At 42.5% G+C, this 72,089-nt stretch overlaps 1 protein-coding gene and 1 pseudogene across 2 annotated transcripts; both read right to left on the bottom strand.

The window, feature by feature from the left end:
* Nucleotides 1-8,050: 8,050 nt before the first annotated feature.
* On the bottom strand, nt 8,051-9,566 carry LOC139417188 (alpha-2 adrenergic receptor-like). Of its 2 annotated transcripts, XM_071166433.1 has the most exons (2): nt 8,742-9,566; nt 8,051-8,669 (listed from the first exon to the last, which is right to left on the bottom strand). In XM_071166433.1, exons 1-2 carry the CDS (start codon nt 9,475-9,477, stop codon nt 8,179-8,181), a joined length of 1,227 nt encoding a protein of 408 aa, XP_071022534.1. In that variant the 5' UTR covers nt 9,478-9,566; the 3' UTR covers nt 8,051-8,178. The 2 variants fall into 2 exon arrangements, with proteins under 2 accessions (XP_071022534.1, XP_071022533.1); XM_071166432.1 differs by having other exon boundaries at nt 8,051-9,566.
* Nucleotides 9,567-26,640: 17,074 nt separating this feature from the next.
* On the bottom strand, nt 26,641-28,814 carry LOC139417517 (nephrocystin-3-like; annotated as a pseudogene).
* Between the last annotated feature and the right edge of the window lie 43,275 nt (nt 28,815-72,089).

Below are 72,089 nucleotides of genomic sequence, written 5' to 3'. Positions count from 1 at the left end.
CCTCGCCTGGTTCACCAACTATCTCTCAGATAGAGTTAGTGTGTCAAATCGGAGGGCCTGTTGTCCGGACCTCTGGCAGTCTCTTTGGGGGATCCACAGGGTTCAATTCTCGGGCCGACTCTTTTCTCTGTATATATCAATGATGTCGCTTTTGCTGCTGGTGATTCTCTGATCCACCTCTACGCAGATGACACCATTCTGTATCTGGCCCTTCTTTGGACCCTGTGCTAAAAACCTCCAAACGAGCTTCAACACCATACAACACTCCTTCCGTGGCCTCCAACTGCTTTTAAATGCTAGTAAAACTAAGTGCATGCTCTTCAACCGATTGCTGCCCGCACCCTCCCACCCGACTAGCATCACTACTTTGGATGGTTGTTACCTAGAATATGTGGACAACTATAAATATTTAGGTGTCTGGTTAGACTGTAAACTCTCTTTCCAGACTCACATTAAGAATCTCCAATCCAATATTAAATCTAGAATCGGCTTCCTTTTTCACAACAAAGCCTCCTTCACTCATGCTGCCAAACATACCCTCGTAAAACTGACTATCCTACCGATCCTTGACTTCGGCGATGTCATTTACAAAATAGCCCCCAAACACTCAGCAAACTGGATGTAGTCTATCACAGTGCCATCTGTTTTATCACCAAAGCCCCATATACTACCCACCACTGCAACCTGTATGCTCTCGGTGGATGGCCCTCACTACATATCCGTCGCCAAACCCACTGGCTTCAGGTCATCTATAAGTCTTTGATAGGTAAAGCCCTCCCTTATCTCAGCTCACTGATCACCATAGCAACACCCACCCATAGCACTCGCTCCAGCAGGTATATTGCACTGGTCATCCTCAAAGCCAACACTTCCTTTGTCTGCCTTTCCTTTCAGTTCTCTGCAGCCAATGACTGGAACGAATTGCAAAATTCTCTGAAGCTGGAGTCTTATATCTCCCTCTCTAACTTTAAGCATCAGCTGTCAGAGCAGCTTACCGATCACTGTACCTGTACACAGCCAATCTGTAAATAGCACACCCGACTACCTCCTCCCCATATTATTACTTACCCTCTTGCTCTTTTGGACCACAGTATCTCTACTTACATCATCATCTGCACATCTATCCCTCCAGTATTAATGCTAAATTGTAATTATTTTTGCCTCTAGGACCTATTTATTACCTACCTACCTCCCTACTGTTCCACATTTGCACACACTATACATAGATTTTTCTATTTTTCTTTTATTTTGTGTTATTGACTGTACGTTTGTTTATGTGTACCTCTGTGTTGTTTTTGTCGCACTGCTTTGCTTTATCTTGGCCAGGTCGCAGTTGTAAATGAGAAGTTGTTCTCAACTGGCCTACCTGGTTAAATAAAGGTGAAATCAAAAATAATAAATAAAAGTTGGATGGGTCCCGCTGATGTACAGCAATTTTAAGTCATACCATAGATTCTCAATTGGATTGAGGTCTGGGCTTTGACTAGGCCATTACAATACATTTAAATGTGTCCCCTTAAACCACTCGAGTGTTACTTTAGCAGTATCCTGTGGGCCATTGTCCTGCTGGAAGGTGAACCTCCGTCCCAGTCTCAAATCTCTGGAAGACTGAAACAGGTTTCCCTCAGGAATTTCCCTGTATTTAGTGCCATCCATCATTCCTTTAATTCTGAACAGTTTCCCACATCCCCACAGCATGATTCTGCCACCACCATGCTTCACTGTGGGGGTGGTGTTCTTGGGGTAATGAGAGGTGTTGGGTTTGCGTCAGACATAGCGTTTTCTTTGATGGCCAAAAAGCTCAATTTTAGTCTCATCTGACCAGAGTACCTTCTTATTTTTTTCTTTAAGCAATGGCTTTTTTCTGTCCACTCTTCCATAAAGCCCAGCTCTGTGGAGTGTACGACTTAAAGTGGTCCTATGGACAGATACTTCAATCTTCACTGTGGAGCTTTGCAGCTCCTTCAGGATTATCTTTGGTCTCTTTGTTGCATCTGATTTATGCCTTCCTTGCCTGGTCCGTGGGTTTTGGCGGGCGGCCCTCTCTTGGCAGGTTTGTTGTGGTGCCATATTCTTAAAACATTTGAATAATGGATTTAATGGTGCTTCGTGGGATGTTCAAAGTTTCTGATATTTTTTTATAACCCAACCCTGATCTGTACTTCTCCACAACGTTGTCCCTGACCTGTTTGGAGAGCTCCTTGGTCTTTATGGTGCCGCTTGCTTGGTGGTGCCACTTGCTTAGCGGTGTTGCAGACTCTGGGGCCTTTCAGGTGTATATACAGTGCCTTGCGAAAGTATTCGGCCCCCTTGAACTTTGCGACCTTTTGCCACATTTCAGGCTTCAAACATAAAGATATAAAACTGTATTTTTTTGTGAAGAATCAACAACAAGTGGGACACAATCATGAAGTGGAACGACATTTATTGGATATTTCAAACTTTTTGAACAAATCACAAACTGAAAAATTGGGCGTGCAAAATTATTCAGCCCCTTTACTTTCAGTGCAGCAAACTCTCTCCAGAAGTTCAGTGAGGATCTCTGAATGATCCAATGTTGACCTAAATGACTAATGATGATAAATACAATCCACCTGTGTGTAATCAAGTCTCCGTATAAATGCACCTGCACTGTGATAGTCTCAGAGGTCCGTCAAAAGCGCAGAGAGCATCATGAAGAACAAGGAACACACCAGGCAGGTCCGAGATACTGTTGTGAAGCCGGATTTGGCTACAAAAAGATTTCCCAAGCTTTAAACATCCCAAGGAGCACTGTGCAAGCGACAATATTGAAATTGAAGGAGTATCAGACCACTGCAAATCTACCAAGACCTGGCCGTCCCTCTAAACTTTCAGCTCATACAAGGAGAAGACTAATCAGAGATGCAGCCAAGAGGCCCATGATCACTCTGGATGAACTGCAGAGATCTACAGCTGAGGTGGGAGACTCTGTCCATAGGACAACAATCAGTCGTATATTGCACAAATCTGGCCTTTATGGAAGAGTGGCAAGAAGAAAGCCATTTCTTAAAGATATCCATAAAAAGTGTTGTTTAAAGTTTTCCACAAGCCACCTGGGAGACACACCAAACATGTGGAAGAAGGTGCTCTGGTCAGATGAAACAAAAATTGAACTTTTTGGCAACAATGCAAAACGTTATGTTTGGCGTAAAAGCAACACAGCTGAACACACCATCCCCACTGTCAAACATGGTGGTGGCAGCATCATGGTTTGGGCCTGCTTTTCTTCAGCAGGGACAGGGAAGATGGTTAAAATTGATGGGAAGATGGATGGAGCCAAATACAGGACCATTCTGGAAGAAAACCTGATGGAGTCTGCAAAAGACCTGAGACTGGGACGGAGATTTGTCTTCCAACAAGACAATGATCCAAAACATAAAGCAAAATCTACAATGGAATGGTTCAAAAATAAACATATCCATGTGTTAGAATGGCCAAGTCAAAGTCCAGACCTGAATCCAATCGAGAATCTGTGGAAAGAACTGAAAACTGCTGTTCACAAATGCTCTCCATCCAACCTCACTGAGCTCGAGCTGTTTTGCAAGGAGGAATGGGAAAAAATGTCAGTCTCTCGATGTGCAAAACTGATAGAGACATAGCCCAAGCAACTTACAGCTGTAATCGCAGCAAAAGGTGGTGCTACAAAGTATTAACTTAAGGGGGCTGAATAATTTTGCACGCCCAATCTTTCAGTTTTTGATTTGTTAAAAAAGTTTGAAATATCCAATAAATGTCGTTCCACTTCATGATTGTGTCCCACTTGTGTTTGATTCTTCACAAAAAAATACAGTTTTATATCTTTATGTTTGAAGCCTGAAATGTGGCAAAAGGTCGCAAAGTTCAAGGGGGCCGAATACTTTCGCAAGGCACTGTATACTGAGATCATGTGACAGATATTGTGACACATAGATTGCACACAGGTGGACTTTATTTAACTAATTATGTGACTTCTGAAGGTAATTGGTTGCACCAGGTCTTATTTAGGGGCTTCATAGCAAAGGGGGTGAATACATATGCACGCACAACTTTTCATTTTTTTATTTTGTAGAATTTTTTTAAACAAGTTATTTTTTTCATTTCACTTCACCGATTTGAACTATTTTGTGGATGTCCATTGCATGAAATCCAAATAAAAATCAATTTAAATTACAGGTTGTATGTCACGACTTCTGCCGAAGTTGAACCCTCTCCTTGTTCGGGCGGCGTTCAGCGGTCGAAGTCACCAACCTTCTAGCCATCGCTGATCCACTTTTCATTTCCCATAGGTTTTGTCTTGTCTTCCATCACACCTGGATCCAATTCCATTACATGTTGTGTATTTAACCCTCTGTTACCACTCATGTCCTTGTCGGTAATTGTTTCTTGTAGTGCTTATGCACGGTATGCTGGTATTTACCCGGGTTTTGTTGGACCCATTTATTGTATTGTTCTGTTGACGGTGGTTTATGGATATTAAACCGTTGTAAATCAGTTTTCGCTCTACATTTATTTTTACAATCTCTAAGTTCCGTCTGCGCAAACACCTTTTAACTTGGACCTATAATGTTCTATTTGCAATCCAATTACACAATGCTGGGTTGTGCATAAAAAATAATTGTATTTAAGGTCATATACTTATTGAGTCATGAAAGGGGAAGACATCACAAAACAGTTCTTAGATCTGGGACTTTTCATCTCAAAACTATGCATTTTGCAGGTAGAACCTTATAGTCTCAAATCCTTGATCATTCATTGTGTGTTGCTGTTTTTGTCTTGTACTACAAAAACCTCAATGGGAGGGGTATTTCACAAAAATTACAAACTTACCACATTTTATTGATAACTAGCTAGGAGTTTACGGACTTTGGGTGTCAGAGACCAGACAAATATATCAGTTTACTCATCCAGAGCTAAACCTTTTAGTTATCCATAGGATATAGTGTATTTGTCATTTTAGGGAAATATCACTTTTTTAAGCTGCACAATGCAGAAATCGCTTGCCATTTCCTGGTTGCTAAAACTCTAATTGTTAGCCTAATTTCAGTTTATGTGACAAAATAAAATGGTACAGTGTAGAGAATCATTGTACCATCTAAACCGCTGTGAGCAAAACTCAGCAAAACTTAAGAATGGGTAGCATAGAAATAGAGCACATGCATCAGATCTACCCGTTCTTAGACTTGCTTTGAATTAGAATGATAGATTTATAACTCACATTTCTATGTGCATTTGGTCAGGTCGCCCAAAAAGTTACATATTGCTACTTTAACAAATGAACATTAATTTATATATTTGATGATGTGATTGGAAAGACATATTCTCTTTATCTAATCATTAAAGGTCTGTACTTTTCTATTTAAATTGAAATAATGGTAACATTCTGTGACTGATAGAACCTTTGTCCTAAGTCTCGTAATGTCAAATTCACTCAGGGTGAATCACAAATAATTTAAGTCACTCTGTCTCGGTCCCGTGTTTTAAGTGCTTTCTCCTTTTTATTTGACACAATGTTAGTACTACCCAAATATGCCAATAAATAGCCAAAGGAACCCTGCAGGGTGGCGTTGAAATAAAAATCTGTCTGACCTTTATAAAGCAAGCGATTGAATAACTGTTTACTCTGAGCTCTGACACCAGTGGAACATTAAATGGCACTTTTGTATTTGACAGAGTGAGATGCAATGACAAAGCAGGTTTTCTAATGCATTAGAGATCAAACAGGAACTGAACTGGGTGCATGCTGTTGGTTGTACTCCCTTGTAACAGTCCTCTGCATCACAGATGGGCATGTTGCCTAGTAGCTTCCCTCGTGGTTATGTGGGGAAACCCATCCTTTACACAGAAAGTCCACGTGTCCACTGCACTCACACTGCTAGACTGATCAAAATGGAAAATCTACAAAGGAAATTATGTTAAAGGGCTAACAGAATTCCTTTAAAATGCCTACAGTATATCAACATCATCTATGTAACTGTTTTGTTTTACTGATAGTAAACAAAGCAACCCTTGAAACGTCTGTCTACACATGTTGACATGTGCGATTACACTATATCCGCAGCATATGGTAACTGGAACAAACACAAAAGATGTAGACCATTTCAAAGAGCATTTACATTGGCACCCCAAACACAGAAGCAGTTTAACATGGAGTAAAGATCCACAACAAGAGTTAGTTGGATTCAGTTTCACCTCGCTGATGAAAGAGGCGGTGGGGAATATTGGCTTATCTCCTCTCAGCCACAAGTGACACCAAACCTTTTTGTGCTAAAAGGTCACATACTGTACACCCTGGTACTGACATGGCCAGTCTTTGCCAGGAGGACAAATCCTTTGGTTGAACCCATCACTGCAGCTTTGATCAATTTCACAGTTAAATTCAGAAGGTGTTGCCAATAAACTTACCAGGGATCTTTGGGGCTACTTAGTAAAACAAACAGGCTGTGTCACAATACTCTTGAATACTTTCTTGTTTCATTCCCTTTGTGAAAGGATACTAATCTGAATGTTGTGGATTGATAAAGGGAAACATAGGTAGCATCCCAATTCTCCACACTTCTCCCAAATTCTACTGCATGACTGGAAGTGTGCAAGAGCACACTTTGGGAGAAGGGTGGATAATCGGTACGCAGACATGGTGAGAACACCTCCAAGCCAGTCAGTGGGATGGGTGGGATTTCGGACGTGATAGATGGTCTTGATCAGGATTGCCACAATGGAATTGCTTCCCATTGAAGAAAATATTTAGGCAGCTAAGTAGCTACAGATGATATTTTTCCAGGAAGCTTCTGCAGGGCTATTTTAACAATTTACCCTTTAGCATTCCCTAACTATATTTGACATGAATTTTAAATAATTTGACAATGCCCAAATGATTGTCTATAAATAAAAATGACTGTGTAAATGCATGGTTGTCCTTGAGCTGTTCCTTTGACATGCTTAAAACGTAAATATCCTGTTTGAAATACCATCTGAGGGACAAATGGGTTGCCTGACATCTTAGAGAGTGCACTTTGGACAGTGATTGGTGGTGGCAGTGCAGACTATCTCCAAATCCCTTAATCACTCAAGCAAAAGCACATGTCCATCCTTGTCAGAGTGCTCCACTGTGTATATGTCAGAACTCCAACATTACAATAGAGCTTACATAATATTTCTTCAGCGTTTATTTTGCATGACAGCCCACTACTTTAAGCATACGAAACTGCACCACTTGCAAAACAAAATACTAAATATGCTAAATAATTACACAGAAACAGTCCACAAGGGAGGTAGTGTATTAAAATAAACACTATGTTTTATTCTTAAATATTTATTAGTCAGCATCCAAGGTGAAAAATAAAGAGGCTTTCTTACTATTAAGTATTAATAACAGGTCCAACCGTAGCCCATATTTTTAAAATGTATAGAGCAGGGCTCTCCAACCCTGTACCTGGAGAGCTACCATCATGTAGATTTTCGCTTCAACCCTAATCTACTGTAGCACACCTGATTCTAATAATTAGCTTGTTGGTAAAAAAAAAATGAATCAGGTTAGTTACAACTGGGCTTGGAGCAAAAAAAACAAAGCAAGGGGTAGTTATCCAGAAACAGGGTTGGACAGCCCAGGTATAGTCACCCCTCAACACCTCAACCACTTGTAATCCGTAGGGAAAGCATTACCCATGAAAACATGCAGTATTTTGGATTAAACTGCAGATGCGCCAGGCTAGCTCCCCTGTGTTTTTTGCATTAGCATGATCAACCTGGAAATGCTACCTGCTGTCACTTTGTTTGTAAAGGACTCAGGAGTACTGGATATCTAACATGACATTGAGTTAAAGCCTTGCGACACACTTCAGTACATCTAATTCTGGGAACCACTAAGCACACACTAAACGTGGATGGAAAATATGAAGGCCGGTAAGAGAAACAAGTAGGTTAAAAGCACTAGAGAGTTGCCTGTGAGGGGATATGAAGACGTAGTTCAGTATTATGCTCTGACTCAATTGAGTTACAGCATGACAATGTGTCTGTCCACTGTAAGTACAGTATGCACATTGCATTGTTCCATGGGCCAAATTTAAAAAAATGTCTGCTTTCACATTGATATTCCCATGGTAAATTTCATACATTTATGCTATTGACATTGTCACCTCAAGGGATATTTAGTCCTGGCTTGTCCCTCTTGTTATTACATATCTAGAAGGATTTTTTCCAAGACTTGCAAAGGATTTTCTGAAAGGCGCGCCGGAAATCCTGGTTGAAGATAGTGTAGATGGCGGGGTTGAGGGAGCTGTTACAGTAACCGATCCAGAAGAAGAACTTAAAGAGGGGATCAGGGATCTTACAGGGGTCCCCGCACACTCCGTGCAGGCAGTAGCTGAAGAAGAATGGGAACCAGCACACCACAAACACTCCCATGACCACCGCCAGCACAAAGGTGAATCTCTTCTCCCTGGCCTGGGATACCTTTTTCCTGGACGCAGAGCTCCTCCTCCTCTTCTTCCTCCTGGAAGCGAACAGGTCCATGGATTTGTTGCTGGCTCTGGAGATTCGGCTGGAGTGTTTGGAGATGGCGCTGTTCTTCCGGCTGGCTCTCTTGGCCCTCTTATGGTTCAGGTCTTGAGGTTTGGGGTGACCTTTGCCCTCTGAGGAGGAGCTCTCCTCCAGGTCCACCTCGTCTTGGACCCCTGTTGTCCTCATGCTGGTGGGTGTGGAAGGGCACTGCCAGTGCCCGTTCTCTTTGTCCCCGTTGATTTTGCACGAGGTGGCTTTGCTTAACCCATTCTCAGTCATTGTAGGTTCACCAGGACCATGTTTTTTCTCCGACATGCCCCTGGTCCTTGTCTTGGCCACTTGGTATATTCTAATGTATACTAATATCATGATTAGGCAAGGAGCAAAGAATGACGCAATGCTAGAGGAAAGGATGTACCAAGTGTCATTGTTCAGCTCACATCCTGGGTACTGAGAGTTATCATTGTTCTTGTCTATTGATATTAACGGAGGAGAAGATATCATCGCAGATATAAGCCATACAATGACGATAATACATTTCACTCGCTTAGGAGTCCGTTTGAGATTGTATTCAACAGCTTGCGTAACGGACCAGTAACGGTCCAAACTGATTGCACACAGATGGACAATGGACGAAGTGCAAAATAAGACATCTAAAGCAAGGTAAATTCCACACCAAACTTTCCCGAAATACCAATAGCCCATAAGTTCGTTTGCCAGAGAAAAAGGCATCACCAAAGTGGCGACCAGAATGTCTGCTGTGGCTAAGGAAACCAAAAACAGGTTCTGGGGTGCTTTCAGTGCCCGGCTTGTTAACACCGCAATTACAACCAGGACGTTACCGACCACTGTAAACAAAATAAGACAACTTACAAGTGCTGCAAGACTCGCTATAGTAGCCAAAGTATATGGACTTTCTGATGAGGAATTTAAATTGAAAACTGGGAACGCGTCAACTCCGCTTGAATTAAACGATCCCATCCCGTCTATGTGGTTAGTGTTATTCCAGAATGGTCGATTCAAGGAGAAGTAGTCATTTTATGCATATAGAGTCCATCAGAAAATATCAGGTCCAAGATAAATAGGCAGTATTGACATTGCCAAAATGAAAATGCACACAATGGTGAAGGAATGGATTAAATGCCATCTCCCGAATTAGATGCCAAATAAGACTTCTTCAAAGAGAAAATCACCAAACATATATCTGGTTAATTGACTAAACGAAGATGCCACCTTGCCTTGTACATAAACACTGTTATAGCATGACAGGCAACCCTTCTCCATCGGCTGCTGCCTCCCTCTCAGCGCTCCGCGACATCAGAAAGCTGTCTCAGTCAGTGCCCATGTGTTGTTCACTTACAACTAACTGATTTCTGCCCCGCCCCAACACAGTGCATGATTTTCTTGGTAACTGTTACCTCATTGAATTACAGTATGCAAAACTTTTGTATTTGTTATATCAGTTCAATAAGCTATTTTGTGAAAGACGACTAGGCTATATTGAAATAAGTCGTCTGACATTATATGGTCATATGATGTTTTGATTATAACTTATGCCAATACGCTAGATAACGGAACTCAAATGAAGGTAATTATGAAATGAGGGAGAACATTTTATTTGCGAACACATCTATTGTCACCTGAAATATATATTGTAACTGATTATTATAATCACTTCTTCACATATTACAAAAAAACAGGCTAAAACATGAAAAATGCCAGTGATGAAGCTGGAATCAAATGCACTTGTTTTTTTTATTCCGCTCATTGGGTGTTTTGAGTTGAGCTCATCAGCCAAGCTGACATCGACATGATGTCATAGGAAAACGTCATCTTGGCACGTTTATGCAAAAAATGTCAAATGTTATCAGTCGATGGGAAAAGGTGAGTGTTGCAGGGTTGATGTTTTTCTCAATATATTGCAGTCAATGGGAAAAGATTAGTTTCACAGGGTTGACGCTTTTCTCAGTACCTTGCAGTCAATGGGAAAAGATGAGTGTCAGAGGGTTGACGTTTTTCTCATTTATCCCATGTTTCTCTCTCTCTATCTTCCTCTACCTCCTCGTTACCTCCCTCATTCTCCTCTCCCTCACCCTCTCCACCTCTCTCTCACCTCTCACCCCTCCCTTACTCTTCCCCTTCTCTCTTTCTCCCTTTCCCTCTCCCTCCTTCACCTCTCCCTCCTCCCTCCCTTCCCTCACTGTCCCGTTCTCTCTCTACCTCCTCCTTCCTCCATTCTCTCCCCCTCCTTCTTTCCCTGCCTCCTCCTCCTCTCATCTCTCTCCTACTCCCACCTCTGTCTGTATGTTGGCTCTCTCCCCTCCTTCCTCTCTCTCCCCCTCCCTCCTTCACTCTCCCCCTTCTTTCTTTCTCTCTCTCTCTCCTCCCCCTTCCATTCTCTTTTCCTCCTTTCCCTCCAGGGTGCCAGTGTGTCCTTAAAACGTTTTAAATTGTCTTAAATTCAGTTTTCAATGGTCTTGAAAAATGCACCCGGAGATGACTTCAGTGTTTCCGCTATGTTGTGCAGCTGCTTAATTGTTGCCACCATGGCAAAATCTGTAAAAATACAAATAAAATAAAAAACATCAAATGATAACCTACTCCTGAGGCGCATTTTCAAGATACTTGAGAACTCCACGTGTAGCCTAAGACTCTTTGTGTGCGTGTGATGTGCGTGTGCCACTGCAAGTCAGACATTGCCAGATGAGAGAGCACAGGAAGTAAGGTAGGCTACAAAATAGATAGCCAATTCGAAGCATTGCTTGTAGCTTGGCTAGTTAGCGCACTCGTTAGCTAGCTAGTTAACTATTTAACTATTAAATGATTTGTTCAAACAGTAAAGTGCATTATCTTCATAATCAGCTGTGTGCAGTTATATTTTTTTTTATTTCTCAGCTGTCTATTTTACAACCCAGATATTGATACACTCTAAACATTAGGGTTCTTCTAAGATCCCCAAAGTTCTTTGAAGAACCTTAAGGTTCTTGGCACTGAAAATTGCCCCCAAAAGGTCCTTCCAAGAACCCCATAGGAGGTGGGGTTCATCGAGGAACCTCCTTAGTTGGTGGGGGTTCTTGCAGAAACCTAACTGCCCAACTGAAACATTTGGATTTGAAAGGACAGCAGGTGCCGGCACTTAACTGAAACATTTAAAGATCTCTTCAATTTAAGGTTAAGGTTTGTGTTACGTCCATCGTTAGATGAATGAGACCAAAGCGCAGCATGGAAAGTGTTCATGATTTTTAATACTGAACTCAGACAAAACAACAAAATACAAAACCGAACGTATCGTTCTGCAGGGCTAGACAGCAACTATGCAAAAACAAGATCCCACAATCTAAGGTGGGAAAAATGGCTGCCTAAGTATGATCCCCAATCATAGACCATGACAGCAGCTGCCTCTGATTGGGAACCATACTAGGCCAACAAAGAAATAGAAACATAGATTTGCCCACCCAAGTCACACCCTGACCTAACCAAATAGAGAATAAACAAGGCTCTCTAAGGTCAGGGCGTGACAGGGTTTATCCCTTGAATGATCTAAATTGATATTGTTTTCTGATGATATCATCTATCTTTTCATATTTGTGCAAATCTTTCTAAAAGAGAAAATGGATACAATTCAATGGATATCAATCAACAAAGAGGTAATAATTATGTGCTGTAGGCTATAAGAATATGTTAGCTGTATTGGGTGCAGGCTAGCTGTATTGGGTGCAGATGACTGAACAGCTCAATTTTGTGTCTGTGTCTGCAGGTATACAGATGAGGAGACATACAAAGTTATGCCAATTGGTATTGGTATGTTATGCAGATCAGATTTACCATCCTCCTCCCTTACCTCTTCAATAAATATCCCATAGGCCTCTACATTATGGACAAGGTATGTCCATAATACAGTTTTTTTCATTTACATTTGCCACAAACACTAAGGTATTAATACTGTTGTGTGCATGTTTGGTTAATCATCTGTATAACTACTATTTTTGGGATTCACAGACTTCACCCTCCCTACACCTCTGATAAATATAACAGGAAACCTATTCCATCACCATGCACTGCAAAATCATTCTGGCTATGAATACGGAGAACATCAACACATTAACATCAACAGGCCAGAGGATATACCCATTGGACTTGGAGCTCTGCTGGGAGTTTACCTCATGTTTGGATTTTTTTAATCTGCTTTGCCACTAAAATCTAAAGAAACATTGAAAACTAAAATATTGTGTTGTTGTTGTTATTGTTATGTGTAGTTAAAACATTTACCCCAAAAGGTTTGTCAAAAGGTTATTTGAGGATCCATTAAAAGGGGTTCTTCAAAAAACGTATAGGGGTTCCCTGACAGTTTCAATTTGAAGAACCCCTAACGAATACTTCAGGAACATTTTCTGGAGCGAGTGAAAGCGCATCAGCCTCTGCGAGAACATCGGTCTCATTGGGTATTAGGCTATGATAGCAACAAAAAAATTGGACATTCATAATTACTTTACTGTTATATTAAAACATGGCTACTTCCAGTGTAAATTACATTTAGAGGTCGTGATCTAGCTACTGTGTTTTGAGTTTCCACTTACCCAGCTGGTGAATTAGCACCAAATGTATTAGTCTATGATATTCGTGCCATTAGGAGATGATTAGCCTACATATTTTTTCTATTGGTGATTGCATTAAAAAAATATGGAAATCTTATCAGGTTTGTGGTGTACGCAGACCTCAAAATTGGTATTAAATTGTATTTCAAGTGGCATTAAAAAGGTCTTAAAAAGTCTTACATTTAACTTGATGGAACCTGCAGATATCCTGCCCTTCTCTCCCCCTCCTCTCCTCTCTCTCTCTCTCTCTCTCTCTCTCTCCCCTTCCTCCTCTCTCTCCCCATCCCTCCTTCACCCTCTCCTTCTCTCTCCCCTTCCCTCACTCTCCCCCTTTTCTCTCTCTCCTACCCCTCCATTCTGCCTCCCTCTTTCTTTCCTTGCCTCCCCCTCCTCTCATCTCTCTCCATCTCTCTCCCTCCTTTCTCCCTCCTCTCTCCCACAGAAAGGCCGACTGACAGACAGACAGGCAGACACAGACAAACAGAAACAGACTGCCAGGCCGGCTGATAGATAGACCTGAAGGCAGGCAGGCAGTTAGGCAGGCAGACAGTTTCAAGTTTCAAGTAAATTTACAAACAAATTGATCAATATCTTCTTCAAAATTAATTCAGGAATTCATAACAAGGCTCGGAGTTTATATAACTGCAAGACCATTGTGTCCAATGGACGTCAATTTTTTTTTTGTGTCGATTGTCTTCAAATATCCTATTCCCAGTATGTATATGCATAATTTGGGAAGATTAAACCTTCCCAAAGCTAGGGTAAGGTTTAGGGTTGAGTTTAGAGTTTGTCTTCCTGCCTGCCTCTCTGCTTGTCTGTTTGTCTGTCTGTGAGTCTGCCTGCCTGTATGTCTGTTAGTGGATGTGTCTGTCTGTCTGTCTGAGTCTTTCACCAATTAACCCATTGCTGCTCGATCCCAAACTTTTTTCCCTTGAATGCGATGTGTTGACTTATGCGCCAATACCTTTGATGCATATTTATGCGTCAATATCCTGTCTGTGGAGGTGAGAAAGGGGAGAGAGAGGTGGGCGAAATAGGAGGGAGAGAGAGGAGGGACAAGGAGATAAATAGATCAGAGGGAGGGGGAAAGAAGGAGCACTCTAAAAATTAAAAGTTACTGGAGTATCCTTTAGGGGTTTCTTCAAATTAAAACTGTGGAGGAACCCCTGTAAGTTCTTCAAAGAACCCCTCTTAATGGATCCTCGAAGAACCTTTTGAAAAACCTTTTGGCATACATTTTTTAACTCCCTCTGCCCCCTATTATTCATAATAATACGCATAACCATAACACAATATTTTAGTTGTCAGTGTTTATTTAGATTTTAGTTGCAACACAGAATAAAAAAATGTAAATGTGAGGTAAACTCCCAGCAGAGCTCCAAGTCCAATGGGTATATCCTCTGGCTGTTGATGTTAATGTGTTGATGTTCTCCGTATTCATAGCCAGAACGATTTTGCAGAGCATGGTGATTGAACAGGTTTCCTGTTACATTCATCAGAGGTGTAGGGAGGGTGAAGTCTGTGAATCCCAAAAATAGTAATTATACAGATGTTTAACAAAACATGCACACAACAGCATTCATACCTTGGTTTGTGTGGTAAATGTGAATGAAAAAAAATGCTTTGATGATGGTTTTGAAACACATAAAGTTGAAGTCAGAAGTTTACATACACTTAGGTTGGAGTCAGTAAAACTTGTTTTTCAAACACTCCACACATTTCTTGATAACAAACTATAGTTTTGGCAAGTCGGTTAAGACATCTACTTTGTGCATGACACAAGTAATTTTTCCAACAATTGTTTACAGACAGATTATTTCACTTATAATTCACTGCATCACAATTCCAGTGGGTCAGAAGTTTACACACACTAAGTTGACTGTGCCTTTAAACAGCTTGGAAAATTCTAGAATATGATATCACGACTTTAGAAGCTTCTGATAGGCTAATTGATTAAAACATCATCTGAGTCAATTGGAGGTGTACCTGTGGATGTATTTCAAGGCCTACCTTCAAACTCAGTGCCTCTTAGCTTGACATCTTGGGAAAATCCAAAGAAATCAGCAAGAAATCACAAGTCTGGTTCCTTCTTCAGAGCAATTTCCCAACGCCTGAAGGTACCACATTCATCTGTACAAAAAATAGTTTGCAAGTATAAACACCATGGGACCACGCAGCCGTCATACCGCTCAGGAAGCAGACACGTTCTGTCTCCTAGAGATGAACGTAATTATGTGTAAAAGGTGAAAATCAATCCCAGAACAACAGCAAAGAACCTTGTGAAAATGCTGGAGGAAACAGGTACAAAAGTATCTATACCCATAGTAAACCGAGTCCTATATCGACATAACCTGAAAGACAAGGAAGAAACCACTGCTCCAAAATCGACATAAAAAAGCCATATTACGATTTGCAACTGCACATGGGGACAAAGATCGTATTTTTTGGAGAAATGTCCTCTGTTCTGATTAAACAAAAATAGAACTGTTTGGCCATAATGACAATCGTTATGTTTGAAGGAAAAGGGGAGAGGCTTGCAAGCTGAAGAACACCATCCCAACCGTGAAGCACGAAGGTGGCAGCATCATGTTGTGGGGGTGCTTTGCTGCAGGAGGGACTGGTGCACTTCACAAAATAGATGGCATCATGAGAAAATTATGTGGATATTTTTAAGCAACAGCTCAAGACATCAGTCAGGAAATTAAAGCATGGTCGCAAATGGGTCTTCCAAATGGACAATGACCCCAAGCATACCTCCAAAGTTGCGGCAAAATGGCTTAAGGACAACAAAGTCAAGGTATTGGAGTGGCCATCACAAAGCCCTGACCTCAATCCCATAGAACATTGGTGGGCAGAACTGAAAAAGTGTGTGCGAGCAAGGAGGCCTACAAACCTGACTCAGTTACACCAACTCTGTCAGGAGGAATGGGCCAAACTTATTATGGGAAGCTTGTGGAAATTTACCTGAAATGTTTGACCCAAGTTAAACAATTTAAATGCAATGCTACCAAATACTAATTGAGTGCATGTAAACTTCTGACCCACTGGGAATGCGATGAAAGAAATAAAAGCTGAAATAAATCATTCTCTCTACTATTATTCAGACATTTCACATTCTTAAAATAAAGTGGTGATCCTAACTGACCTAAGACTGTGAAATTTTATTAGGATTAAATGTCAGGAAATGTGAAAAATTGAGTTGAAATGTATTTGGCAAAGGTGTATGTGAACTTCTGACTTCAACAGTACCTTGTCCATGGGATTTTCATGGAAGAGTTAAGGAAGGAGGATGGAACGTGTGATCTGCATAACATACCAATAGACATTCCTTTGTATGCCTCCTCATCTGCATACATGCAGACACAGACACAAAAGTGAGCAGTTCAGTCATCGGCACCCAATACAGCTAGCCTTCAGAATATTCTTTAAGCATACAGTACATATTCTTACCTCTTTGTTGATTGAAATCCATTGAATTGTGTCCATTTTCTGTTTTAGAAAGATTTGCACAAATATTAAAAGATAGATGATATCATCAAACAACAATATACATTTAGATCATATAAGAGACACACCTTACCTTAAATTGAGGAGAACTTTACATTTTACATTTAAGTTCCTGCACCTGCTGTCCTTTCAAATTCAAATCCAAATGTTTCAGTTGGACAGTTAGGTTCCTGCAAGAACCCACCAACTAAGGAGATTCCTCGATTAACCACACATCCTATGTGGTTCTTGGAAGAACCTTTTGGGGTCTATTTTCAGTGCCAAGAACCCTACGGTTCTTCAAAGAACTTTGAGGATCTTAGAAGAACCGTTGTTGAACCCCTAATTTTTAGAGCGAGGGAGATAAAATGGAGGGGGGAGGAGGGCGAGACTGAAGGAAGGAGGGGGGAAAGAGAGAGAGGAGGGAGAAAGAAGAGAGAGAGAGAGAGGGACGGAGAGCGAGAGGAAGGTGTCATGTCAGTGATGCCTTTCTCTGTGTCCATATTGTGATGCTAATCTTCCCCCATTGAATGCAATGTATTAACATGAGCATCAACCCCGTGACACTCATCTTTTCCTATTGACATAAGCATCAACACTGTCCTATTTCCTATGTAGTCCTATTTTCCCATTGACTGCAAATTATTGACATATGATCAAATTGGTCGACTCATATGTTTTCACATTGACCGCAATGTATTGACATAAACATCCACCCTGTGACATTCATCTTTTGCCTATGAACCCAATGTATTGAGGTAAACATAAACCCTGTGACACTTAGGGCTGTGGAGGTCATGAAATTTTGTCAGCCGGTGTTTGTCATTCAAATAACTGCTGGTCTCACGGTAATTGACCGTTAATTAACGTAAACACATTTAGCATCTCATGCTTCAAGCAGACCTTTGGAACATCTACATTTTAAAAAGTCTAATGAATCAATTGAATGTAGCCTACACCATCCCAATAATCCTTTATTTATTTTAGGTAGATCTAACAAAATGTATTTCATGTTTTTTTTCCCTCATCAATCTACACACAATACCCCATAATGACAAAAGGAAAACATAAAAAAAAATAAAAAAATGTATGCAAATGTATTAAAAAGAAAACATATAAATACCTTATTTACATAAGTATTCAGACCCTTTACTACAGTATGAGACTCGAAATTTAGCTCAGGTGCATCCTGTTTCCATTGATCATCTTTGAGATGTTTTTACAACTTGATTGGAGTCCACCTGTGGCAAATTCAATTGATTGGACATGATTTGGAAAGGCATACACCCACAGTCGACAGTGCATGTCAGAGCAAAAACCAAGCTATGAGGTTGAAGGAATTGTCCTTAGAGCTCCGAGACAAGATTGTGTCGAGGCACCGATCTGGGGAAGGGCACCAAAACTTTTTCGGGGGAGAAGGGCCTTTGTAAGGGAGGTGACCGAGAACCCGATGATCACTCTGACAGAGTTCCGGAGTTCATCTGTGGAGATGGGAGAGCCTTCCAGAAGGACAACCATCTCTGCAGCACTCCACCAATCAGGCCATGTTATAGTGGCCAGACCAAAGCCACTCCTCTGTAGAAGGCACATGACAGCCCTCTTGGAGTTTTTTTTTATTTTACTTTTATTTAACCAGGTAGGCTAGTTGAGAACAAGTTCTCATTTGCAACTGCGACCTGGCCAAGATAAAGCATAGCAGTGTGAACAGACAACAACACAGAGTTACACATGGAGTAAACAATGAACAATAAACAAGTCAATAACATAGTAGAATAAAAAGAAAAATCTATACACATTGTGTGCAAAAGGCATGAGGAGGTAAGCAATAAATAGGAGTGAATAATTACAATTTAGCAGATTAACACTGGAGTGATAATGCCAATGTAACGGAATTCCTCTTCTTCAGAGGAGGAGTAGCAAGGATCAGACCAATGTGCAGCGTGGTGTCCATAATGATATATTTAATAAATCAACAGAACACTGAACAAAATAACAAAAGCACAAACAACCGAAAACAGTCCCGTCTGGTGATAACACTAACACAGGATACAACCACCCACAAAACACAATAGAAAACAGGCTACCTAAATATGGCTCCCAATCAGAGACAACGACTGACACCTGCCTCTAATTGAAAACCATACTAGGCCAAACACATAGAAATATAACAACAGAACAAAACATAGAAATACAACATAGAATGCACGCCCCAACTCACACCCTGACCAACTAAATTAAAGACATAAAAAAGGAACTAAGGTCAGAACATGACAGCCAAAAGGTACCTATAAAGACTCTCAGACCATGAGAAACAAGATTCTCTGGTATGATGAAACCAAGATAGAACTCTTTGGCCTGAATGCCAAGTGTCACGTCTGGAGGAAACTGTTCAAGGAATATAACACTTCCTATATGTGTTCATTATCCAATTCAATTTAAATCACTCTGTTTCTAAAAATTTGTAAGATCCTTATTTGCATAAAATAGACAGACACCAGTCTACCAAAATTAGCCAATAGCATTTATTCTCGAGAGCGCTAGTCATAATACAATGCACATTGGTTTATATACCTCACATTTCGTCATAAATGTCTCTCCTCCTCTCAGATACAATGGCAATATAGTTCACAAGCCTTCCCACATTGTCTGCCACCTGTTAAACAATCCACTAAAAGCCCAAGGTTTCTCCCCTCCCTGGGTAGGGACAGAATGTCCTGTAAGGAACACAGTATTCCAGCCGGTCTGACGATAGCTCCATTCGTTTCTAACAAGGAATAGAAAGTCCTTGTTCTAATTCTTGACTAAAACTACACACATTATATTCAGTATTATGATTATAATAAGATTCATACATTCATACAGTAACATAGTAGTGTTCTGTTTAGTTATAGTTCTAAGTTAAATGTATACATAATTTAGTCATTATTCATAAAAATCCCATAACAGAAACCTAGCACCATCCCTACAGTGAAGCATTGTGGTGGCAGCATCATGCTGTGGGCGCCAGAGACTGGGAGACTTGTCAGGATCGAGGGAAAGATGAACGGAGCAAAGTACAGAAAGATCCATATTGAAAACCTGCTCCAGGGCAGGTTTTGGAAGGTGAAGCGGCGCAATTGCGCCTTCTTCACCACACTGTCTGTGTGGGTGGACCATTTCAGTTTGTTAGTGATGTGTATGCCAAGGAACTTAAAACTTTCCACCTTCTCCACTGCTATCCCGTCGATGTGGATAGGGGGTTGTTCCCTCTGCTGTTTCCTGAAGTCCACGATCATCTGCTTTGTTTTGTTGACGCTGAGTGAGAGATTATTTTCCTGGCACCACACTCCCAGATCCTTCACCTCCTCCCAGTAGGCTGTCTCTTTGTTGTTGGTAATCAAGCCTACAACTGTTGTGTCGTCTGCAAACTTGATGATTGAGTTGGAGGCCTGCTTGGCCACGCAGTCATGGGTGAACAGGGAGTACAGGAGGGGGCTGAGCATGCACCCTTGTGGGGCCCCAGTGTTGAGGATCAGCGAAGTGCAGGTGTTGTTTCCTACCTTCACCATCTGGGGGACGGCCCTTCAGGATGTCCAGGACCCAATTACATAGGGCTGGGTTCAGACCCAGGGCCTCAAGCTTAATGATGAGCTTGGAGGGTACTATGGTGCTGAATGCTGAGCTATAGTCAATGAACAGTATTCTTACATTGGTTTCCTCTTGTCCAGATTGAATAGGACAGTGTACAGTGTGATGGTGATTACATCGTCTGTGGACCTATTGGGGCAGTAAGCAAATTGAAGTTTGTCTAGGGTGACAGGTAAGGTGGAGGTAATATAATCCTTGACTAGTCTCTCAAAGCGCTTCATGATGACAGAAGTGGATGCTACGAGGCGATAGTCATTTAGTTCAGTTACCTTTGCATTCTTGGGTACAGGAACAATGGTGGCCATCTTGAAGAATGTGGGGACAGCAGACTGGGATAGGGAGAGATTAAATATGTCCATAAACACACCAGCCAGCTGGTCTGCGCATGCTCTGAGGATGCGGCTAGGGATACGAGGGTTAACACATTTAAATGTCTTTCTCATGTCGGCCACGGAGAAGGAGAGCCCACAGTCCTTGGTAGCGGGCCACATCGGTGGCACTGTGTTATCCTCAATGCGGGCAGAGAAGGTGTTTAGCTTGTCCGGAAGCAAGACGTCGGTGTCCGCGACATGGCTGGTTTTCCTTTTTCAGTCCGTGATTGTCTGGAGAACCTGCCACATACGTCTCATGTCTTATCCGTTGAATTGCGACTCCACTTTGTCTCTATACTGACGTTTTGCCTGTTTGATTGCCTTGCGAAGGGAATGAGTACTCTGTTTGTATTCTGCAATATTTCCAGTCACCGTGCCATGGTTAAATGCGGTGGTTTGCGCTTTCAAACTGTTGCCTTCTATCCAGGATTTCTGGTTAGGGTAGGTTTTAATTGTCATAGTGTGTACAACATCTCCTATACACTAACTGATAAACTCAGTCACCATCTCAGTGTATTTGTCAATATTATTCTCAGAAGCTACCCGGAACATATCCCAGTCAGCGTGATCAAAACAATCTTGAAGCGTGGATTCCGATTGGTCAGACCAGCGTTGAATAGTCCTTTGCATGGGTACTTCCTGTTTGAGTTTCTGCCTATAGGAAGGGAGGAACAAAATTAAGTCATGGTCAGATTTTCAGAAAGGAGGGTGGGGGAGGGCATCCCGGAAGTTGGAGTAACTGTGGTCGAGTGTTTTAGCAGCGTGATTACTACAGTCGATATGCTGATATAATTTAGGCAGCATTTTCCTCAAATTTGCTTTGTTAAAATCCCCAGCTACAATAAATGCAGCCTCAGGATATATGCTTTCCAGTTTGCATAAAGTCGAGTGAAGGGAGGGCCGTCGTGGTTCCTTGGGGGCCGTCGTGGTATCGGTATGAGGGGGGATATGCATGGCAGTGACTATAACCAAGAAAATTATCTTGGGAGATAATACGGCCGGCATTTGATTGTGAGGTATTCTAGGTCGGATGAACAAAAGGACTTGAGTTCCTATATGTTACCACAATTACACCATGAGTCGTTAATCATAAAACATACACCCCTGCCCTTCTTCTTCCCTTGAGAGATGTTTATTCCTGTCGGCGTGATGAACTGAGAATCCAGATGGCTGGACCGACAGTATATCCTGAGAGAGCCATGTTTCCTTGAAACAGAGTATGTTACAACCCCTGATGTCTCTCTGGAAAGAAACCCTTGCCCTGAGCTCGTCAACTTTATTATGCAGGGAGTGAACATTAGCGAGTAATATACTCGGAAGCCGTGGGTGGTGTGTGCGCCTCCTCAGTCGGACTAGAAGACCGCTCCGAGTACCTCTCCTTCGCCGACATTGTTTTCGGTCGGCCTCTGGAATCAGTTCAATTGGGTAGTGCGAACACAGGATCCACTTCGGAATAGTCGTATTCCTGGTCGTAATGCTGGTAGTGCTAGTGATATACCACCGCTCTGATATCCAATAGTTCTTCCCGGCTATATGTAAGAGCACATACAATTTTCTGGGCTAACAATGTTAGAAATAATACATAGAAAAACAAAATACTGCAAAGTTTCCTAAGGACTAGAAGCGAGGCAGCCCTCTCTGTTGGCGCCATCTTACTCAGTCTATAGGCTATATGTTTTAATTTCTAATACATTCTATGGCTGCATGATGGGACAAATGATGCATTGAAAAAAGTAACATGAAAGGGAGGCACTCTGCTCTATTTCTTGCTCAGGCTGCACACACTTCGTCAGCCTCTCATTCACAATTTGACAAGCACTTGATAATTATGCTCATGCAGTATTGCGCATTTTATCTGGTCTTTACATACAGCCTACTAAAATATGTGTAATATTGTTTTATTTAGAAATTGCCCACAAAATATATATATATATAACCATCCATAGCTTGCACTTGAATAGTGTATGGAGGTTACTTGCAGCAGCTTTCTTAATATGCCAGGTAGGCTACACCGTTTGTTAAGTGGATTAATGTGCTTTGATCAATAATTATAGCAGCACAAATTAAGAATTGAGCAATAAATATAGCAGCATGAGAAAGCTGGGATCCGCTTTGATTATATAGTGGTCAGTATCACACACGATTGCACAATGACTAGTCTTATACATTTAAATACATTTGTCAAAGTTATGGATATACTACTGTCTGTTCTGATAGAAATGAAATAATTCAGCATAGCCTACTGCACCATGAGAAGGCCTATAATTTAACCACAGAGCATCAATAATGTTTAAAAAAAAAATCCTAGCTGTGGATTGTGTTTAGCCCAATAACATGGCATAGCCTACAATTGGAAACACACAGCAAATCTGTCAGTGAACTGCATGCAGACAAAACAGGCTTTTCGCAATATTTAAAATCCAATCGCGGGAAAACAGGTTGGAAAGCAAATGTCTCCTGTTGAAAAGAGAAGACAAATTTGTATCAATTTCCAAATATTGTTTTACAAAGGAAAACTAGAGAGAGATAGGCTTTTGGCACGATTGCATCGGTCATGTGAGCTGCACATCATTGGGTGAATCAGTGAAACTGAAAAGCATGTTTAGGACTATAATTTCCTCCTCATATTGTAGCCTACATTATGTCTCCACACACCTAGGCCAAGGCTATTGATGGATGGAAGTCAATGTCGTTTTTATTGATCTTAGATTGTCAGTTTGTCAGTGTCAAAGTAGGCTGTCCTTTCAATCATTTAAGCAGTATTAAATGCATTTATAAAATAACAAATTTTCCCAGGATCCTAGGTAACTAAATATTTGTGTGCAACTGTAAGTGCCTCAACTTTACTGACCTCAGCCACTGCGCAAATGCAATGATATGCATGCAATGCTTAATTATAAGAGGTGTTTTCTTTTCTCATGCATTCTGGTACCTCAAAGCTCCCCAGGTCACCCCTCTCTCTCTCTCTCTCTCCAGCTCACTTTTTGTTCCGGCAACTCACGATTTACAAATTAAGCACTGGTATTTACATATACTAAATACTATGTGTGAAATTAGTTTTGATTTAGAATGGGCCATTATCATGCACCTGTCGGAACAGAGCAGAGTAAAAAAAGACCTCATCTGCTTTTCTTGCGGTTTATTTTCATGTCAGCCAGGTAGGCTACTCCGGTTAGCCTTTATGGGTAAGTCTCTAAGAGCTTTCCACACCTGGATTGTGCAGCATTTTCCATTATTCTTTTAAAAATTCTTCAAGCTCTGTCAAATTGGTTGTTGATCATTGCTAGACAACCATATTCACTGTCTTCTTGCTGAGCAACTCCAGTGTAGATATGGCCTTGTGTTTTAGGTTATTGTCCTACTGAAAGGTGAATTAGTCTCCCAGTTTCTGGTGGAAAGTCGACTGAGCCAGGTTTTCCTCTAGAATTTTGCCTATGCTTAGCTCCATTCCTTTTTTATCCTGAAAAACTCCCCAATCCTTAATGATTACAAGTATACCCATAACGATGATGTAGCCACCACTATGCTTGAAAATATGGAGAGAGTAACTACAATGTTGATCCATCCTCAGTTAACTCCTATCACAGCCATTAAACTTTAACTGTTTTAAAGTCACCATTGGCCTCATGGTGAAATCCCTGAGAGGTATCCTTCCTCTCTGGGCAACTGAGTTAATTAGGATGGCTGAATCTTTGTAGCGAGTGGGTGTATTGATACGCCACCCAAAGTGTAATTAATAACTTCACCATGCTCAAAAGGATATTCAATATATGCTTTTTATTTTTTACCCATCTACCAATAGGTGCCCTTCTTTGCGAGGCATGGGGAAGCCCCTCTGGTCTTTGTGGTTGAAATTCACTACTCAACTAAGAGACTTTACAGATAATTATGTGTGGGGTACAGAGATGAGACAGTCATTAAAAAAATAATGTTAAACACTTATTGCACACAGAGTGAATCCATGCAACTTGTGACTTGTTAAGCAAATATGATTTATTTAGGCTTGCCATAACAAAAGGGGTTGAATAGTTTCATTTTGGTTTACGTTCGAAAAACATAATTCCACTTTGACATTATGAGGTATGTGGTATTGCCTGTGACAAAAATCTAAATTGAATCAATTTTAAATTCAGGCTAACAGAACATGTGGAAAAAGTCAAGGGGTGTGAATACGTTTTGAAGTCCCTGTATATATTTCCATAGACAGTAACAGAGAGCTATGGTAATTTGGAAGCAGTTGTGAATATGGAATAAAAAAAACTTTGTAACCTGGTGTTGATGTCATTTCACATTCTTTCATAATAAATTACGTAAAACACATTAAAACAGCCATTATTAAATTAAGCATACTTCATATCTCCAAAAAGGCCATTAGCTACAGTACACTTGATAGGTGACATCACTACACTGTTCCATCAGAAAGCAGCATAATGAACCATTGCACTCTCAATGGACTTTGTTCTTCTCAAGAATGCAGATTGTGAACCCTGGGTTACCCTTAAATTGTGATTCCTCATGTCCCCTCTCCTTTCACCCTTCTCAAAATTCGAGAAGATTCCAGGTGCCTGCCCTTTGTCGTGTCCTGACTAGCATTAACGTGATTATTCTGTAAAATAACAGTCAATTACATACCACGTTAAGTTATTATGCAATTAAATTACTCATGTAACAATTAATTAATTAGTAATCTGGGGCACCACAGAAAAAGTTAACAAGTTACTATCTCCCGACTAAACTCTAAATATAAAAATCTCTTACATCAGTCACAGTCAATTCATTCATTCTTATTTACCTTCAGTCTCATTCTGAATGTCGCAAAATCCTTGGATATCTGCACGAACTCTAGTATAAATGATGAATCAGAGATGTACAAATTGGCTTAATTATTTATTCACTAACTAATCACACAGAATGACAAACACACAAACATAATGAGTTCACACATTGATTACTACATAATGCAACTCAACTGGTATGGCGGGTTGTTCCACAAAATGGTGGATTCAAAAGAGAGGGAAAGGGAGGGGCAGGAAAGAAAGAGCGGGAGAAGAAACAAAGAACTTCCTTACGCACATACAGCCGATAACTATGCTCATGAAAATGTGAATACTTTGCACATGAACGGCCGCTCATTCGAAAAGAATTGCAATGTACATATTTACGTGTGTATGTCTTGTCTCTCTGTTGAAATCGCCGGTCCATCTGGTGAGTAATTCAACAGAAAGTCTCTGGTTTGTCCACCAGAGATCAAAATCTTTCATAGTTGTAGCTCTGTTATAATGTGTACGTCAGACGTACCAATGGTCATTTAGAATGGATCTTTAAGAGTACCACTCCTGTTTACTAGACTAAAGTACCTAAACAGCTGCAGACTGAATGTTCCTGTGTAGTCTTCATCTTCTGGGTACAGCTAAGACCACTTTCCACACCAGCAGCAACCCGCTGTGTTTTGGTCTAATCGATTCCAACTATTTGTGACGTCCAGTTCACACTGTCCGCCTGCTTGGTCTCTAGTTTTAAACAATTTCTCAGCCATGTAGCCACCGCTTCACACTTTCTGGTCTTTGTAAATGTTCTTAGAAGTGGGTTTTATACTCTCTGGGAAAAGGAGGCGTTCCATAACGCCGACGTAATGTCTGTGCACACGTGGGTGTGGTCAATGACTAGTTAAGGCTTTATATGAAAAACAATACTCTCATTTACAAGGCTAACATCACATTTCATCTTCTCACAAATAGTTTCATATTTAATCACATAAGTTCCAACATTTGGATATAACTCTGACAACTGGGAAATATACACATTCAGAGATAGGACAGTATAACAACATAAAGAACAATCCTGTCGAAAGTTAAGTACCCATGGACCATTCCAACTGCTTGGATTACAGAAATATTGTTCCATTATTCAATCTTTTTATGTTACCGTATTGGCGGGAGGAATCTCCTTGTGACAAAGAAGAGGCTTCTTTCCCCTCAATCCTGCCAAACACAAAGGCAGAGATTCTACAAGGTATTTATGACCGTCATAAAACTGGTGGGGGAGAGAGAGAGGCGGGGGGGAATCTGGCGCCTATGATCTTCACCCTTCTCAACCAATGCATTTCTGGAAGGACACAAGGAAATGGACACATAAATTGAGATCCACCACCTGTGTTCTTGGGAGGCGTGGTAGAGGGAGGGGTCACCTGGGGGCGTGTGGGAGAGGGGTGGGCCCTCGCAGGCTAAACGTGTCTCCACTGGATGAGTATCAAGACGGGGCCTTCCCACACACCAGAGAAGGCTCCGCCTCCGATCTCCATGGCTCACTTGTAGAACTTTGCTTCTTTCTCAAAGTCCCCTTCCTCATAGCTGGGGAAAAGAGAGGGAGGAGGATGGACAGAGACAAAACAAGGTTGATGACGATGTTCAGCTCATAGTATTGCATGTATATTACCAATAACACTGTGTGTGTGTGTGTGTGTGTGTAACCGCTCTAGTAGCACAAAATTGAAAATAACATTGAGGATAAAGTCTGGAATGTGTACTACATCAAAAGACCTGCATCACTATACTGAGAGCGTTTCAGTTTCTAAAAGTATATATTTGGGTCTTTTTGTAGTCTTTGTTCATGTTTTCGGCACCCCCATACTGCACAATGAGGATGAGGAAGTGCTTCTTCTGTCAGACACAATAACACACAGACAGAATATGGGAGAAACACTCGAAATTTCCATTTGAAATCTAATTAAGCTGGGAATCCAATTAAAATCAAACCACACACAGCTGTCCCTAGTATGCATGCAGCAGACCAGGGGTTCAAATATATGAAAAATCATTTCAAACACGTTTGTGCCCATTCCAGCTTGCCTGGCTTAATAAACCAATAGAAGAGTCCCAAAACTGCAACCCCCACACATCTGGCACTCCAGGCAGACTCAACCAAACGATCATCTATTTGAAAGGATTTTTAAACTCCAATCTGGTATGCAGTGAACTGTAAGCAGTATTGGTCCTCTCACCAGTTTGCTGTAGAATACAGCCAGGTTGACCAATACTGTGGCCATACTGGGGTGTTTAAGTCCAAAACTCTTCTCCCTGATGTCCAGAGCCAGCTCATACAGGAGCAGCCTTTTCCAGCTTCCCCTGGACATCACACATATCCTCTGTCAGCGTCACAAATCAGGATTACACAACCTACAACCCAATAGAATTTGAGTTGAGTGAGGAATAAGAATTCAAGGTCCCTAAGCTAACTTTCAAAACAGCAACGTTATAGAAGAGAAAACTTTTGCGATTTCCCTTGGTTTAGAGAAACTTTCCCCACCAGCGATACACTTCCTCATTGCTCGTTCTGCATTATGGGGCCGTGGATAAACATGAACAAAGGCTCCAATAATACCCAAATACGTCCTTTAGAAACGGCAAAGCTCTCAGTATTAGGGATGCAGATCTTTAGATGTTGTATACAAGAAATCCTGTCAATCAAAACTTTAGAAGTGATACCTCTGTCCATTCTAGCAGCAGGCTACACGGAGAATAGAACAGCTGGATAGGGAAAACCGCTCAATTCGCACAAAATGGAATATAACTTTGCAGATAAAGTGCAGAAAGACACAATTTCATATGTACAAAATCTAAAAACCTTCATCACAACAATGAGAGTGTTTCCATTTCTAAGAGGACATACGTTTTGGGAGCCTTTGTTCATGTTTTTTGTGTCCCCACGCATCTATAACATGTCATTTACATCCAAAATACAGAATTGGTTGTAAAAAGAGTGAACTTCTCCTGGTCTAGGACTTGGTTTAATGGGATTATATGCAACAGCCCTGTGGTGGCTTGGTTAGAAACATCCCATCTCCTCAACCTACCCTGTGTTTGTAGAGCATTCTCAGGGGTTTGGGGGTGTAGGCCAGGGAGGAGTGGTCAGGGGACAGGGCTCTCATCCTGATATCCGGGGCTCTCTCGTACATTTCCTCTGCATTGTCATACTCCCTCCTCTCAGTGTGGCGGGCAGGTTGGTTGTTGAGGGACTGGGCACAGTCCGAGCAGACTGGCCCCAACACACTCTGTCCCATCTCCAGACGGGTCAAGAGCTCAAGAACACTTTGGCTGCCCTGGAATACACAGTAGGGAGTGACACGGAACGTTAAAATGGTTCTGGACCATTCTGACCAACATTTTTGTGTACAGATCGCTCTGTGAACTGTGCAACATCAATTCCTGTGCACCCCGTGACAGCTCTGGTTGTCCCGCATCGTATGCCTTTCTCATCTGAGATGCAGTATGTGAAATTTGAAATCTAATTTGCATTGGGAGCGAAGCATCACATTCTCTTTTCATCAAGACAAGATCGAACTTCGCAGCTCCTCTCAACATGAAAAAAAATACTAAATCATTTATCAGAATTTAAACAAGACCACTTTTGTACTGTCACTAAGCATTTATTTCATAGTTAGAAGAATAGTGAAATATAGTTTATAGTTTGACTGTTACTATATTTAGAACGCATTTCAAACATTTCAAGCTTTATTCCCTGACTTTTGTTGAATAGAAAACATATATAATATCTATACTGTGTATAGAGCTTGTGTCCTCAAAAGTGACCACACCTCAGCAATTTATATCTATTTTATATTTCTGGCAGTATAAGCAATACTAGGTATTGATCATGGCCCTCATCATTTAACAGGTTAAGGCCACAACATGATCAAAACCATTAGATGCAGCAAGAAGTGAAATTTAAAAAAAATATATATAAAAAAAAAAATATATATATATATATATATATATATATATATATTTTTTTTTTTAAACTTTATTTAACTAGGCAAGTCAGTTAAGAACAAATTCTTATTTTCAATGACGGCCTAGGAACAGTGGGTTAACTGCCCAGAACGACAGATTTTTACTTTGTCAGCTCGGGGATTCGATCTTGCAAAAACAGCACATCATGTGGTAAAAAACATTGGTGACACTTTCCATGGAGCTTCTGTCATGTGGCCTGTGACAATCAAATGTTAAGCACACAACACCGTCAATTACAACTGTACTTAGTCATATACATCCTTTACACACCTTAGGTCATGATGGGAGAGGTAGAGAGAGAAACAGAGAGGAGATAGAGACAAACAGGAAGAGAGAGAGAGACAGAAAAACACAGCGACCACCAGAGACAGAAAGTGAGAGCGAGAGGAAGGAGCCTTCGTTACCTTATAGCTGTCCTGCGGTTTTCTGCAGTGGCGGTCATCACACGTGGGGTTGGCCTGCAGTGGCGGTCATCACACGTGGGGTTGGCCTGCAGTGGCGGTCATCACACGTGGGGTTGGCCTGCAGTGGCCATAGTGGAAAAGAAGTACTGCATAGAGTTGTAGCCCAGGTAGCATCTGACAGTGCCAAACTTCAACAGGTAAGAGAACCACAAACCATTGTTAGGGGCTACGATCAGGGTTGGTATTCATTAGGGCAAACAGTTGCAAAACATTTCACAACAGGAAAAAATGTGTTTCCTATTGGACAAGTTCAGGTAGTGTCTCCCTGTTTTAGTAAATGTTCTTTCCGTTTGGTTCCTAATGAATATGGGGGACCCAAACAAATGTCATTCAGATCTTACTTCAGGACATTTTGATATTGGGTTGGCTGGCACCACACACCCCTATCTTATCATCGATGTTAGCCGCCACCACCAGGGGAGGAGCGCACTGTCACAGGGACAAAGAGATTAGTACACTGCACAGCACTGAAAACTCACTAACATCTTTTTAATCTCTATAGCAGTAACTTGTGTTATGTATACATATGAACAAACATATAAAAAGCAACATGTAAAGTGTTGGTCCCATGTTTCATGAGCTGAAATAAAAGATCCCAAAAATTGTCCATATGCAAAAAAAGCTTAGTTCTCTCAAATGTGTTTACCAGTGGAGGCTCGTCAGAGGAGTAAGGGGAGAACCATCCTCCTCAGTGAATTACATAAAAATAGTGAAATATAAAGTTATCATTTTTAGATACTAAATATATTCATGTCACTAAATAATTGGTTAAAACACAACGTTTTGCAATGAAGGTCTACAGTAGCACTCTTTAGGGTAGCACCATGGTGTAGCTGGAGGACAGGTAGCTTCTGTCTTCCTCTGGGTACATTGACTTCAACACTAAACCTAGGAGGCTCATGGTTCTCAGCCCCTTCCATAGACTTACACAGTAATTATGACAACCTCCAGAGGATGTCCTCTAACCTATCAGACCTCTTGCAGCATGAACTGACATGTCCATCCAATCAAAGGATCAGAGAATGAATCTAGTACTGAAATAATAAGCTACAGCTAGCTAGCACTGCAATGCATAAAAATGTGGTGAGCAGTTGACTCAGAGAGAGAAAGACAATAGTTGAACAGTTTAAGAAATTAATTTATTCAAAAATTAAGGAGAACAGGCCTCCCGAGTGGCGCAGTGGTCTAAGGCACTGCCTCGCAGTGCTAGCTGTGCCACTAGAGATTCTGGGTTCTAGTCCAGGCTCTGTCGCAGCCGGCCGCGACTGGGACGCCCATGGGGCGGCGCACAATCGGCTCAGCGTCGTCCGGGTTAGGCCGGCAGGGATATCCTTGTCTCATCGCGCACTAGCGAACTCTTGTGGCGGGCCGGGCGCAGTGCACGCTGAAAAGGTCGCCAGGTGTACGGTGTTTCCTCCGACACTTTGGTGCGGCTGGCTTCCGGGTTGGATGAGAATTGTGTCAAGAAGCAGTGCGGCTTGGTTGGGCTGTGTTTCAGAGGACGCATGGCTCTCGACCTTCGCCTCTCCCGAGTCCGTACAGAGATGAGAAGACTGTAACTACTACCAGTTGGATACCATGAAATTGGGGTGAAAAATACACTAAATAAAAATTAAGGAGAACCAATGGTCATGGGCAGGCATAAGTTACAAACACAATTGCATTTTATTGATGGCAATTTGAATAAAAAAAGATACCGTGAGGAGATCCTGAGGATCATTGTTGTGCCATTCATCCGCCACCATCACCTCATGTTTCAGCATGATAATGCACAGCCCAACGTCGCAAGGTTCTGTAATCAATTCCTGGAAGCAGTTCTTCCATGGCCTGCCTACTCACTAGACAGGTCACCCAATGGGCATGTGTGGGATGCTCTGGATCGACGTGCATGACAGGTTGTTCCAGTTCCCGCCAATATTCAGAAAGAGATATATTGTGTTGCATGAGGCAAATGGTAAACACACCAGATTGACTGGTTTTCTGATCCATACCTTTTTTTAAGGTATCTGTGACCAACAGTTACATATGTATTCCCAGTGATGTGAAATCCATCGATTAGGGCCTAATGAATTTATTTAAATTGACTGAACTGTAACTCAGTAAAATCTTTGAAATGGTTGCGTTTATATTTTTGTTCAGTGTAGATTAAATAGGAACAAAAATGTATAGAGTAAGTGTGTGTTGTGACACTGCGAAGCAGTCAGTCTCCCTGGTATGATGAGCTGTATGTTTCCAGACTAGGGGTGGGCGGTGTACCGGTATAAATGTGAATACCGGTATGACATTGTGCCATGATATGGATTTTGCCATATTGTGCAGATCTTGATCAATTTAATAAATGTATTAAATAAGACATTTTTGTTTTGTTCGAAATTTCAAATCAAGTGATGTGGGCTAGTTCAAAATGTTTATTTTACTAAAAACAGCCTTTTTTAGCAAAGAAAACAAACTAGAAGCATGATGTTACACGCTATCTGCCTGACAGTCAAAGTCAAAACAAGCATGCGCAACAGCAGAGTAAGAGAACATTTAGTGAAGTAAACTCCTTTCCTAAGTGAAAGTGTCCGAAAATCTGGTGCCAATCTGTAAGCAAGCATTGAGGATGACTGAAGACAAGGGAAATAAAGCTATTGAGGTTTATTTGCAGGACGACAAAGAATTGGTTAAAAAAAAAGCTTGCCTCCTCTGCCATTTGGAACTGGTTTGGCGTTAAGATATCCGACCTCGACCAAAAAAACAGTACTGTAAGTTGTGTCGACGCATTGTGCTAGCCAAAAGGTGGAAACTACAGCAATCTTTTTCACCACCTGAAAACCCTGCATGTGCGCGTATATGAAGAATCTACCAGAATGCGAGCAACAAATCCCCGGAGCAAGTCCCAAGACATCTTCAAACCAGGCCTGCACTCAGCTATCACTCAAGGCATCATTAGGTAGTGGTACTCCATATGACAAGACGAGCAAGAAGTGGAATGAGAACGAGTACAATTACGTATCACATAGCGAAAGACATGAAACCAATTCAAACTGTGGAGAAGGACGGTTTCAGAAAGTCGATTCGAATTCTAGACCCAAGATACGAGACCCTGAGTCAAATACTTCAGCATGTCTGCCAGAACTCTACCCAAAATGTTGGGACAGAGTTGCCAACGAAATTCTGCATTCTTCTCTACCACTGTCGACTTATGGCCAAGCCGGACCACAAAGCCCTACATTAGCCTCCCGATTCATTACATTGATGACAACTGGAAGCTGCAAATCAAAAGCCTTCAGACCTCTTATTTCCCAGACAACCACACTAGAGAAATAATTGCAGTTGGGCATTTTCATCCTGGGGCTTGAAAGAGTCTTGTCAAGTATGTATGACTACTGACAGCGGATCGAACATGATCAAAGCATTAGAGCTGAACAAATGGACAAGACTAGGGTGTTTCAGACACAGGCTACACATTGCCATTGGTAAGTTTTAACGTCTAAAAACACAGAGCTAGTTAGAAAAACAACGTAACTTAAAAACAATATAACTTAAAATGCAGAATAACTATTGTACTCTTAATTTCCTCTGTTTAAAGTTATAGCTGATTACACTGCCTGATCCTTCTTATAAGTTAAGCCAAATATATACAGCTATATAAATATATAGTATTTGTAAGTGTGTGCAATATCCAAACATTATTGTATGTATTTATACATTAGCCTATGGTTTCAATATATGAATCTATCCTCGCAATAAATGATCCTGTTTTTTAAAGCAACATAGCTCTCTCAATCACAACAGTTGTATGCAAATCTATAGATGGATTGCATTTGTAATCATGTCCAGAGTCCATTCTGTAAATTGCTGTAATTACAGCAGATGCAATGTTATTGAATAAAAGTTGATTCAAATGTAATTATTTTTCACATTTTTACTTTTTCCAGAGAGGAGTGTCCAAAACGAACCTCGGGTTTCCCGGGCCACAGAAGTGTGCAAGAAAGTGGTCAGCACATTTTCCTATAGTTGGAAGAAGCAGAAGGTCCTGACAAAGTACACAGGATAAACTGAGCCTCCCCTCCACAAGCTCATCACGGAATCCCCGACAAGGTGGGGATCTCACCTGCAGATGATGGTAAGAGTCCTTGAGGCAGACAAAAAAAGCACGGCACCTTGCACCCTCCTGGCAAGACATTGAGGTCTTTGAATCTATCACGGCAGCACTTAAGCCCCTCCAGGATTTCACAGATGCCCTGTCAGGAGAGACATACGTGAGTGTGTCCTATCTGAAGCCCGTCCTCCATTTGTTCAAGGCGGAGGTTCTGAAATCAAATGAGGGCGGGGCCAAACTGACCCGAAAGATTAAGATGAGGGTCCGAGATTACCTGAATGACAAATACACCGACCCTAAAACAGATGAGCTGCTCACCATAGCTACCTTTCTGGACCCACGGTTCAAGACCACCTACATCACCACTGAGAAGCTGGTGGAGGTGAAGGTGAGAGCTGCCTCATAGACAGAAGCCCTCCTGGTAGGGAACACAGATGTTGGAGACTTCTCTCTTGAAGAGGACCATAGTGGGAAAGAAGCTGGCACTGCTCCACAATCAGCAAAGAAGTCCAAGAAGAGCCTTGGGAGCTTTTTTAAGAAAACCAGTAGTGCACCGGCCTTAAGAACTCAGAGACAGGTCATCGAGCAAGAGCTGGACAGCTACACTCTGATGATGGCAGCAGACAGTGAGGCTGATCCTTTGGATTGGTAGCGAGTTCACACATTCAACTTCCCACAAGTGAGTTGTCTGACAACTCTATCTGAAATACTTAGGCATCCCTGCCACAAGTTCACCCTCAGAGAGCATTTAGCACTAGGGGCAATGTGGTCACATGCCACAGAGCAACTTTGAAGCCAGAATCTGTCAATAGGCTGGTGTTCCTGGCACAGAACTTGTGAAGAGGGAGCCAGTGAATTGTTACATGGTAAACTGAGAAACATACACACTGTCTGGTTAATGCTTGAAGAAGTTAGTTTGAAAAGGTTAACAACTTCAATTCAAAATAACTAGTGTTATGCTGAAAAAAGACTGCACTTATATTTAGCAGGAAAAAGTAAGCCATTTGTAGCCATTTTCTTTACATCCCAAGTACTTTAAATATTTGTTTATTGAATTTTACTGCATATTTGTTTTCATATATCTTTTAAGTTTCATGTTTGCACAGGATTACGCAGAAGTAAAAAAAATAATGTGCCCCCCCCTTTCTGTTTCTATAACGTTAAAAGCAATATTTTGTCATTTATTAACTTTGAAGGGCTCATAACATGTATTTTTTTTAAACTATTTAAATTTAAAAAAAAACAATGGTACAGTATATATAATATATATGTTATCGTCCGGACAGTAGAAAATATTGTGATATTAATTTTTGTTCATATTGCCCAGACACGGCATTCTCACTCACACCTGACTCCATACAGATCTGACCCAGCTCATTACACGCCTAGGAACAAAAAGACGACCCAACATACATTATTGAGTTGGTGAGGATCTTATGATGCATGTTTTACAGTCAGGAAATAAGTGATGTTAGTAGTCAAATCAGAGTTTATTTGAAGGGGTGGGTATAATTTGTGGAACGTTCCAACAGGAATCTGCAGAATAAGATACCGCAGTGGGCAATTTAATTATGTTTTTCACTCACCACGTTTATTCCGAAAATGTCGCTCCTCACTCTGGTAACCTATGGACAAACATTAAGAATAAGTTAAGTGGTGAGTTTATGCCTATTCGGCAGCTAGTTAGCTAGGTAAATTGATCATGCTACTCTGTATGCGTTGTTTGTTGGCATCCTTGTACTTTACGAAGTTTTGGAATAGATTCCTATTGGAACGTTCCACAAATTATACCCAGTCTATTTGAAGTGCATTTCACATGCGTCTCGAGTACACACTTTACATCCTTAAAAAAGGGAATAAAAGAATGTCGGGAAAGAGGAATATGAAGTACTGACTGATGACCAGGGCTGTGTTTCAAACTCATTAAAGACACGCCCTCGTCCACTTACAGCAGCCAAATTTGTCGTCGGTCCAAATGATTAGTCAAGCAAGGGAAGTTTTCAACGTAAGCCCCTCAGCCCTCGTTTTTAATAGAGTTTGCGAGTGTACAATTATGTTCCCTTTTTTAATAGAGTTTGCGAGTGTACAATTATGTTCCCTTCGTGGCCTAAAATGCCCCATAATTCAATTCACGATTATTGTACTTCCACTAAGAAAAGTCCGCCAAAAATTAAAACCTCAACGTTAATATGGAGTCAACATACAAGTGCAAGTAAAAACGAATGTAAATCAGTTCAATTGTGCTACTAATGCACAAACACATCTAGTTTGTTTGGGTTAGCTTTTGGAAATTGTAGAAATAAAACACTTTCCTTCTTCAGAAGTTCCAGCTAGACAGGCTAACGTTAGTTAGCTAATTAATTTGCTAGCTATCATACAGTAGGCGTATAAATAATTATATAGTTAATATAATTAGACATGCAATCCTAATTGACTGTAGCTCATATAAAGCACCCACAAGCTGAAAACACAATCATTGCAGGATGAACAAGTGACGAATTCCAAACACGAATTTCCGGGCAAGGCAGTCCATTTAAAAATAATTCCTTCCTTCCATCTTCGCCCTGCAAGTGTATACTCGTCAGATGTTATACATTATCGGAAGTGTCCACTTCATTTGAGGGCTGAGGAGTATACACTTGCAGGGCAAGTGGCGAGGAAGGAAGGAAGGAAGGATTTTTAAATGGACCTTGCCCTTGCCCGGAAATTCATGTTTGGAATGCAGCCCAGTACTGACAGTTCTGCTCTTAGAGCAGCAAAATCTAGGTCTAGTTGAGCGGCAGTGCTGATAGTTTACTTGAGCTGCTTCTAGACCAGCAACATCAAGATAACACAGTACAGAAGATCCAGTTGACTAAAACTACTCTTAGAGCAGCAATACCTACTGTGATTGACACAGTTATGCTCCAAGAGCAGCAGAACTCTCTGTGCATTCATGCTGTTACTACTAGAACAGCAAAATATTTAGCTGGCTAGTTAGCCTGCAGGTTTAAATTGTTTACTATCAAGCTAGCTTGATAGTAAGGCTAAAACTGCTATATCTAGCTTGCTAGTTAGCAAAATTTAATTGTTTTCTAAATTGGTATCTAAGGCTAAACTGTTGGCTAGCTAACATTAGCTGGAAAAACATTTTAGCAAACTAACTTTAGCTTGCATCACATTTAGTATTTAATAAATTATTTAGACTAGCTGGAAACAGGACATTCATGTGCAAAATGAATAACTTTCTAGCTATATTCAACTTACCTTGGTTTGCTTTCTTGCTACTTGCTCCTGCAGAATTTATTTTCTTAATCTTTACTTTTCACCCTCAAATGCTTTCGAAACCCATCAAGTGACACATCTCCTCCTCCACCTACTCTTAGTTTGGTATTCTTCTTCTTCCTCTATGATGTAATAGTGGTCCGCAAATCAACGTTAAAGGTGCATGCCGCCACCTACTCTGCTGGAGTGTGTTGCCAATCATGGTTTACAACATTTCTAAATCCTCCTACCTAACTCAGTACTTCTGAGAAAATAGAAAAGAGCACTACTAACTTCTAATTAACCTTAGACCTTCCACCATTCCCAAAATGTCTTCCAACCCCATCCAACATCAATGACCCTACACTTCAATCTGTCCCTCACTTCAACAGACTTACAACAACAATATAACAACACATGCTCCATCATTTCATCTACCATACACTCCAGACACAAACCATTCACATGCTTGCCAACCAGATATAATGACGAGTTCAATGTACAGTGTTCTAAGCGCAATCGAGCCAACACCACCTCTTCCTTCCTAATCTCACCTTTGAATCTTGGTCATCAACCTTTCTTTGGAGGGCATATAAATGCCGGCCCTTGTGCTCAGTGTCCCATCTCTTTTGCCACACATCTATAAACATGGCTCTGATCTCTACCCAATGGAACATTAATATAAATTGTATCTCCAATCATAATCCTTTTGTTTAAGTAAGTAACATGTTTAAGTAAGTAAAACTCCCATGAGCAATATTGAGGCGGCTTACTCTCATGCTTACCCAATAAAACCACACTAAATCACAGATTTGGCAAATCACCGTGCACGTTAGGCTACACATCTTGAAATATATTGAGACAAATTACAGACCTTCAAGTAGCAAAATATAACTCAATTTATTGAACTATAACGACACAAGGCGAGACCCAGATGCAGACACGGGAGGCAGATAGTTTGAGCTCTGATATTTATTATAGTCCAAGGGGTAGGTAAAAGGCAGGTCAGGGACAAGCAATTGTCAGAACCAGGAGGAAGAGAAAAACAAGAGACTGGGGTAAAACAGGAGCTAGGAGGAAACCGCTGGTTGACTTGGCAAACAAGACGAACTGGCACAGACAGACAGAAAACACAGGTATAAATACACAGGGGATAATAAGGAAGATGGGTGACACCTTGAGGGAGGTGGAGACAAGCAAAAGGACAGGTGAAACAGATCAGGGTGTGACAGTACCCCCCTTCTATGGGTGCCACCTGGCGTTCTACCTGGACGCATACTTGGTTTACCAGGGTGCCGGCGGTGGAAGTCAGCAATGAGTGCTGGGTCCAGGATGTCTCTAGCGGGGAGCCAGCACCTCTCCTCCTGGCCATAACCCTCCCAGTCATCCAGGTACTGGAAACTCCTGCCCCGTGGTCGAACACTCAGGAGGCGTCTCACCGTGTACGCCGGATGGACATCGATGACATGGGGAGGAGGGGTGGGTCTGGAAACAGAAGACAAAGGGCTGTGAGACACGGGCTTAATCCTAGACAGGGTACGGGGTAACAAAAGACAAATAGCAATGGAACTAAGGACTTTAGAGATGGGGAAAGGACCAATGAAATCGGGAGAACTTTTACAGGACCCCACCCAAAGGGGCAGGTCCGGTGTTGATAGACATACCCTCTGCCCAATGCAATAGCGAGGAGCCGTAGTCCGGTGGTGGTCCGCTTGTCGACGATACCTGGAATTGGTCATGAGAAGCGCCGCCCAAGCTCTCCTCCAGGTACGCTGACAGCGGCGGATGAACATCTGGGTCGAGGGTATGTTGACTTCATGCTCTTGTTCTGGGAACAACCCCATGGAGCACTCGAAAGGGGAGAGTCCCATGGCCAAACAGGGAAGAATATTCTGGGCATACTCCACCCAGACCAGTTGTCGACTCCAGGTAGTGGGGTTGGTCGAGACAAGGCATCTTCTTGATGCACCCATCCCGTTAGCGGGATAATTTTCGTCAACCACTGCTGAATTGCAGAGCGCCAAATTCAAATTAAATCACTAAAAATATTAAATGTTCATGAAATCACAAGTGCAATATAGCAAATCACAGCTTAGCTTGTTGTTAATCCACCTGGCATTTCAGATTTCAATAAAGCTTTTCGGCGAAAGCATACCAAGCGTTTATGTAGGCACATCTCTCTCAGTAGGAAAAATATTACAAACAGCTAGCAGCCAAGTAGATTGGTCACGAAAGTCAGAAAAGCAATAAATTAAATTGCTTACCTTTGATGATCTTCGGATGTTTGCACTCATGAGACTCCCAGTTACACAATAAATGTTCCTTTTGTTCCATAAAGATATTTTTTATATCCAAAATACCTCCATTTGGTTAGTGAGTTATGTTCAGAAATCCACAGGCTCAAGCGGTCACGACATCGCAGACGAAAATTCCAAATAGTATCCACAATGTTTGTAGAAACATGCCAAAGTTTTTTATAATCAATCCTCAGGTTGTTTTTACAATATATAATCGATAATATATCAACCGGGAATGTAGCTTCTTCAGAGCGAGAGAGAGAGAGAAAATGGATGCTCCAAGCTTTTGCGCATACAAAACGCTGCGGTCACCCAGCCATACAATGACGCGATGTGATCTTTCTCGCTCATTTTTTAAAATAAAAGCCTGAAACTATGTCTAAAGACTGTTCACACCTAGAGGAAGCCATGTGAAAATGAATCTGGTTGATATCCCTTTAAATGGAGGCAAGGCATCCAATGGAACAGAGAGCTTTCAGGAAAAACAGCACTTCCTTGTTGGATTTTCCTCAGGTTTTCGCCTGCAATATCAGTTCTGTTATACTCATAGACAATATTTTGGCAGTTTTGGAAACTTTAGAGTGTTTTCTATCCTAATCTGACAATTATATGCATATTCTAGTTTCTGGACCTGAGAAATAGGCAGTTTCAATTGGGTATGTTTTTCAGCCAAACACGAAAATACTGCCCCATACACTCAAGAGGTTTTAAGGTTGTTTCCAGGTCTTGGTTCGCTCGCTCCTGGCCGTTGGATTGGGGAGGGGGGGGGGAATCCGGAGGACAGGCTGGCTGACGACACAATAATGGTGCAGAACGCCTTCCAGAACCAAGAAAAGAACTGAGGACCCCGGTCGGAGACCATGTCCATCGGGAGTCCATGGATCCGGAAGACATGCCGGAGCTGGGTCGTCTCTTTGGCAGAGGGTAGTTTGGGGAGAGCAATGAAATGGACGGCCTTTGAAAACCGATCCACTACCGTCAGAATGATGCTGTTGCCATCAAACGGAGGGAGCCCAGTGACAAAGTCCAGGGAAACATCGGACCAAGGACGATGAGGGACAGGTAGTGGCTGAAGGAGGTCAGACGGAGCTTGCCGCAGAGTTTTATTGTGAGCACAAACAGTGCATGCGGCAACAAAGACAGAGGCATCATGAACCATTGTAGGCCATCAGAAACGTTGTCGGAGGAAGGCCAGGGTTCGACAGGAACCTGGGTTGCAGGTAAGCCTGGAGGAATGAGCCCATTCCAGGACCCGGAACTGGACTGAATTAGGGACGAACAACCTGTTAGCCGGGCCCCCTCCAGTGGCAGGCTGGGAACTTGCGGACCAGGGTGTCAATAACCCAGCCCACTGAATCCGCAAGGCATGAGGTAGGGAGGATGGTCTCGGGGTCAGAGGGAGTGGCAGTGGAACTGTATAGGCGAGAGAGGGCACCAGGTTTCACATTCTTGGACCCTGGGCGGTAGGAAATGGTGAAGTTGAATCTGGTGAATAACAGAGCCCACCGGGCCTGCCTGGAGTTAAGTTGCTTGGCTGTCCGGAGATATTACAAATTCTTATGGTCGGTCCAAACCAAAAATGGATGTTCTGCTCCTTCAAGCCAGTGCCTCTACTCCTCCAGTGCCATCTTGACCGCCAGAAATTCTTGGTTACCTACATTGTAGTTTCTTGCTGCAGAATAGAGATGACAAGAAGGCACAGGGATGGAGCTTTTGGTCCTGGGCAGACCGCTGGGACAGGATAGCCCCCACTCCAACGTCAGAAGCATCAACCTCAACCACAAACTGACGGGACGGTCCGGATGGACGAGGATGGGGGCTGTAGTGAACCGATGCTTCAGGTCCACAAAGGCTCTGTCAACAGCTGGGGACCATGTGAACGGTACCTTGGGAGAGGTGAGTGCAGAGAGGGGGGCTTCCAGGGTGCTGTAGCCTCAAATGGAACGGCGGTAGAAATTGGCAAACCCAAACGTTGTAGCTGCACCCTGGACGTAGGTTGGGACCAATCCTCTACTGCTTACAACTTTTCAGGGCCCATCTGGACATTTCCCTCAGCATTGACAAATCCCAGAAAGGAGATTGTAGAACATTGGAACTCGCACTTCTCCTCTTTCATAAATAGCTGGTTCTCCAGGAGGCGCTGAAGGAATTGTCGAACATGGAGGATGTGTTCTTGGGCAGAACGGGAAAAAACTGGATATCGTCGAGGTAGACGAACACAAAACGATTTACCATGTCCGGGAGCACATCGTTTACCAGGGCCTCGAAGACAACGGGGGCGTTGGCGAGACCAAACGGCATGACTAGGTACTCATAATGTCCACTGGCAGTGTTGAAGGCTGTCTGTCTTCCACTCATCTTCTTTGCGTATCCGAACCAGGTGTTAGGCATTCCGAATGTCCAGCTTGGAAGAGATGGTAGCCCCCTGGTGAGGTTTGAAAGCCGATGAGAGGAGTGGTAGGGTGTAACGATTCTTCATCGTTATGTCATTAAGACCCCAGTAGTCAATGCACGGATGCAGGGTCTTGTCCTTCTTTGCCACAAAGAAAAACCCTGCGCCGGCATGGGTTGCAGAAGAACGGATGCTTCCAGCAGCCAGAGAGTCCTCAATATACTCCTCCATGGCCTCCATGGCTGGATAAAGAATATAGCCAACCACAAGGTGGTGTGGTGCCTGGGAGAAGGTCAATGGCACAATCGTAGGGACGATGCAGGGGAAGAGAAGTAGCCGTGCCTTGCTGAAGACCTCCAGGAGGTCATGGCACTCTGCTGTGTTTTCTTGGAGACAAGAAAATCCCAAAACAACAGGAACATGGGGGGAATCAATGAGGTGAAGCTGTATTGACTCACTGTGATTGAAATTGGCCTATAGCATACTGTTTATATTTTAATGCAGTCATCTCGGTTTTCATTTGAAGCGTCTTTTTCCATGTCACTTGTTGGTTTCAATTGCAAAGACATTGACAACTTTGTATTTGTAGTCAACTGTGTTCTGAAGTTATCGGTGGTCACAGAGAGACGGATAAACTATCTGATTCTATGTTTAGTGGAGATCTTCTGTGTATAAACAGACGTGGGAGGGCAAAAAAGCATCTAATGACGCACTTAGCTGTTCTATGAGTGGTGTGAGGCAGGCGTTACATGACGAGCATTGTCAAGTGCAACATTAATAACAATGGTGTTGTTAAACAGCTCTGAGATTTAACGATCCTCCTACGAAGGTTCTGATAATGAACTTAGCCAGATACTTTTGGGAAACCGGGCACTGGATGTTTCAAGTCTTGGTGTCAACCTGTGTGTTCCACAGTTCAGCCGAGTTTGGACATCATGTTGTCCACATTCAGCTTCAATGTACTGCTCTGTCAGGTCCATATCAACACGGGTCAGCATATCAGCTTGTATCCTGGATGCTGATTGGACAAGCAGCGTTCTGAGCCAGGTTGTATTGGTTGTCACAGGCACAGTATGCCTGTTAACAGTTCCATCTGAAAATAATAACTGTGCCTCCATAAGAATATCATGTTCATGTTGCTTTCCGAATCATCTCTTGTATTTATCTCAACTCGCACATTATTTCACCTTGCTTCCATCCAAGCATTTTGTTTGGTATAGTGCTTAATATAAGTCTGCCTGTTCGACCTAGGAAACAGTTTCACTTTTGCTAGCTAGCCCAGACAACTTTTTCCAGGAGAAATCAGGCGAAATCAGGCATCAACGTCATTATCATGGATATATCCAAGTAAATGCCAATAGAAAAAGCGCTACAATAAATTAAAATGCAGCTTGTGTACTGTCATTCCAGGTGCAATGTTTGATGTGTCTGAGTTAGCTAAGTTGGCTAGCTAGCTAGCCAAGTGACAAGAACATTACCCAGCCTGCATAGCAACCATTTTGGTTTGAACAGAAGATAATTTTTATTTAGCAACTATGCAAAAATAGTTAATGACTGGGTCAGTCTGTAGCAACACGACCAAAATAACAAACAACCAGATTTTTGTCTGGACTATATCTTCTGGTGGTGAAAGAATGACATTTTACAAATGTACTTATCAAAATAATGTTTTAATGAAAATGTGTAATTCGTTGTTATTTTAATATGTTAGTATTATAAAAGCAATAAGGCATGCAAGGCAATATCGCATCGGGACGAAAACCGGCGTTTTCCTGTGACTGTATTCATGATACAGCACTGCCTCGTGTGCCTTATTGCTTAGATACGGCTTATACCAAGTGATTTTTTTCTCTCTTGAGCTTTGGTATGTCTCTCTGATGCATTTCAGAGACTTCAAAACATACTTCCTTTTGTTTTATTTTTGGCCTATATTATTTGCCATGTATGATCTGCAAACCTGATCTCCTCCGGCAGACCATTCCAAAGTCTAGGAGCCCTAATGTCAAATCCACAAGGATTTCCTGAGTGGTGATGTGGTGAACGCTGTTGGAGTTCAGGACCATGTGGAGATGTAATGGAGAGATGAAATGCCCTATGGTGACGAGTTCTTTGAGTTAACATGGAACAGACACACACAGTGCTCTACCCCAGGGGGTGTGTGTGTGTGTGTGTGTGTGTGTGTGTGTGTGTGTGTGTGTGTGTGTGTGTGTGTGTGTGTGTGTGCGTGCGCATGTGTGTGTATTCATGTGTGCGTATGTGTAGAGAGGGGATTACTTTGGGTTGGAGGTTAAGGACATTTTGTCAGCATGAGTGCTTTGTGCCATGTGAAAGCTCTGGGGCTATTGTTCATTTTTTAACCAATGGGGTCCACCCCTTAAAATAGACAGGGTATTTGCTGAGTGACTGTACGAATGTGCCAGCCTCATCTCTGGGAGCCATTCTTTTCATTTTTGTTTGGTTTTGTGACAAATTAACTGACCTCAGGTCATAATATTCAGTAGTCAGTGGACCCCACTGTGACTGCTGCTACTAGGTGTTACTACTGCCTATTTCGACCAAATCCAGGAGTATGGCACACTAATACCATTACAGTCCATTACAATGCAGGAATGACCAAACTAAATGCTGGCTCCACTGTTCCTCCAATTTATGTCAACCTAACCAGGAAGGTCTGATAGGAGATGGCTAATTGTGAGCTAAAAAAAAGTAACAGACTAAAATCCAGACTAAGACGTCATTTTTTTTCTGGAGAACCATGCTAATTTAAAAGTCTGTGGATATACAGTATTTACTACAGAGGTCGTTTTTTCTTTGGAGCGCTCCACTAAGCTGGGCTTGTCAAGCTGTCAACACATGCTATGAATAATGCAATAGATGACTTGTGTTAATGTTTCTTTCTTAATTATTAATTGGACCTTCTTCTGAATACATCAGTATTCTTTCTCTTTATGATATGCCTATCTTGAAAGAAAGTAACACTATATTGTGAAGCCACCTGGCGTTTTTAAGACCTCAGTGACCTATACTGTCAAGGACATTTACATGTACTGTAGGATAAAGTATTCACTCTATAGGGGTCGAAACACACACGGTTGCATCAAACAGTAAAAGCACGTCTTGTATCGTTCCTATTTTACATGCATACAGCTGGGTAGTGGCTAATTATATTCAGACTGGCTTAGACACAACAAACTCTGTGCTATTGGAATGATTGGTTATCCATAATAACTAAACACCCTGATACCTGTCATAGCTAGGGGTTTGCAATAGTTACCCATTTATATGGAACATGTACTAGAAGCTAGGGAGTTAATATATGATGGGTTGTTCTTGACTGTTATGGTGTATGACAGTAATGCACATTATGCATTACAATGCTGTCTCTGGTAACTCACTGTAGAAAGTGTCACGGCCGTTGAATGAAGAGGACCAAAGCGCAGCGTGGGGAGCGTACATATTCGGTGAGCGTACATATTCCCTTTATTTAGAAATGACGCCGACAAAAACAATAAACAATACAAAACAACCGTGAAGCTTGAGGGCTATGTGCCACAAACAAAGTAAACTTCCCACAAAGAAAGGAGGGAAAGGCTACCTAAGTATGGTTCCCAATCAGAGACAACGATAGACAGCTGTCCCTGATTGAGAACCATACCCGGCCAAAACATAGAAATACAAAATCATAGAAAAACAAAACATAGAATGCCCACCCCACATCACACCCTGACCTAACCAAATAGAGAAATAAAACGTCTCTCTAAGGTCAGGGCATGACAGTCCCCCCCCCCCCCCCCCCCCCCCAAAGGTGCGGACTCCGGCGGCCCTGGTGTGGGACGTAGACCCCGCTCCACCTCTGGCTCACCCCGCTTTGGTGGCGCCTCTGGTGTGGGGTGACCCTTGCCGCCGACCCCGGACTGGGGACCCTCTCTGCGGGCCCCGGACTGAGGACCCTCGCTGCTGGCCCCAGACTGGGCACCCTCGTTGCGGTCCCCGGACTGGGCACCCTCTCTGCGGGCCCTGGACTGGGCACCCTCGCTGCGGGCCCCGGACTGGGAACACTCGTTGCGGGCCCCGTTCTGGGCACCCTCGCTGGAGGTCGTCGCTGGGGGCTCCGGACTGGAGGACGTCGCTGGAGGCTCCAGACTGAAGGACGTCGCTGGAGGCTCCGGACTGGAGACCGCCGCTGGAGGCTTCGTGCCATGACTCCTCACTGGAAGCTTCGTGCCATGGATCACCACTGGAGGCTTCTTGTCATGGATCATCACTGGAGGCTTCGTGCCATGGATCATCACTGGAGACTTCGTGCCATGGATCATTACTGGTGGCTTCTTCCCATGGATCATCACTGGAGGCTTCGTGCCATGGATAATCACTGGAGGCTTCGTGCCATGGATCATCACTGAAGGCTTCGTGCCATGGATCATCACTGGTGGCTTCTTGCCATGGATAATCACTGGAGGCTTCGTGCCATGGATCATCACTGGAGGCTTCGTGCCATGGATCATCACTGGAGGCTTTGTGCCATGGATTCATCACTGGAGGCTTCGTGCCATGGATCATCACTAGAGGCTTCTTGCCATGGATCATCGCTGGAGGCTTCTTGCCATGGATCATCGCTGGAGTGGAGAGACACACAGGAGGCCTGGCTCTGGGAGCAGGCACAGGACTCACCAGGCTGGGAAGACATAAAGGAGGCTTAGTTCTGGGCACAGGCACAGGACTCACCAGGCTGGGGAGACATATGTCCTTGGCCGAGGCACCGGATACACTGGGCCGTGGAGGCGCACTGGAGGTCTCAAGCTTAGAGCCTGCACAACCCGTCCTGGCTGGGTGGTTATCTTCGTCCTGCAAATGCGGGGCGCTGGCACAGGACGCACTGGGCTTTGTAGACGTACCGGAGACACAGTGCGCTGAGCCGGCGCAGGATATCCTGGACCGAAGAGACGCACTGGAGACCAGGCGCGCTGAGCCGGCACCATCTGTCCTGGCTGGATGCTCACCCTAGCCGGGCAGATGCGGGGAGCTGGGATGTAGCGCACCGGTCTGTGGACGCGCACTTGCTAGCCGTGTTCCCTCATAACGCTGGCCCCTTTACCAGCTGCCTTCGCCTTCCTCTCTGCTTCTACCTGCTCCTACGGCAGGCGATCCTTTCCGGCCAGGATCTCCTCCCACGTTCAAGATCCCTTGCCATTCAAAATGTCCTCCCACGTCCATTCCTCCTTACCACGAGGACCAAAGCGCAGCGTGGTGAGCGTACATATTCCCTTTATTTAGAAATGACGCCAACAATAAACAATACAAAACAACTGTGAAGCTTAAGGGCTATGTGCCACACACAAAGTTAACTTCCCACAGAGAAAGGAGGGAAAGGGGCTACCTAAGTATGGATCCACATCAGAGACAACGATAGACAGCTGTCCCTGATTGAGAACCATACCCGGCCAAAACATAGAAATACAAAATCATAGAAAAACAAAACATAGAATGCCCACCCCACATCACACCCTGACCTAACCAAATAGAGAAATAAAACGTCTCTCTAAGGTCAGGGTGTGACAGAAAGAAATTACCCAACTGTTAAATATGAAAGTAAAGTCTTGATGAAAGTTTTATTTGACACAAATAGGTATCATTTAATGTTGTTGATAACACAGGCTTCCATGTACGACATTATGAATGCCTTGTCTTTGAACAGTATTTTGAGTTCGTTTCGGATGTTCTTGGCAGCAATAATTTGATTCTGAGATTCAAAAGTCATTGTTTTATATCAATCACCTAGTCTCCGACAGGTCTTCAAGTCAGCAAAGGTCTTATTTTCAATTTCCTCAAGCATCTCCTAGTGGGGTACATGTGGATATCTGAATGTGTGTGTAAATAAAATTGTGATAACAAGTACTGTGATAGTGATAACAAGTACTTTAGTCCAGGCCTCTAAATAGGCTCACTTCACTCTTAGAAAAAAGAGTTCCTTAATAACAGTTATTCGGCTGTCCCCAAAGCAGCTCTTTTGAGTTCCATGTAGAACCCTGTATGTAACCAAAAGGGGTTCTTCATAGGGTTCTCCTATGGGGACAGCCAAGAAAACAGTTTAGGTTCTAGATAGCACCTTTTATTCCAAGTGTATAAAAACAAGGAATCCAGGGAGACAAATGAAGTTTGCAATTTACCTGGAACATTTCATCATTCATTTTGACACTTTGAGCTCGACAGTGGCCTGTTTAGGCTTGATTAAGTTGCCAGTATCTTCTCCCTCTCCATCTGATTATGTATCATGTTCACCTTCACACATTCTGAAAAGAGAGAGACAGATCGCGTTCTGCCGTTATTAGCATGCAGGGCATATGGCAACTCACATGCTGGGTGTGAGAATGGACTTTTCCCGGCAGGCCCAAAGCAGGGGGGAAAGAGATTTGACTTCAAACGCAGAAGCAGTTGCTTCCTGTGCCGAGACCAAATGTGTGAGCGGGCTGCAACAGTAGCGTCATTACAACAGGGTAGGATTTGCCAGACATAAACCCTTCTCTAGCAGCCAGTCAAGGGAACCGAAAGAACAAATGGTCTCCCAAGGCTACCATGTGAGAAGCATACTGTTAAATGTGTGTAGAAATCCAATTGTGAGGCATGAGGACGAATACAAAACAACCAAATGGGACTTACAGGGATTGCTTTGTCTGCTGATTGTTATGCATGGGGCTTATTTATAATCAGCATGGAAAATCTAATTAAGCTGTTTTCAAGTAATGAACTGATTAAGGGGCTTATGAATGATTATTACCTTGTCATTTCATGGTTATTATATCAATGTAATAACAAGGAAATTGATGACAAGACATTCACAAGTTAAAGGAGATACATGACACGCTCTACGTCTTTGTTATAAATCTCAGAGGGACTTGTCATTGAGTAAGCCACTTTAGAATGGTCAATGGGCCTGGCCGGTGCAGAATTCATGGAGAGCACTGATCCACACATTAGTCTACCAGTCACAGTCAGCTACAGCATCTCAATCGAGGTGAACCATCGTCGAGGTGATGAAATGTGTTTGGAATGACGAAACGCCCTGCGAGTGTTGGTGGTTTTGCCGGCGTGAGCGTCGTTAACAGGCGATAACATTTAATTAGAGCTGAGCGGGCCAGTCATTGGATCAATCACGACTTCTAACTCGCTCTCCTAAGATGGCCCCTTTTAGTGGCGTTGTTCGTCAGAGGTTCCCCCTTAGTCATAAAAACAATGGCAACCTGTCTGGATAATGATCATTATGTAGGTAAAGCTTTTTCACTGATGAGACACACATACTTACAGTATATGGATGTATATTTCATATCATTAGCATCCCCACAGCTGTTCGTGGGAACGGAAAGTCCCTGGTGTTGTGTCTGTGGTTGCTGTCAGCACATTGCAATTCTCACTGACAATAGACACACCTGGAAACATTTTGTGCCAAGTCAAATAAATCAAAGTATTATTGGGAAGTTGGTAGGATGACTTTCATCACTTCCACCCATTCGGAACGGACATCTTTATACACCTGACGCTGAGTACCATATGGGAGGCATTGAATCAAGGCAGTCATTGTCAACCTAACTGAACCTGTGGCACCCCCATTGCTCGAGAACCTGTGGCACCCCAAAGCTCATTGCATGCAAGCCCATAGGAACAGCCAAAGAGAGAGAGCGACATTTTATTTATAGTGTGTTGGTCTGATAGTTGCTGGAATATTTATGCATACAGATTTGGGGTAAGTGTAATTATTGTAAAATGTTGACGGTTTGTGTTAGAAAGCATATCTAAACCGATTGTTTTCCGAAGCCAACCATTTTAGTCATATTTTTTAATGAAGTGTTTATCTACATTGAGTGAGTGATGCAGGGAAGGGTTTTGTTTTGTCTTTCCTACCTGCCCACTTTAGTGGCAATTACAGACTAATTAAGAGGAAGACACCAGGAGGCATAGACATCAAAAACGCCTGGGTGCTGATTGGTTGATAGCAGGGAGTTATTCACCATAATCCCTGGGTAATCCCCGCATAATGCCTGCATTTATCAATGCGCATCCACTGTCCAACAGCCCAGCCAGGCAATTCATAAACTTAATCTCCCCAGGAAAAATGATCTAGACATTTCTTCCACATGCTTATAGCCAAGCATTTGGTTTGCAAATGTTGGGGTTTGTCTAAACCTTGCTGCCATAGAGAATGAATGTGTGTGGACGAGACTGACAGCTTCTCTGAGCCACCCAAATAAATTACAATAGAAACAAAGGTAAAACAAATGAAATGTACATAGTTTGCTGTCATTTCAACTGTTTGATGATTGTGTGTTTGCTTTGGTTGTCTAGCTAGCAAAGGAGAAGTAGCTAACCTCCATAGCAAACTCTTTTGCTTAGAATGGAAGAATGGACCACCAGCCTGTTTGGCTAGCAAAGTCAGAATCTCAGAACTAGCGACTGGCTTTTGCCCAGACTATATTATATGGTGGAAGGAGGAAATACAAATAATTTATTTGTGAAAATAACTTTTTTAATGTAAAACATTTTCATATTTCATGTTGGCAACCGTTTTATTAAAGCAATAGGGACCCTTGAACCCTGGAGTTATCATGATTAACACCCTCCTAAGGGATGTTCCCCGGTCCTTCGCTTCACGTTGTGCCTAAGAACAGCCCTTAGTCAGAAGTTATTCACACAATAATCCCTGGAGTTTTGCCGGCAAAGCTAAAGCCTAGCTAATTTAGCTAGCTAGCTGGTCCCTGGACCAATGTAGCTATCTACAGTAGGTGGATAATTGGTTCCAAAGTTGTTTCAAGCATAAGAGTACCTTTATTCCAAAGTCAACCTCAAGTGACTTGAGTATTTTTCTCCCTTGAGCCAACTTGGACAAGGGTGACATTAAAGGGTGACATTAAATGCCTACAAGAGCGGAAATTCCATTTTTAAGCTGAAATACAATTCCCATGATGTTGCACAACGATTGCACAACTCTTTAAGTCAATAAGACACCGTTTTAGTTCAAGTATGATATATTTATTTGAATGTTACCACCCACCAGTATGTGTATTAATCAGAAGCACCTGTAAAGTTCTTCCTCTTCGCGAGTCGAACCTGAGCTGAGCCAAACAACTTTTCGCCATAGCTTACACTTGGCTGCCTTGGAGACAAATAAAATAGGAAATCCAAACTTGTGTTTTTGCACCTCTACTTTTTTACTAACAAATTATCATAATCAATTGGACATTTGTCAAATTTCACTTATGTTTTAGCTAGTCTGTATAAAAAAAATGTATATGAACATTTCATAAATGGTAAAATTGCGTGTGATATGATTGCATTTTGGAACCCCGCTCCCCTTTTGATTGGTGCAACTAGATACCACAAGTGTCTCTATCCTATTCTCGTGGTGGCTGCCTGTTATAGGATCTGGAGGTGTAGCATGTTGGAGGCATGGCCTTGGGCTAGCTCTGTTGGACAAACTGTGGGTGAAAGTGTCATGCCAGTCCATGTATTATGTTATACTTTAATGAAAAGACGCCTACGAAACAAATTCCACAAACTTGTTTGTCTATTATGTTGTGCTGTTGTTACATTTGTATTGGTGTTTTATTTTGTGTCCGATGCGCTTAGGGTGTTGTTACATATCATTAGCGGCGTACATACTGAGCAAAGTCATTGTAGACTATCATTTCACTTCTCCTATCTGTAAGATCCATGGCATGAGCACGGGCTGACTTGGCATTGCTGTAGCACAGCCGAATAGCCTGCCAGCAGCTTATCAAATGTCGCACCGTGTCCATTACAAAGTAGAAAAACGTGTGTCTAGTCCAACCGTTCAATTGCCAGGCTATCCATATTACCGGGGCTTCATCTTATTCTTTATATTTCTATGGCGATTCACGCCCGCAATTTATGGAAGATGCCAACACTTTGGAGATAACAAGAGATGCCAAAGTCTAAGATATTGATTTCCCCTATCCATCTGTGGTGAGGTTTTCCATAAATGCTTATGACAAATCCAGCTCCAGAACCAGCCATAGCATTTCCAACCAGGTAATATTTTGAATATTTTGTATTTATTTTTTATTTAACCTTTATTGAATGATTGCCTACCAAAAGGCAAAAGGCCTCCTGTGGGGACGGGGGCCTGGGATTATTATAATTTTTTAAATAAATACAATATAAAAAACACAGATCACAACAAGAGAGACACAGCACTACTACGACCTAAAACAACAACATAACAAGACAGCAAAACATGACAACACAGCATGGTAGCAACACAACATGACAACAATATGGTAGCAAAACAACATGGTACAAACATTATTGGGCAAAGTCAACAGCACAAAGGACAAGAAGGTAGAGACAACAATACATCATACAAAGCAGCCACAACTGTCAGAGTGTCCATGATTGAGTCTTTAAATGAAGAGATTGAGATACAATTGTCAAGTTTGAGTGTTTGTTGCAGCTCGTTCTAGTCGCCAGCTGCAGCGAACTGAAAAGAGGAGCGACCCAGGGATGTGTGTGCTTTGGGGACCTTTAACAGAATGTGACTGGCATAGCACGTGTTGTATGTGGAGAGTGAGGGCTGCATTAGATATCTCAGATAGGGGGGAGTGAGGCCTAAGAGGGTTTTATAAATAAGCATCAACCAGTAGGTCTTGCGACGGGTATACAGAGATGACCAGTTTACAGAGGATTATAGAGTGCAGTGATGTGTCCTATAAGTAGCATTGGTGGCAAATCTGATGGCCAAATGGTAAAGAACATCTAGCCGCTCGAGAGCACCCAATCTATAAATTATGGCTCCGTGATCTAGCATGGGTAGGATGGTCATCTGAATCATGGTTAGTTTGGCAGCTGGGGTGAAAGAGGAGCGATTACGATTGAGGAAACCAAGTCTAGATTTAACTTTAGCCTGCAGCTTTGATATGTGCTGAGAGAAGGACAGTGCACCCAAGTACTTGTATGAGGTGACTACCTCAAGCTCTAAACCCTCAGAGGTAGCAATAACACCTGTGGGAAGCATGGTGGGGGCAGCATCACCCTGTGGGGATGGTTTTCAGTGGCAAGGAGACTAGTTAGGATGAGGGAAAGATGAACGGAGCAAAGTACAGAGAGATCCTTGATGGAAACCTGCTCCAGAGTGCTCGGGACCTCAGACTGGGGGGAAGGTTCACCTTCCAACAGGACAACGACCCTGAGCACACAGCCAAGACAATGCAGGAGTGGCTTTGAGACTTGTCCCAAAGCCTCTCCTGCATTGTCCTTGAGTGGCCCAGCCAGAGCCCGGACTTGAATCTGACATCTCTGGACAGACCTGAAAATAGCTGTGCAGTGACGCTCCCCATCCAAAATGACAGAGCTTGAGAGGATCTGCAGAGAAGAATGGGAGAAACTCCCCAAATACAGGTGTGCCAAGCTTCTAGCATCATACCCAAGAAGACTTTAGGCTGTAATCGCTGCCAAAGGTGCGTCAACAAAGTACTGCATAAAGGGTCAGAATATTTATGTAAATGTATTGTTTTGGGAGTTTTTGGCTAAAGTTTCTAAAAACCTGTTTTTTCCTTTGTCGTTATGGGGTATTGTGTATAGATAGATGAGCAAAAACATATATTTAATCAATTTTAGAATAAGGCTGTAACATAACAAAATGTTGAAAAAGTCAAATTACAGATTAATGGCTCAGGCCCATCCGATGGTAAGAGTCAGGGAAAATCCAATAGCTATAGTGAGAAAAATCCAAAATAGATAGAGTACAGATGAGGTACTTACGTTACACAATTACAACAAGCAGGTATGAAAGTAGCCTCCAGAGCCTGCAGTGCTAATGGGTTCCCACTAGACAACACAGCCACAAAGTCCATGAAGAGCATGAGGTGTGGCTAACGTCAGTCAGCTTGAGCTATCTACCGAGCTAGCATACGAGCTACCAAGCTAGCATCGGTAGCACAGAGTAGATCCTCCATATGACGTTGAGAAATAGTGCATTATGGGTAGATTAGAAGATATCCAAAATAACTTAATAAATATGTAATAACCCAACACCATAACCATGTTTGTACTTATAGGTAACCAGATTGTGACTACAACTAAGCCTTTGAACACACTGAGTTGCTACATTGGTGACTAAAAACTACCCTATAAGGTGACTTTAGCTGTTTATTTAAACTCCTGAAGTATTACGACACCTCTCCAATTCACAATTTTCTTCGGATGAAAAATGATAAACAAAACGCCATGATGAATAATTGATCAGACACGCTTTTTTCAGATGGACATGAACCATATGCTGCATCTGCCATGCTGTCATGACCTTCTGAAACATTCAAGTCAGTCGTCTTTAGCCAAGATCAGCAGGGAACCGCAATGACAAAGAAGATGACGAAGAAGGCGAAGAAGTGGAAAAAAAAACGTGTTAAGAATAGACCTAATAGCTATCACTTTGAAGCAATACGCAATTCAAATCAAAGAGAATAATGATGCATGCACTCAACCTGAGGACAAGCGAGGGAATAAGGAGGAAGGAAACAGCACAGACAGCAAAGGAGACGACAACAAACACCTTTGAAAGGTTGCTGGCTGAAGCTGAGAGGCAGGAGGTTGCTTTTAAGAGAGGCAGCATGAGGAAGGTGGTGTCAAAGCCTGGAAGTCGGTCAGCATTTGAGGAGCTTTTTGTTTTGGCTGCTCGCTCGTGGTCTGGAGAGGTTTTTGCTCATTCGAAAAAGACCCCTTTACAAGGGACAACTCTCCTCCTCTAATATCTTTCATTAAACAAGGGTCACTTCTTATCGTCTTATCACCGATCTTTCAGATAAATGGCATCAGGAGTGGTCCTAACCTCCACCCAAGCACCGGAAGTAAATAATCAAGTGAATGAATGGATAACAACATGAAAGAGACATGTCATCATAGATAACAGATCTTTAGCACGAAAGAAGGAATGCGTGAATGACTGAAAAAACAAATGGCCGAAAGTAATTAAACATATGATGAACTGAATAACTGTATGTCAGATTGCTCCATGAGGCACTTCTAAGAAGGTTAATAATTAGCGTCGGCTCAGTTTTTCTAGAAAACACAGAAGGTTATGTTTCCCAGAATGCCACCTGTTTCCACCAGCAAGGACAGTGACATCCTGCAAAGTCAGGTGTGGGTCAGACGAAATCCCGGGGGAAAAACCTTGATGTCCAAAAATAAAAATGCTTTGATGAAGGAAATTAATTAACAGCTCTCAAAGGCCTTATTTAGCTTTAATTATCTTCAATGGAATAACTGTGTGTTAGTGGTGGTGGTGTAAAAAGGAATAACACTCCTCCTATAATATCTCACAGTCACTCTTCTTATCGTCTTCTCACCGATCTTCCCCAATAAATGGCATGTGGTCCTTACCTCAACCCAAGCATCGCAAGTAAATAATCAAGTGAATAAATGAATAACAACATGAAAGAGACATGACATCATAAATAACAGCAGCTAGGTTTCCATCCAATTGGCAACAGATTTTCATGCATATTTTTAAAAATCTGCATAAAGAAAATATACGCATTTTCGCACCAGTGGTGTGTTTCCATCAAACTGACTTGTTGCAGATAAAAATCTGTGCCTTTTGGCTTAAGTTTTAATTTACCAAATAAAAATTGCGTGTTCAATGTGTTTCCATTGCATTTTCCAGTAGTTTTATCTCAAACTGTTGAGTTAAAAAAGCAAATGTGTCTATTCTGGTCTTGGCACGTACGCTCTAGCCAACAGCTCACAGATACAGTGGGTAGGCTCAGCCGGTAGGTCAGGGATGGGCAATTTTGATGGGGGTGGGGGCCACAAAAAAACCTGTCAGGGTACCCACATCCATGCACCCATTTTTGCAGCACCCCTCATGACAGAGAAGAGAAATGTTTCCCTGCAATTCTAAAGCAAGTTTGCTGCTATTCTACAAATTTTGCCACGGGGCAGAGAGATGAATTTGCAATTTTACAACTAAATTCATGCAATTGTACTTTTTTGGGGTGGTTCTGAGATGCCAGTTGCCCATCCCCGGTCTACATGATGAGATTATTATGGATAAGAGCGAGAATATATTTATTTGTCAAACGGCTGTCAAGCATTGATCATTAAGTCACCAGAATAAGACCCTCTTCATCTATTGGAAAGGAGTATCAAAATCACTGTGCACTTTCACAACCCTGCAAAGATCATCATAAATTATTTAATCTGTAGTCTAATAAACTCCATGGTTTCCGGAGTCGTTGTCACGCCCTGACTTTAGAAAGCCTTTTTATTTCTCTATTTGGTTAGGTCGGGGTGTGATTTGGGTGGGCATTCTAGTTTTCTATTTCTTTGTTGGCCGGGTATGGCTCCCAATCAGAGGCAGCTGTCTATCGTTGTCTCTGATTGGGGATCATACTTAGGCAGCCTTTTTTCCCACCTTAGGTTGTGGGATCTTGTTTTTGTGTAATGCCTGTGAGCACTCCAGTCGTTACGTCTCGTTTGCTGTTCGTTGTTTTTGTTTGTGAGTTTCATTTGAATAAACATGTGGAACTCTATGCATGCTACGCCTTGGTCCGCTCATTTCAACAAACGTGAAAATGTTCAGGGACAGAACAACAGATTTTTACCTTGTCAGCTCACGGATTCGATCTAGCAACCTTTTGGTTAATGGCCCAACGCTCTAACCACTAGGCTACCTGCCGCACCGGTTCCACTGCCATTTCTCTGAAAATGAATTCCCACCATGTCGAACTAACAAATGATCTGTTGGCATTTATAAAATTGTACAGAAACTTCCTGTTTCCATCACAGCTGTCATGATAATTTTTTTTAATATGGTATAACTTTACTCTCATAACAACTGTGGATGGAAACGTGGTTACAGACTGAGAGTTAGATTCTAGAAGTCAACCACATTAACTGTCTTGTGTTTTAGGAACATACTGTTCCAGACAGATTCCATTCCAGACATCAAGACCTAAACCGAAGACGTCTGTACCAAGAGGCTTCTGCCTAACCCAGCAGAGCTTACCTATATGACCAGCATAGGCATGGCTTCTACACCACTGCACTTATCCCCGATGTCAGTGGGCATGAAATTACTCGAATGATAATTAGAGACTGATGCGATGACTTGTGATCATCTTTGGAAATGAAGCTAAATAAAGAGAGAACATGAAGATGGTGGCATGTGTGCCATATAGTTTTTGGCCAGATAGCTCAAGATTGCCTGAGTTGATCTCATCATGGAGATCACAGTGACTTTAATATTCTAAATGTGTGGATGTTGGAGGTGGCTGGTGGAGATGATCATGATGATGACGACGATTATGACAATGTCAACAATTATTCCAGTTTAAGGTAGAGATTGAATTTACTGGGGGGAAGGGGTGGTCCAAAATAAAGGAGGATTGTCCAACTTTTTTTGTTGCTTTGGGGAGGGTTGTTTGATTTTTTATTGGGCACGGGGGAGGAGTGCATTCTGGTCGTATTTTCTCTAATAAACAATGGCTTGACTTACTTTTTATATTATTACCCTGATAAAGTTTAGAAACATTTGTGAAGGTTTGGTATGGTGTGGCTATTACTAAGCTTTAGCTACTGCAGGCCTATGATATGAAACCAGTGTGCTCATTCGCTCCAACTGACTCAGACAGTTGAACTTGAGGTGAGGAAGTCTGTTTCTGTCACCCCCTGATCTGTTTCACCTGTCTTCGTGCTTGTCTCCACCCCCCTCCAGGTGTCGCCCATCTTCCCCATTATCCCCTGTGCATTTATGCTTCGCTGTATGTCTGTTGCCAATTTGTTTTGTTCATAGAACCTACCAGCATTTTGTTTCCTTGCTTCCGCCTGTACCTTACTCCTGTTTTCTAGTTTCCCGGTTCTGACCCTGAGCCTGCCTGTCGTACTGTACCTTTGCCCCACTACTCTGGATTACCGACCTCTGCCTGACCTGACCCTAAACCCGCCTGCTGTTCCGGTGCTTTACACCCTCTCTGGATTATTGACCCCTGCCTGCCTTGACCTGTCGTTTGCCTGCCCCTGTTTAAAGAATAAACGTTGGTTTCTTCAACACTGTCTGCACCTGGGTCATACCTTAAAACGTTATAGTTTCAGGCCTGCCAGAGTTATTCTTTATACAAAATATTTGGATCGAAAATTAAGAATTAGATTCCTTCTGCACATCTATATCTCTATAGCAGACGCAGTAGCCATCTGTCATAAATAAATGCATGTCGGTGTCGTAGCATGCCACCATCATATCTCTACCACTCTCTCTCTCTATGGGGTTAAGCCTAAACTTCTCTTCCTGTATGTATATGTATATATATATATGTATACAGTACCAGTCAAAAGTTTGGACACACCTACTCATTCCAGGGTTTTTCTTTCTTTTTACTATTTTCTACATTGTAGAATAATAGTGAAGACATCACAACTATGAAATAACACATATGAAATCATGTAGTAACCAAAAAAGTGTTAAACAAATCAAAATATATTTTATATTTGAGATTCTTCAAAGAAGCCACCCTTTGCCTTGACAGCTTTGCACACTCTTGGCATGATCTCAAACAGCTTCATGAGGTAGTCACCTGCAATACATTTCAATTAACAGGTGTGCCTTGTTAAAAGTTCATTTGTGGAATTTCTTTCCTTCTTACTGCATTTGAGCCAATCAGTTGTGTTGTGACAAGATAGGGGTGGTATACAGAAGATAGCCCATCTCCACAGAGGAACTCTGGAGCTCTGTCAGAGTGACCATCGGGTTCTTGGTCACTTCCCTGACAAAGGCCCTTCTCCCCTGATTGCTCAAGGAAGAGTCTTGGGGGCTCCAAACTTATTCCATTTAAGAGGCCACTGTTTTCCTGGGGACCTTCAATGCTGCAGACAATTTTTTGGTACCCTTCCCCAGATCTGTGCCTAAACACAATCCTGTCTCGGAGCTCTACGAACAATTCCTTCAACCTCATGGCTTGGTTTTTTCTCTGACATGCACTGTCAACCGTGGGACCTTATACAGGCAGGTGTGTGCCTTTCCAAATCATGTCCAATCAATTGAATTTACCACAGGTGCTCCAATCGAGTTGTAGAAACATCTCAAGGATGATCAATGGAAACAGGATGCACCTGAGCTCAATTTAGATTCTAATAGCAAAGGGTCTGAATACTTATGTAAAAAGTCAAGGGTCTGAATTCTTTCAGAATGCAATGTATTTATGTAAAAACAAAAAAAGGGACGACAATTGAAATAAGTTCCCAACTTTATTGTGCAATCCCGCTCACTTTTACACTTTTAAAAATCTTTGTTTATATTTGTCTTTTTTTTACCGACAAATGAAAGCAATCAATCAATCCAAACTGTGCAGTGGCCAATGGATGAATGTAAAGAGACATCTATTACAAAACACAAAAAAGTTTAATGACATTCGGAGATTCTCAAGCCTTCAATACTGAGTAAGCCTATGAGGTAGGGAGGGATTTGTTTTCTGTTTGTCCAGATTTACATAGTCTATTTACTGTGAGTTTTTTTGATGACACCTTGAGTTGGACCAGCTCCTCTCCCCCAGCAAAAGTCCTTTCATTGTATTCACTCCTATTATATCTGTCTTTGAAGTGAGATTTTTCAACCTCCATGCAAAGTGAAAATTTGTCTCGAAGCTGGTTGGGAACAACATCAGGCTGTTTAATGGCTCATCTCTAAACAGCTCCTGACCTTTAGTTTGTTTGTCAGTTTGTTAGCTGAGGCTGGGGAAACAATGCAGGTTCCCTGCTCTTACCATATTCTCTCCACGCAGCATACTGACGCTACAAACAAGTCCACTATGACTCTGAAACGTTTAAGCACTATCTATGATCAACTAACATTTAGAGCTTACAATAGTCTGTAATATTATATTAATATATTACCTGACCATAACGTGGTACAATCATAATCATGCTTTCCATGTTTTAACAGAATAGGTGGTTGTCACGTTTGTCGTAAGGCATGGACCAAAGCGCAGCGTGGTAAGTGTTCATGATTCTTTATTGCTCAAAACACTCAAACAAAATAACAAAGAGAAAAACAAACTGTTCTGTAGTTCTGTAAGGCAAATCAACAACACAGAAAACAACTACCCACAAAAAACAGGTTGGAAAAAAGGCTGCCTAAGTATGATTCCCAATCAGAGAAAAACAAAGAAATAGAAAACATAGAAATAAAGAAACTAGAATGCCCACCTTAGTCACACCCTGGCCTATCCAAAATTGAGAATAAAAGCCTCTCTATGGCCAGAGCGTGACAGTGGTACATTTGACTGATTTGGCAGTACACAAAAATATAGGATTTAATTGGGTCTTGCTTCTCCAAAAATATTTAATCAGGAGTTGCATATAGTTTATATTCAACATACTGTACTTGATCAATGGTTTCGCAATAATAAAAATTAAATTAACATGTGCTCTTACATCATACTCTGCATGGTTACATGAGTGAATAACATTTGTTTCACGAATGAGGGATACATGTGCATTGAGAAGTAAATTAAAGGGTGAAGTATACGTCAATATAATGGTTACACGAAATGAATGACTTTGACATTAAAGCTTGCATTGTGTTACTTTCATTTCTGGTCAAAAGGGCTGCTTCTGGTTTTACACTTATTTGTGTTTGTAGTAACAGGACTTCCTTATCTAGCTCAATCAAATGACTCATTATGCAACGTTTAAAGTTTTGTTAGAAGTACAGTATGTACAGGATACACATTGTATGCACCGTCCAACTAAATGTTTCCTTGCAGGTTCCCTCTCTGTAATGCACAACAATAACAAATGATAAAACATACGAATAAAGTATAAATACAAGGGACCCAACCATTTATAGTACAATATTTACATGTGTGTCGGAAGGGGGGATTATGTGTGTGAATGCATGTATGCTAAGGTGTGGAGATTCAGGGCAGGTGATCAGTCCAGTGTTCAGCAGCCTGATGACTTGTGGATAGAAACTGTCTCTGAGCCTGTTGATCTGAGACCCGATGCTCCGATACCATCTGCCTGACGGTAAGGGAGTGAACAGTCTGTGGCAGGGGTGAGTGGGGTCCTTAATGTTGCTGTGGGACTTCCTCAGGCACCATTTTGATTGGATGTCCTGAATGGGTGGGAGCATGGCCTCAGTGACGTGCTGGGCCGTCTTCACCACCTTCTCTGTCAGATTCTCTGTCAGGTTCTCTGTATACGCTGAGGAACTTAAAACTGCTGACTCTCTCCACTGCAGTCGCGTCAATGTGTATCAGGCCCAGGACCCTGAGCTTGGTGACAACCTTTGGGAACACTAGTATTGAATACTGAACTGGGATCAATAGTATTGAATGCTGAACTGGGAACTATAGTATTGAATACTGAACGGTGGTCAATGAACAGCATTCTCAAATAGGTGTTCCTCTTTTCCAGGTGTGTTAGGGCGTGGATCTGTTGTAGGCAAATTGGAGTGGGTCCAGTGTGTCTGACATTCTGGCCTTGATGTGGGCCATGACCAACCTCTCAAAACACTTCATGACAGGGGTGAGTACAACGGGGCGATAGTCATTTAGGCAGGTCACCTCCGGTTTCTTGGGCACTGTGACAATGGTGGTCTCCTTGAAACAAGTGGGGACTACAGCCTGGGACATGAAGATGTCTGAGAAGATGCCTTCCAGCTGCTCAGCGCACACTATGAAGAAGCAGCCAGAGATGCCTTCTGGGCCAGTGGATTTGTGAGTATTCACTCCCTTCAGAGTTTTCCTCACATCAGCCTCGGAGAGCGAAAGCAAAAAAGATAAAAGATTATCCGGCGCAGCGAGAGCCCTCCTGGGTGGCTCGGTGTTGTCTGCCTTGAAGAGAGCATAGAATGTATTAAGCTTGTCTAGGAGAAAGGCTTCAGTGGGCATCACACCTGGATTTGCCTTTGTATTCCGTGATAGCTTGTAGTCCTTGCCACATGCGTCGCGAGTCTGAGTTACCGAACAGTGATTCAAGTTTGAGTCAATATTGTCTTTTAGCATCCCTAATTGTTTTGCGGAGCTCGTACCTGCTCGCCTTGTATGCATCGTGTGCAACCTGGTCATCAGGGTTTGTTTTACTGACCTTGAATGCTGCAGTACGGGCTCTCAGCATGGCATGTACTTCTCCATTCATCCATTGTTTTTGGTTGGGCTATGTCTGGATTGTTATTGTGGGTATAACATCATCAACACATTTCATGATGAAGCCTGTGACTGACAATGTATATTCTTCAATGTTGATGGATGAGACCTGGTTGGATGAGTGTTTGATCATATTCCAGTCAGTATTCTCAAAGCAGTCGTGCAGCATTGAGTCTGCATCCGTCTAGCACCTCATTATTCTCTGTGCTGGTGGCTTCCTCTTGAGGAGCTGCTTGTAGTCATGGAGTAGGAACAAAGAGACGTGATCTGATTGGTCAAAGTGGGGGCGGGGAATGGCTTTGTATGAGTCACAGAGGTGTGTGTACCCATGGTCTAGTACATTGGTTCCTATTGTGGGACAGAACACATGTTAATGGTATAAAATAAAAATGTGTTTGGTTAAAATCTCCTTCAACAATAAAGACTGCTTCTGGATGAGAGGATTCTTGCTGGCTAATGATCTTGTACAGTTCGCTGAGTGCCGCTGTGGAGTTGGCTTGTGGCGGTATTTGTACACAGGTCACAATAACAGATGCGTATTCCCCCGGCATATAGTGGGGTCTGCATTTTAGCATACACCTCCCCCTACTCTGGGGTTTGATCCATATCGGAAGACGGAGAAACCGTCTAGTTGAATAGCTGAGGTCGGTGTATTGTTTAGCCATGTTTCTGTGAAGACTAAAAACAAAGCATTCCCTGATGTCCCTCTGCGATTGAAGCCTTGCTCTGAGTTCGTCAATTTTATTATCCAGTGATTGGCCATTAGCCATCAGAATACTAGCAAGAGGAGGCTGTGGTGCCTGTCCTTTCAGCCTAGCTTGGTGTCCCCTTTTCAGTCCGCCGGTCAGCAGCAACAAGTAACAGCAAATTAGGGAATATATTCCAGATCTGGGAAGTTTATAGCTTCGGATCTAATGTCCAGAAGTGTTTGTCGGTCATAGGCAATTGTTACATGAATATTCTGAGCAAACAAAGTAATTATTATAAAAATTGCCATACAATCGACCAGGAACCGGCAAGACGAGCACCCTACCCAGCACCGCCATCTTACTTTTTACCGTAGCCTATAAGTAAGAAGAGGAAAGAACATTTCCATAAATCTTCAGAAGAATATAAGGGGAAGTGTATAGAGTCCCCACATAATGACATTGTGGCTTTCCCCATGACTCCAGAACAGAAGCAAATGTAGATACAATAGACCTTTTGTATATGCCATTATCAGTTCAGTTGGCTGAACGCAACCCAATATTTCATACATCAGAACGTCTTTCCCCTCCATCTGCACAAATTATGCGTGTTGCGCCCCGTCAATATGAAACAAGGAATCATGGTGCGCTCTCAACTATATATCCATCGGGAGAAGTCAGTATTTTAATCACTTCGGCAAGCGAGAGCTGACTGTGAGTGCTGTGTGTGTGCCAGCAAGTCAGCCTGACTAAAACAAACGTGCTCCTATCACCCCTCCGAAAAGCCAGCAGCCTTTCTTCTCAAATGTAGTTTCCCCCCCGACAATATCTCCCATAGATAGTAATAAAACACTTGGAAAGTGAAAGTTAATAGATCTTCGAGTCGGGTTGCCTAGCGCCTGCATTAGTAATGTCGCTCCTTTGTCAGCAGCAGACTTGAGCTAAATTAGAGTTTGATTGCTATGGCGTCATTGACAAATTACAAGTGAATTTGGGGTTTTGAAGGGTCTTCTAATTGGCTCCGAAAGGAGCCTGCGACTTCTGCCATGAATCACATTTATTGGTGATCATATCAACAAGCATTAGAGGCTAAGGCATGAATGTGTCACATATTGGCCAGTAGAGTCAAGGATGTCTATACTTTTTAACTAGTGGTGAGGAAAACAACTGTAAGTGACTAAGGCTTCTGTGAAGCAGCATCATACAGTATACCCTGTGAGGGCCTGTCTGTCTTCAAATACAGGATATCACAATACCTAATCTCTTGTGGACAGACTACGTTAACAAAAAATGGTATCGTAGATCTGTCATGACACAACGGGATGCGTGAGATAAATGAGCAGCATTAGTTTCGGTGCTTGGGTTTTTCGTCACTGGTTATTTGGACAAATCACAATTTTGCTGCTGTTAGCGTCTTTCGAATTTCAGAAGGGGATGGGACATTTGACCAATAGACTTGGACGTAACTTGCAAAGAGACAGGGTTGAGCGCTTCGTTCCGTTTCCGATCCTCATTCTATCTCTTCACTTAACAAGTATGCAAGACTTTAGTTCTGGGTAAACTGAGATTACACAACTTAACTATATTCAAACCAACCAATATCGTCAATGACAATGGCAAAGTCGTAGCTGTGAGGAGACGACAGCTAAGCGTGAAAGAGGTAAACATAAGTATTTCGCTCCTGACATTACATTTTACTTTATCAATAGCATCACACGACGAGTATTACTTCCATTGGTTCTAGTTGGCCTACTGTATTCCCCCTGTGTATCAGCTCAGGAAACATAATGGATATACACTGAGTGTACAAAACATTATGAACACTTACTCTTTCCATGACATAAACTGACCAGGTGAATCCAGGGGAAGCTATGAGGGAAGGAGACAGGTTAAAGAATAATAGTTAGGCCTTGAGACATTGATTTGTGTATGTGTGCCATTCAGCGGATGAATGGGCAAGAAAAAATATTTAAGTGAACGGGGTAAGGTAGTAGGTGCCAGGCGCACCGGTGATGTCAAGAATTGCAATGCTATGTGTTTTTCACACACACAACAGTTTCCCATGTGTATCACACACACACAACAGTTTCCCATGTGTATCCTGTGGTAGCGAACCATTCATGTAAACTTGCTAGAACAGGTGGCTTGCGAGGCTAGCATTTATCTTTATTGCAGTTTATTCCCTTTCAGAGCGTCCCTGGCTATTGCACAGATGGGAAACGTGGACAAATTGGAAATAACAGGAATTTGACCAACATCGTTGTTGGCTAAATTACCGTAACCGCAACCTCATTCACCTCAACCTCATTCACAAAAAAAAGTAATATGACAGTTTGACACAAGGATGTGAAAGAAGAGTTCTCTCAAGCTCCAAATTAATTGTCATGACTGTGCCATTACTTCTCCATGGCAACTGGTTCAAGCAGGCTTCAAGGGGTGCATTAAACCTTTCAAAATATACTAATAACATGAAAGAGACTACAACAATGACAATTGGCTTAATTTCATTGCCAAGTAATTTCATACAGCATATTCTTAGACATCTATTGTAGTCTCTCTACTCTCCACAATGATTATCTATCTTTGTTGTAGGAGGTATCTCGCAAATGATTAATGATTTAGTTTAGTTGGTTGATAGTCAAGCTCAGTCATATTCAATTCAACTCAAGATGTAGCCTTAAAAGGTAAATTAATGTATCTTTCTGCAAAAACTCAAAGGCCATGAATTTCAAGTTCACATGGCCATTATGAAGCAGGTTAGGATCCAAGCTTTTTCTGGGTCAGTCCTCAGGACACAATTCTTAATTGAAAGAGACAGGGGAACAGGGACTAGGCACGGAGCACATGAGAGGGTAGAGTACCTCATCTCGTTCATCCATCAGAACCAGCCTATATGCCAAACCACCAAAAGGCCAGGCTCAGCACAGGAATTAAAGGGATAGTTTGTGATTTTGGAAGTGAAGCCCTTTATCTACTTCCCCAGAGTCAGATGAGCTCATGGATAACATTTTTATGACTCTGCGTGCTGTTTGAAAGAAGCTGCTAACTAATGTTAGTGCAATTGCTATCTATTGGCTTGCGAAACTACCTCTAACTTCCTTCACACTGGACTCTGGGGAAGTAAATAATGGGCTTCATTGCCCAAATCCCGAACTATCCCTTTAAGAGAGTTGACTCCGGAAAATGTCTGCTAACATTTTGGTCTCCTGTTTGAGGTTGATTCCTAGTTAAAGATCCCCAAATAGAAGTAGGCTACCTTTCCACCATAGCCTACAGAGCAGCATGTCAAAGTCATGATGGTAGATCGATGATAATGGATGCTGTGAGACCCTATGGAATCTCACAACCTGGGGTATGTTCAATGAGCTGAAACATTAGTTTTGAACATTCTACACAATGCATTTATATCTAAATGTTCTGTCATTGACAGCCTACCAAAAGGCAAAAGGCCTCCTGCCTCCTGCCTTCTACATAAATAAATATAGGACAAAACATACATCACAACAAGAGAGACACCACAACACTACATAAAGAGAGACCTAAAGACAACAACATAGCAAGGCAGCAACACATGACAACAACATGGTAGCAACACAACACTGTGTTGGTAGCAGCACAAAAACATGGTACACACATTATTGGGCACTGACAACAGCACAAAGGGCAAGAAGGTAGAGACGACAATACATCACGCAGAGCAGCCACAACTGTCAGTACGAGTGACCATGATGGAGTCTTTGAGTGAAGTGATTGAGAATAAACTGTCCAGTTTGAGTGTTTGTGTCCTGCTTGTTCCAGTCACTAGCTGCAGCGAACTGAAAAGAGGAGCGACCCAGGGATGTGTGTGCTTTGATCTTTAACAGAATGAGACTGGCAGAACGGGTGTTGTATGTGGAGGATGAGGGCTGCATTAGATATCTCAGATAGGGGAGTGAGGCCTAAGAGGGTTTTATAAATAAGTATCAACCAGTGGGTTTTGCGACGGGTATACAGAGATGACCAGTTTACAGAGGAGTATAGAGTGCAGTGATGTGTCCTATAAGGAGCATTAGTGGCAAATCTGATGGCCGAATGGTAAAGCACATCGAGCCGCTCGAGAGCACCCTTACCTGTCGATCTATAAATGATGTCTCCATAATCTAGCAGGGGTAGGATGGTCATCTGAATCAGGGTTAGTTTGGCAGCTGGGGTGAAAGAGGAACGATTACGATAGAGGAAATCTGTCTAGATTTAACTTTAGCCTGCAGCTTAGATATGTGCTGAGAGAACGACAGTGTACCACCTAGCCATACTCCCAAGTAGTTGTATGAGGTGACTACCTCAAGCTCTAAACCCTCAGAGGTAGTAATCACACCTGTCGGGAGAGGGGCATTCTTCTTACCAAACAACAGGACCTTTGTTTTGGAGGTATTCAGAACAAGGTTAAGGGTAGAGAACGCTTGTTGGACACTAAGAAAGCTTTGTTGTAGAGCATTTAACACAAAATCCAGGGAGTGGCCAGGTGAGTATCAGACTGTATCATCTGCATATAAATATTTGAGAGAGCTTCCTACTGCCTGAGCTATATTGTTGATGTCAATAGAGAAGAGCGTGGCGCCTAGGATTGAGCCTTGTGGTTCTCCCTTGGTGACAGGTAGTGGCTGAGACAGCAGATTTTCTGACTTTATACACTGCACTCTTTGAGAGAGGTAGTTAGCAAACCAGGCCAAAGACACCAATACTCCTTAGCCGGTCCACAAGAATGGAATGGTGTACTGTATCAAAAGCTTTGGCCAAGTCAATAAAAATAGCAGCACAACATTGCTTAGAATCAAGGGCAATGGTGACATCATTGAGGACATTTAAGGTTGCAGTGACACATCCATAGCCTGAGCAGAAACCATATTGCATACCAGAGAGAATACTATAGACATCAAGAAAGCCAGTCAATTGATTATTGACACATTTTTCCAACTTTTGATAAACAGGGCAAAAAAGGGGTTGTATATACAGTGGGACAAAAAAGTATTTAGTCAGCCACCAATTGTGCAAGTTCTCCCACTTAAAAAGATGAGAGAGGCCTGTAATTTTCTTTATAGGTACACTTCAACTATGACAGACAAAATGATTTAAAAAATCACATTGTAGGATTTTTAATGAATTTATTTGCAAATTTTGGTGGAAAATAAGTATGCAAATTACAGGCCTCTCATCTTTTTAAGTGGGAGAACTTGCACAATTGGTGGCTGACTAAATACTTTTTTGCCCCACTGTAGAAGATAGCCCTAAGACATGAAGTTCAGTCAATCCGGAATATTTCAAGAACTTTGAAAGTTTCTTCAAGTGCAGTCACAAAAACCAACAAGGGCTATGATGAAACTGGCACTGATGAGGACCGCCACAGGAAAGGAAGACCCAGAGTTACCACTGCTGCAGAGGATAAGTTCATTATAGTTACTAGCCTCAGAAATGGCAGCCCAAATAAATGCTTCACAGAGTTCAAGTAACAGACCCATCTCAAAATCAACTGTTCAGAGGAGACTGCGTGAATCAGGCCTTCATGGTCGAAAGGATCATCTTGGTGACCACAGGGCAACAGGTTTGAAACCTAATGCGCTCTACTCGCCCATGTGAGTAATGACACAACATCACCTGAATCCCTTCAGTAAATTATTTAAAATGACTGTTGAATAAAGACATCTCAAATCTGTGAGGAAATCTTTAAAATAATTGCCAACTGAAAGCTATGCCTCAGTCTCTATATCCCTTTTCAAATCAACCTTTTCTGCCTGCAACTGTTATTGACTTTTTTTGAGAATAGTTTTTATGCATTTTATTTTAATTTCAGTGCTACCTAAGTCAGGTCGAGTGCTCCTGGGTAGCTTGGATGTTAAATTGTATTGGAAAAGAGGAAAGTTCAATAATGAAAAAGTCAGGAGGAAAATCATTCACTATCACGCTTCATCAAACCCAAGCTCAAGAGTAAAACATGAGAGTTGTCAGCAATCTATCTTGCGACGCAGGAAATGGAACGGTTCATTTAGTTAAGAAGTGGAACATAAAATGCATTAATTCAAACCGGAATAATTCATGTTGGAGCTGAGGTGTGGTAGGATGAAGAGGGTGCTATAGGTCATAGGAGTCACCAGCCTCGACTGACCTAGCCTGGCAGCAGACCCAGAACTTCTCTGACGTCCATGCCAACCCACTGGCGTACCACCTCACTGATACTTGCAAATGCTGCTGCTATAGCAATGTGGAAATGTCAATAGAAATACTCACAAGAAGTCAACAGAATGTTGAAAATCTGAATTACAGTGAAAACTCGAAATTTAGTGTCACGGCGGGCTACGTGTGTAGAGAGGAATCAGGCGCAGAGAGCAGAGAGGTCCAGGGGAAAGATGCACTAATGCGGCACCAAAAATGAAATGCCCAAACACGCAGGGCGCAAACACTGACCAACCCATAACAACGGGAAACAAGGTCCAGAGCACTAACAACACCAACGACACAACGTGAACATCAAAATAATCCCGGACAACAAAGGGGCGGGTTCCATACGCTAAATAGGAAAGCAAATCAAGCACACACAAAACAGGAACAGGTGTAACAAATGAGACAAAACTAACCCAAAAGAAAAAGGGATCGGTGGCAGCTGGTAGGCCGGTGACGACGACTGCCGAGCACCACCCGAACAGGCGGGGGAGCCAACTTCGGCGGGAGTCGTGACAATTAGACCGGCCGTAGACAGAGCTGTAGCTACATGTGAGGACAACTAAGGTCCGAACCTCTGTAAAAATTATTTTTAGAATGACTGACATGAAGTTCAGTCAATTCGGATCTTCCTTTGGTATTATGAGTCCAAATTTGAGATTGTCTTTGTGTGATGATGGTTGCTGAAAATGGGCCTCTGTGCGCCTATGTAGATATTCTATTAAAAATCTGCCGTTTCCAGCTACAATAGTAATTTACAAGATTAAAACTTCTTCAGGCTAGGGTCTATTTTTCTCCACTTCTTGTTTGAATGACGTGCCCAAAGTTAACTGCCTGTTACTCAGACCCAGAAGCCAGGATAGGCATATCATTTGTACCATTGGATAGAAAACACATTGAAGTTTGTAGAAATGTTAAAATAATGTATGAGACTATAACACAATTTATATGGTAGGTGAAAATCCAAAGAAAAACCAGCCAGAATTGTTTTTTCAGAGCCCATACTCTTTCAATGGAATGCTATGCAATTCCAGCTCCCAGATTGCAATTCCTATGGCTTTCACTAGAGGTCTCTATTTGGGCCCCGAATAGACGCGAGACTCCGGCAGCACCAGACAGGTGGGAGACTCCAGCAGCATCGTAGTGAAGGGCGACTCCGGCAGCGGCATAGTGAAGGGCGACTCCGGCAGCGGCGTAGTGAAGGGCGACTCCGGCAGCTCCTGATTGACGGGCGGCTCCGGCAGCTCCTGATTGACGGGCGGCTCCGGCGGCTCCGGCAGCTCCTTACTGACGGGCGGCTCTGGCAGCTCCTGACTGACGGGCAGCTCTGGCAGCTCAGGACAGACGGGCAGCTCTGGCAGCTCAGGACAGACGGGCAGCTCTGGCCTGGAGAGAGAACCTGGAGGGAGAAGACGGAGAGACAGCCTGGTGCGTGGGGCTGCCACAAGACCATCCAGGCTGGGGAGACCTACAGGAGGCCTGGTGCATGGCGGAGGCACCGGATGGACCGGGCTGTGGGGGAGCACTGGACCTCTGGTGCGAAGCCTTGGTACCACTCCTCCAGGCTGGATGACCACTTTAGCCTGAACCATCCAGAGTGCAGGCACAGGTTGAACCGAGCTGTGGGTGAGCACTGGTGATCTGGTGCATAGGACGCGCTGCATCCCCCCAGCGCCCCGGAGACACAGCATGCAGAGCAGGCGACCAGACACGCTGTAAGGCGACCAGACACGCTGTAAGGACATCAGGGATAAAATTGACCTCTACAGAAGTTTACATACACTAAGTTGACTGTGCCTTTAAACAGCTTGGAAAATTCCAGAAAATGATGTCATGACTTTAGAAGCTTCTGATAGGCTAATTGACATAATTTGAGTCAATTGGAGGTGTACCTGTGGATGTATTTCAAGGCCTACCTTCAAACTCAGTGCCTCATTGCTTGACATCATGGGAAAATCTAAATAAATCAGCCAAGACCTCAGAAAATAAATTGTGACTTCCATGAGTCTGGTTCATCCTTGGAAGCAATTTACAAACGCCTGAAGATACCACGTTCATCTGTACAAACAATAGTACGCAAGTATAAACACCATGGGACCACGCAGCTGTAACACCACGCGTTCTGTCTCCTAGAGATGAACGTACTTTGGTGCGAAAAGTGCGAATCAATCCCAGAACAACAGCAAATGACCTTGTGAAGATGCTGGAGGAAACAGGTACAAAAGCAAGGAAGAAGCCACTGCTCCAAATCTGCCATAAAAATGCCAGATTACGGTTTGCAACTGCACATACGGACAAAGATCGTACTTTTTGGAGAAATGTCCTCTGGTCTGGTCAAACAAAATAGAACTGTTTGGCCATAATGACCATCATTATGTTTGGAGGAAAAGGGGGATGCCTGCAAGCGGAAGAACACCATCCCAACCTTGAAGCACGGGGGTGGCAGCATAATGTTGTGGGGGTGCTTTGATGCAGGAGGGACTGGTGCACTTCACAAACTAGATGGCATCATGAGGAAGGAAAATTATGTGGATATATTGAAGCAACATCTCAAAACATCAGTCAGGAAGTTAAACATGGGACCAACACTTTACAAGTTCAGTTGAAATGCCTGTATACATACATGTGGGTGCCTCCCAGGTAGCACAGTGGTCTAAGGCACTGCATCACAGTGCTAGCTGTGCACAGCGCATGCTGACCAGGTTGCTAGGTGTACGGTGTTTCCTCCGACACATTGGTGCGGCTGGCTTCCGGGTTGGATGTGCGTTGTGTCAAGAAGCTTGGTTGGGTTGTGTTTCAGAGGACGCATGGCTCTCAACCTTCGCCTCTCCCAAGCCCGTACGGGAGTTGCAGCAATGAGACCAGACAGTAACTACTACCAATTGGGGAGAAAAAAGGGGGGGTTAAAATATATATATATATTTGAACTCAGTAGGGTTCTCAACTTACTGTTGAGAGTTGGTATAGTAGAATACAAAATGTGCAATTTCAAAACTTAGTTGTGCATTAGCAGTTTTCCTCTTGTTATCTAGATCACCTGTACTCCACACAGAGAGACACGTACAAAGCTCTCCCTCGCCCTTAATTTGGCAAATCTGACCATAATTCTATCCTCCTGATTCCTGCTTACAAGCAAAAATTTAAGCTGGAAGCACCAGTGACTCTATCAATAAAAAAGTGGTCAGATGAAGCAGATGCTAAAATACAGGACTGGTTTGCT

This window comes from Oncorhynchus clarkii, chromosome 9 (genome assembly GCF_045791955.1).
Source record: "Oncorhynchus clarkii lewisi isolate Uvic-CL-2024 chromosome 9, UVic_Ocla_1.0, whole genome shotgun sequence".
Lineage (NCBI taxonomy): Eukaryota > Metazoa > Chordata > Actinopteri > Salmoniformes > Salmonidae > Oncorhynchus > Oncorhynchus clarkii.
The sequence above is the reverse complement of the archived record's forward strand: the minus strand, read 5'-3'. Positions and strand labels throughout refer to the sequence as shown.

Excerpts from the sequence above, each read along its gene's own strand:
- LOC139417188 (XM_071166432.1), bottom strand. The coding sequence starts at position 9,477 with ATGGGATCGTTTAATTCAAGCGGAGTTGACGCGTTCCCAGTTTTCAAT.